At 33.1% G+C, this 72,089-nt stretch overlaps 1 protein-coding gene across 1 annotated transcript; it reads left to right on the top strand.

The window, feature by feature from the left end:
• The first annotated feature begins 42,788 nt into the window (after positions 1-42,788).
• Positions 42,789-65,167, top strand: LOC127718476 (uncharacterized). The gene is made up of 3 exons (XM_052224521.1): positions 42,789-43,065; positions 46,229-46,256; positions 64,686-65,167. The coding sequence occupies exons 1-3, from the start codon at positions 42,889-42,891 to the stop codon at positions 64,997-64,999; spliced, it is 519 nt and encodes a 172-aa protein (XP_052080481.1). The 5' UTR covers positions 42,789-42,888; the 3' UTR covers positions 65,000-65,167.
• The last annotated feature ends 6,922 nt before the right edge of the window (positions 65,168-72,089 follow it).

The following is a 72,089-nucleotide window of genomic DNA, read 5'->3' as shown; positions in this document are numbered from 1 at the left end:
ACAAATCATTGCGATTTAGCAATTGAATTCCATGTACGAGTCAGGAAATGCTCCCATAAACAAAACGTTAATATGTCTTTCATAATAGCTCGCGGTCTTTACATCATAGTTAATAACAACAGAACATCCATTCGACTGTCAAACAAGTGAGAGATTTAGCTAGCTATAAAACAAATTTTAATACACCATTTTCTACATAAGGAAATGCCTGTACCAGGTCAGGAACATGACAGTTTATTCCATTCGTTTGATGTGTTTGAGCTTTTGATTTTGACTTTCCGATATGAATTTCCTTGGAGTTCGGTAATTTTGTTGTTTTATTTTTTATTGACATTAGGTTGTTTTGCTGACATAACTGTCATCCAGAAAGATAATGATCAACTGATAGAAAAATATCGGACAACAAGTTATGATTGTGGAGGTACATTAGTTAACGACAGATTTTTAGAACTTTTAGAAGACGTTTGTGGACCGTCAGTTTTGTCTTTTTTGAGGAACGAAGACCCAGAAATATATTTAGAAATTGAGAGAGCAATTGAAACATGTAAAAGAATGTTTGACAGAAGTAAAAAAGACAAAATTACCATGGTTCTTCCATTTGTAAGTCTTGATGAAGTATGTCTTAAATTAACTAACAAGGGTTTTAATTCGTTACTTCAGACTTCAAAACATGCAACCACGATAGAAAAAAAAGTCGATAAATTACGCATTGACACCAATGTATTTAGAAATCTGTTCAAGCCAACTGTTGACAAAGTTGTATCCCTGATTGAAAACGTTTTTACCAATTATAAAGAGGCACACAATTCGACGGATATCATCATGATTGGGGGATTTTCCGAATGCTGTTTTGTACAAGATGCTGTACGAGAGAAATTCCCTTCAAAACGCACCATAATTCCAGAAGAAGCAAAACTAGCAGTTGTGAAAGGAGCTGTTTTATATGGACATCAACCTTGTCCGTACACAAGAAGTATAGCATATTCGGTGAGAATTTTTTTGGTTTATGTGATAACACCTTAGTACTTTTATAAACAACTTCCACTGACCTCTTTGACGTATTCCAACATAAAAGTGTAGCATTCTACAATTCTATCGGTTACATTTTATAATGAATTTCGATTCCAACGTTTAATTAGTACCAATGTGTGCCTTTTTCAATTCAGACAGCTGTTTTAACAATGTATTAAGGTTTTTAGCCTCCAAAATTAAGATATACTGTGCCTAATGAATCAGAAAATTCGGAAATTATTTTCAATTTGCAGAACATTATCACCATGATTACAGTAAAAAACAGGACAGCCACTAACAAGAGAGGCGAAAGATACCAGAGGGACATTCAAATTCATAAGACGAAAATAAACTGACAACGACATGGCTAAAAAAGAAAAATGACAAACAATAGATAATAACGCACAACATAGAAAACTAAAGACTGAACAATACGAGTAACATGAGTAACAAGATTCGTTTTTATGACTATTCATATTGTTAAACTTTCAAAATGTATAAACGATATTGCAGACAATCTCCATAGCACAATCTACCTTATGCAGAATTGACAACCATCTCCAATATTCTAGTAGCAAGAACTAAACTTGATATAACCATTTACTTATTCGTTAACAAAAAGGGATACAAAAAACGGATAGTATTTTTTTACCAAACACAAACCAGACCATTTGTCATTACAAATGTTCCCCATTAAGTTCAACAACATGTAATATCCTCGGGGAGGAAACCTACACCATCAGTTGCACTGACACAGTGGTTGTAAAACACTCATCAAAGATACAAGACCTCAAATAGTGTAAGTCAGACATGCAAACGTCTAAAAAAATCAGTGTGGTTGAACAAAAAAATAAAAAATAAAACGGCAACATAAGTTATGAGTGGTTATACTTGTATTATGTAAACTGAAATCCGACATCAGGCGCTTTAAGTCTCATATGTCACATTACACAAAGATGTTTTGTAATCTTGTTATCTGTAATCACATATATTCCTGATTTACTGCATTGCATTAAGCTAAAATAAAAAAAGAATCATTTTGCGAAACACAAATGAATTAAAATAAGTGTAAATTGCAAACAATGCCTAAATAGTCTCTTTTTGAACTTGTGTCATTTATATATTGATATAGTTCTAGTCTTAATCCGAAACGGCATTTTGCCACAAGATATATTCTTCAAGATATCAAATGTCAAAAGATTTTGTTGGTAAGGTCTTAGTTTATATTTATGTTGACCAAAACTCATGTGTAAAATGACCATTTAAGGTCAAATATGACAACTCCAATATGCTTATTACACCAAAGTGACATTGTGAGTGGCCCTTTTACAATATGTTTTATTATCTCAATATGGGTACATGTCAACTTTTAGATCTGCAATGTAAGACATACATTTGACAATCAAAGAATAAAGGTCCATTTACAGATCGATTATTGACTTTTAAAATAAATTCATCTTATAGGAAAAATCAGAATCCATTTTGACTAAACTCAGGCAACTGAATAGAAGAGACTTCGAAGATCTTGTAGCTCTTGGAACATATGCTTCCTATGATAACAGAGTCTATTTAGCAGGACCCTGTAACACAGGAAAATCTTCGCTAGCAAGTATTCTGATAGGAGAGGCAATTCCAAAGAAATGGGTTTCAACTGATGGTTTAGTTATTCATTTTGGAAGAAATGGCATCGATTTACAACGAAGAAAGATGGTTCCATTGAAAAAAGGTACGTGATATTAATGTTTGTTCTTAAATAATTTGAAAAGATACGCATTAGATAAAAGCATCCAAAACGCCTTGTTCAATTAAAAAATGGACCTTTATAAACCATATTTGTTTTTTGTTCATTATTTTGTACATAAATTAGGCCGTTTGTTTATTCGTTTGAATTGTTTTACATTTGTCGTTTTGGGATAATTTATAATTGACTATGCGGTATGGGCTTTGCCTAATGTTGAAGGCCGTATGGTGATCTATAGTTGTTAATTTCTTTGTCATTTGGTCTCTAATAAAGAGTAATTGGTAATCATACCACAGCTTCTAATTTTTATTTTTATACTTACTCATTTCACTAGTAGCAAGATTTCAGTCTGAAACAGTCATTTTGGTCTGATCAAGTCTGAATCGACTGAATTTACCGCTAGGGAAAAACGTTAAGACTTTTTAAGACTTTCAGACGCTGTTCCGATATGTCGTGTTCAATCCGTTCATTCATGTCAAGATAACAAGACAGAAGGCTCTAGCTGTTAAAAAAGATATGTCAAGACGGTTTTAGACGAATTCAGACCAAACATAAAAAAATAATGTTCAAAATTTTCAGATCGGGTTAAGATCCGTTCAGTGTGTCAGAATGATATTAGGAGTTACGCTCCTTCATGTGGATGATACATTTTAATTACAAAAAATTTACAATATAAATGCTAGAATGAAAAACGTATATTTTTAATAATTAAACATAAAATCATTGGTTGACTTTTTATTTCTGTTGGTCTTTTTTTAGAGATAAGTGATTACTATATATAAACTTTTGTTAATTTTGTTTTGTTGAGGAAATAAATTATTCGCCTGTAAATGTTTATGATTTTATGTTATTTTTTATTTTCTGATGTTAATTTATGTATTTATCTACTTATTCTTTGAAAAGAAGTAATTTCAAATTTTAAACATAACATTAACAAAGGAGTGAAAACAACTTATAAATTTCATGCGTCTGAAGCACGTTTCTGGATTTAATCTCATCGGGAACGATCAACGTAAATACAAATATGTTTTATGTCAGATAATTGTTATCGTTAATTTCGTTATCTTTCGATACTTTCCTCTAAAACTTAATAATTACTACGTGGCATTTAGTAATCATTCCCCGTGCGAGTTTTTCTTTTTATATTTGGACAACCGCCTTTTTTTTTTTGCTTGTATTTCGTAGTGATGCGTAGTCACCAAGGCCGCATCAGGGAACCATGTCTCCGAGTGCACTAATATTCTGAAAACTGCACTTAAACCGTGACAATACAATAAAACTATAAATAACATACCATCGGAAAGAAGAAGAAGATGTTGATGGGGGGTTTACAGAATAGAGAATGATGGGCAATACATATAAAGAATAGAGAAAATGGATAAAACAAAAAGAATAGAGAATAATAAGGTGCTTGAATATAAAGAATTGATTATAATAGACAAAAACTGGGGGTGATCTCAGGTGCTCCGGAAGGGTAAGCAGATCCTGCTCCACATGTGGCACCCGTCGAGTTGCTTATGTTATTACAAATCCGGTAAATAGTCTAATTCGGTAAGTCACATTCGTGAAAAGGGAAGGGTATTGTAGTTACGACATAAGGAACATATCAACCAACTCGTGATGGCGTCCGTAAAATTTATGAAGGGATGACTTCAACTTCACCATTTGGAACTCTTGGTTTAATAGCTTCCTTGTGAGCAGCAATCCTCTATCAAGGAAATCATGATAGGAAACACAAGCCCGGGAATATCGTATCAATTGGGAGATATATACTCCGTATGCAGGATGTATTGTATATGTAAAAGTTTAAGATTATTTTGCCAAAAAAACATTATCCGAAAAACCATATAATGGCGTTTTGTCCTTTAATTCTTTTTTTGTGACTTTCTAACCTACCTTCTAATTGATACGTTAATCCAAACAGTGCAAGTGTGTAATGCAAACATACAAAACTCGGCTTTGGTGTATCATGTTAAAAAAATACCCATAAGTTATGATAATTTTCAATAATTTTAGATAAAATTATGCAAGGAAATGTCTTTTTGTTTTCTATTTATCTAGCAAAATTGTATCTTTTTTTACACAAAGATGTAGATGAATAAATTGGATACCCTGCATTTATCATGCATTTCAATAGCATATTGTCAAATTGTTAAAAGATCTCCTCCTTAACAGGGAATCCGTTAGTATTGAAAGTCATTGTCCTAAATTATTGAATTTGTCATGCTGCATTGACAATATTCAATTTATCTTGGTGTAAGTAATACGCACTCTCTCGGGCTAACGCCCTTAATGTGTATCTAATACATATTATTTTCTCCCTCGTTTCACCCCTCCGATAATAAAGTTTTTTCTTAACTTGATATCGCAGAAAAAACCAAACACAGTATAGGGTTGTGCGTTCGCTACAAGATCGCCTTGAATTTAATATGTTCAACATAAATATATACAATCAGCCATACAAAAAGGCATATTATTTTACCATACACAAGTCAAAAAGAAACGATAATGTTACACACATAAGATGGGTAAATGGGGTGGGAGGGGAATAGTATACCAAACTAACCTAGTCCTTACTATCTTGTAACGAACGTCGCATTGGTAAAACACACCTTAAATTTTCCTTATATACTGACTGCCGAAATCGCCCGTGCAGAATGGAATTCAATGGGTATTACCCTATCTCATTTAAATATAGAAGGACCGTTATATATAAAACATAGGACCTTAAAGAAATGTAAATATTGTATTTCATATAACTACAAGTAATAGCTTTTCTAAAAAGCTAGCCGTCTCATAACTGATGAAAGTGGAAAATGTTTTCTCTTTGTAGTTTAATTCGTTCAGAATTGTATGTAAATTGTAGTAGATAACAAAAATTATAAAAGGCTTATACATTTTTTTAGATTTACCAATTTCTTTTGGGGGAAAGTATTAACACTGGAAATTGGGGGTAATGTCTTTTTATCGATTATTTTTTTTCAAACAGATATCGTTGAGAGTTGTTCGTTGACTTTTTCTTTGGTTGTTTGGTTGTTTATTTGTGTTAGAAAAGTATGGCCGCTCCCACCTGAAAGTTTTTCGTTCATAATAGGCATCGATAAGTGTAGAGAGTGAAACGTAGTAAAATTTAAACATATAAGAACACAATAAATATATTTCCAACGGTATCTCACATCTTTTCAAAAATGATCCTTAAAATGTAAAGCTTCACATATATGTATGGTTATTTTTGTTGTCGATTAAGATTTTGTCTATTCATTGTAGTACTTGGACTGCAATGTGGAATGCCCCACGCCTCTTTTTCTATATTTGAATAATGAGTATCCTTAACAATTAAATGTTTCTTTTTTCAGATTATTTGGTTTTATTGGACTTCTTGATTTTATTTTTTGATGAAAAATACTCAGAGTCGTGAGACGGGTAATTTGTTATATAAGACCTATTGTAAGCGCCTGAAAACATAGTAGTTTCGCCGCCATTCTTTTTCAAATCATAATGGACGTAGTAGGTTATAAAGAAGGTGATAAGTTCTGCAAAGCTACTTTAAGTTCACTATGAGGTCATCAACATAAAAGAATCAACAAATTTGACCAAAACTTTATCAAGCATACAGCTTGATACTGTATCTTTTGTTATTGTTTTACTTATACATATCTTCATATTTCTTGATTATACCATTTAATGTTGGATGACGAATAAGGCCCTTATCATACTTACCCTTTGACATACTGGATTGACATAATCATTTGTGGGAGACCGTTCGTATGTTGAAAAATAAATGTCTTTTTGTTTTGTGATCATAGTATATTTAAGTTTATACTTGTTTTTACAATTCTTGTAAAAACATATAATTAAGAATAATCTTTTAAAATGCCAACAGTATTTTCGTCTTTTAAATTTATCATTTTCTTTTATTTCTCTCTCTCTCATATAGCATGTCTAGTATAAATAGTCAATAAACCTCAAAACAAACATTAGAAGTTTATTCCTGACCCTGCTCATAGTTTCAAGTAATATCTGAATAATTTTTTGCTACATACATGTATAACTGCTTTTATCGTCTGAGAGTAGTTTTTTGTTCTTCTTGTATTCCCTTTTAGATATATTTTTAGTCTTCTGTTCTTCAACCTCTGCTATATCTTGCTAGGAAGAGCTAGCTAGGTAGATTTAGACAACATCCAACTCAGCCCAACGATCTCGGGGTTTGTGTGGGGGCACTTATTATGTAATGAGTGGAAGGGATGAGTCGCTGGGATAAGTCACTATTTGAAGCTTTATGATATTGCATGAGGTCGAGAAATTTAGGTGAAATATAAGACAAGGTTGATGATTGAATCTGAAACTAATCAGATGTCGATATTTTTTTTACAGATGCAATTAAAATCACCAGAGATTGTGTATATATGTCTCTAAAATCACTTTCGTAAATGTTTAAGATATTTGTCAAATCTATTTACTAGTATCTCCCCATGAAATAGCGTAACGTACAATGATAGCTATGTGCAGGTATATATACTTATTGTAAACAATATATGATAGCTAGGGTAACTACATGTATGTTCTTTTATCATTCAATATATATATATATATATATATATATATATAGGGTGTGGTATTGGATGTCTCAGCTGCTAACCCCTGCCACAGAAAGGTCGAAGTGCCGCCGCCGCCCCCGCCACCGCTCCTTGAGATAAAAATTCTCGTGTATATTAATATTAATCGAACAGAAATTATTTGATATCTCCGTTTTAAAATGTTTGTGTTGCCTTTAGATTATCTTACTGAGTATAAATAAATATAACCTAAGAAAAAAGCATTTTCCTAAAAGTTTTCTTATGTTTTCACGTATAAAATGTACGTAACTTGAAATCATCACGTGTGTGTCTACAAATCTTCAGGAGATTCGGCTATTTATAGATAAGTGTTACCTGTGTACCGATATGCATGATTGGTAACCAGGCAAATCTATTTACTGACATAAAGAGTTCAGATCACACTCTACGGGATTAAAAGACATTTACTAGGTTTGAATTGTCCCAACCAATCAACGAACTTTAATTATGACAGCGTCAGTAATATCTTCTAATTAGGTAGTAAGAAAGCTTTCAGCCCTCAGACTGTCCATCGTTCAACTCTTAATACCGTCTCCGAGGAGACGGTACAAATATACGTCCTTGGATGATATAACTTACCAGATAGGTTGTTACCTTCGTTTCCGGTACACTAACACTAATAAGCTGTGATTTCTGTTTGAATTCATCTTATTTTGCTATATTGTTTATCTTAAGTTTCAAAATTTGTGTCAACTAATTCTGCCTCTTTAAAGGTCAAATGAAAGTAAGTCATTTTCACTCTACTATGGCATGAAATGAACGAGAGAACTTTTGACGTGGTATAGTTATAATATAACTGTTCTATATACTTATACTTATAGTTTGTACTGGAATCCGAAAAATCCACTTTGCCCTCTGGATGTCTTTTGGTTTTTGTTTTTTTTTTTGTGGTTTGTTTGCTATATTATTGATGTAAATAAAACCGACAACTCCTTTTATTCATATATATAATTTGAGTTCTGTAAATTTTTAGACGTACGTAAGAATGAAAGACAAATATGCAGGTTTCATAAATGGTCATTAAAGAGCGACACAATTAAAAACAAATAAAAATATAGTTATTACAGCTACAGTCATTTTTTTTCTATTAAAACATATTTGATACTTTTTGCGCTATTGTCATATATCGAAAATTCAAAGAAATCTAACATGTCCATAAGCTTTCTGTGATTTCCCCGATTCACCATTATGATGTCATGCCACTTGCTATATGGATTCAGAAAACAAATTTACGAAATCTATGACCACACAATTGTAACTGTTCCTATCTTTATTAACAAAATTTAGCGTAAATATTTACAACTATAAAAATGAGTAACAGTGGTGGTCTATTCTGCCCGGAAAACAATGCGGACTAAATCTGTGTACAGTGCACGTGGCGGATCCAGTCATTTTAAATGGGGGTTCCCAACCAAGTAATGCCTAGTACTTTATAATCTTTTTCTGAAAAGTTTTCTCGTCCTGAATATGCATGAAATGTTTGCCACTGGACGTTAAGCAACCAACAACCAATTAATCTTTTGCTCTAAAAAAATTAATTAAACAATATAAGCCACAATTGTATCCATCACTTGGTGTCTGTTTATGACCCATCGGAAGCACGCTTCCGGGTGCGGGATTTTCTCGCTGTCATGGCCAACTATTTTCCTCAGTGTAAGCCAGTTCGAGTTATCGCGCATGATTTTAATTTCTTATCCGTCTGATCAGTCTTTTCTGTGGTGATACCTTATCAAGACAACATGCTGAGTTTGTAAAGACAATGTTGACACTTGTAAATAATTTGACAACCCTAAGTAAACAATATTATAACCATATGTCATTGTAGCATGCCAGGTTTCGCATGAATACGAGTTGTATAAACTGACTTTATTTCCAAAAGATAAAATTAGATTCTACCGAATAGCAAACATACAAAATAAAAAGTCGAGAAAGGACAAATATGAGATTATGATAACCAAACATATATGTATATGTATATATATCTATTATCAAATCGTTGTCTGGTTATAGTTTATAAAAGCACTTACATTTGTGTATAAAAAAATTAAAATTGTTCTTTATCAATTTCAAAAGCAAGAGGGTTGTAATTGTGAGGTTATATTATATTTGATATAATATTCTTGATTTCAGTAACACCATTTTTAGAGAAGTATGCAATGAGTTGACAATCAAAATATGGATAGATGTAATTCATGTAATAACAAACGTATAAATACATAATCGAACAATGAAGCACCATAGTCATCAATAGAAATGTTCATTTTGATAGTAATTTTGTTTTAACTTTCACATGATGTTGTTCGATTTAGATATATCTTAAACCTTTCTTTCGACGTAAACCCGAATATGAGACAACGTAGAATTTGAATACACATACACAAATCTAAACTCATTGCAACATTTTGATTTTTTTATTAAAAGAATAAATTCAGTCTCTGCTTTTACTCTTGTTTTACCTCCCAGAATTGTATGTTGATTTTTATTTTCACTAACTTTTCAGCCATGATTTCTGAGAGACATTTTCCTCAAAATGGGCCTTCAATCAACACTTAATGCTACTACAATACCTTTGCCCGCGACGATGCATTTTGTTTATAAATCACAATGGAAAACACGCTACATAAACGTATTGTAAAGAGAAATGTCGTATTAATAAAGAATAAGTATCAATGTACAGCTAAATTTTCAAATTTCTTTAAAAATGTCTACATTTAAGACAAAACGTTTAACGATGTGAAAAGCAGCGTCTTCTACATGTATGTAAAATAAATTTGCAGATTTAGGCACTTCTATCACATTCACTGGTGCTAGAACAATTATAGACAATTTCTCCAAATTAGAAAATTTTTAAAAGTTTGGATGTTCTGACAAAATTTAAAAAAAAAATCAGTTCGCAGGTCATCTTACAATGGACACTCTATCAATACATGTTCCTCAGTTTCAACAATATTTATACAAGTTTCACACGTTCGTTGATGCAAGGATAGGTCTCTCACTAACAATAATGATATAGTGTTAGATTACTTGTTTTTTTTTAGATATAAGCCAATCAAAGCACATACTAATGAATTTATATAATGATATTCTCAAACTAATCAGCAAATTTTCCCAAAATTTCATTGCCTAAAACATAAAGAAAGTCCCACAGAAAAAGTGTATACAATAATGTTCCGAGTATAATAAAAAAAAAAAGGTGGGGAGAGTACCCTGCCCGGATAATAATATTACTGATATGTAAAGGAAAGTTTTAACCACGGATTTGAACTTGACAATTTTATCTGAAATTCACACCAGGTGACCAAATACATGTTGAAATTTGTGAACTTCACGCAGATATCTTTAGAAAACATGCTAATCGAAACTACAGGGGTCGCAGGCATCTGTTTTCAAGTATAATTCTAAATTTCAACGATTCCAATTATCTTATTCATTCGATAAATTAAAAATTAAAAATTCTGCAAATACATGTACAATATAAATGTAAGAAGATGTGGTATGAGTGCCAATGAGACAGCTCTCCGTAAACTTTACATTAACAGAAAAATAATTAAAATAAGTTTCCTTTTTAATACAAATTTTACACAAATGTTCAAATACAAAATTAAATTTTTTTCACGATAGAAACTTTTGAAAGGACGGAGACAAATTAAAAATAATATTTATTTTGTTCAATGCGATTTATTTTTTCTAAAAGTTAAGTGGATAAAAGGAGAATGTGCATCAAACAAGCAATAGACTAGTAAATTCACATGTACATGTATGTATCGAAAATTTTGCTTCTTAAACTGTTAAAATATCTAGTTCAATTTATTTCAATTTTAAGCTGGGAACAGTATATCTAACACCCGACGATGAAATCTGCATAATTAGGAAATGTCAAGTCCCGTCAATATATATGTTCCTGTTTTAAGCGTTTGCCGTTTTGTAATCTTTAAATTAGCATTACTATATACAAATATTTTCGTATATAGTCCACACTGGCACACATGCTGCCCTTGTCCTATTCTTTCAAGACTTTCGCAACTGGTTTATCTTGGAGAATATATTTTTTTACTCATTTGAAACTTTTGTGCATTGAAATTTACAATTTATAAAGTAAACTTGAAAAGAAAGAGGCTATTAAACCGTCACAAAGAAAAAAATCATAAACTACAGAGAATAACAGAAGTCATCACATTGGCATGTGTTAATTATTTATCCCTGAATATTTACCTGGTATGACTTAGATTATTTCTGGTCAACTTCAGAAAATGATCGCAACTCGATTTTTTAATAAAAAAGGCCCTGATTAAAAAAAAAAATGTAAAATATGAAATTTATATCGTTGGATAGATTTAAAACCAGAGAATAAATATACATGCGAATGAAGCTGTTTCTAATAAAGATTGTATGTCAATTCATAAAAGAAAACCCATGTGCACACATTTTTGGTTTCGTATTGTATGAAGTAATAGGTCGTGCACCCGGTGTTTTTTAATTGAAAAAGGCCCTAACTTCTGCAATCCTTATCAAAATACAAATTAGATCTGTAGAAAGCTTAAAAATTGAACTTTCAAAATTGATGCCAATGAAAAAGAAATTTAGTGATATTTACTGACAGCTAATCAAAATTTAAGATTTCCTTTAACAATCTATAGTAAATTTATCGATATCGATTGTGGTCAAATTTGACGCATGCGCAAAGCGGGTGCTGATAATAGTTGAAGGCCCATTGGTGGCATTCGGCTGTTTTCTGCTCTGTGGTCGGGTTGATGTCACTTTGACACATTCCCAATGTCCATTCTCAATTTTGAATAGTATAAAAAGTTGTTTTATTTAAAAGATACTTTGAATGATAACTTTAAAACACAGTTCTGTTATAATTTAACGAGTTCATAAAAACTAAAAATAAAGGACTATATACTGGAGTAAAACCAAAAGTATGTTCCGACATTAGACTTGTAGGCAACGGCTCGGATGTACTTATTTATACTGAATAACCTATATGTGTGGTCATAAAATTACAGACTAATTTCCTCTATGTAAACACAAGGAGATGTGGTATAATCATTGCTTATGAAACAACTATCCGTAAAGTTCAAATGAAGTGGACGAAAGCCACCAGATACAACCGTGCGGCCTTCTAAAAACCATTCCGTTAAGTTGGCTAAAAACGGTCCCAACATGAAAAATATGAAATAATCAAACTCTGAGAAAACTAACGGATTTTACTCATATCCATCTATCTTGACACTGCAAACACTATATAATTTTAAACCTAACTGACTCGCAGTTTTATATTAATCAATAAGTATGAACTTCTTAAAATTAGTTATCCATGGGGAATACTTAAAAAGTCATCTTATTCACGATGTAACAATGAATATTTAAAACTTTTCCGTTATATGTTACCTGTGAAATGGCGCCAACGTAGTTTTTATTTTTTTGGCGCAAATGAAAGATCGGATTTTTTTTCAAAATTGGCGCAAATGCAATGCACCCCCCTCTTTGGAGCTAGTCTTTCAAAAAGGTAAAATTCACCTGTATTGGTATTGCTGGTGTATATATGTCACACGTTCCATCTACAATATACGTAAATGATACGGCTGGGTATTGTAAAGTTACTGAAGGACGTTTAATGTCAAATTAATATCCCCGGGCGAAAACATTATATTTTACCGGTTTGTCAAAACACCGTTTGTACACTTACAAAAGTGTATTGATCTTTCATTTTTGTAGGTTTTTAAAGTGAATGGAAAATGAGCTTTGCAACAGTGTCTCTAACGATAAAAAAAATAATGTGGTCCGTCAATATGACATTTTACAGAGGCAGGTATAAATATTTGTAAAATTGGTTTAAATATTTCATTTAACAGCAATTTGTAGAACTGATTATTTTGATACCTCGAATATGTGTAAAATAATAGTATTTATATTATTTAGATTCTTTCATATAATTGTTTTTGTTTATTGTATATTCACGAATTTTATATAAACTCACGACGTTTAGACCTTGACATTTCGTGTAGACACCTGTTTCTTGTTGAAGACTGATTTACCCGGTACGTCTAAACACCACCTAGGCCGCCTTGGTGCACTAAGCTCTGGAAACTGCACTAAGCCCATGATGGAACAGCCATATAAGCACCAAGGTCATTCAGTACGATAATGTTGTAAATAAAGAGCATATATTTAAATTCTGGTGTAAATATATTTAGAAATGAAAGAGTTATTAACATTTTACATGGCAAGCGCCGACTTTTGTGTAATGTGTCCAGTTATCATAGTGTTGATTGAATCCACTGAAGCTTGACGAATTCATATAAACCAATACCAATATCTTTATTCCCATAACCATTGCAGATACATAGGTACAGAGAGAGTGCAAAATATGTACATGAATATGCATCTATTTACAAAACATATATCTTTTTAGCTCTGACTTTTTGTTTGATTTGCTCATCAATTTTCTAAACTTTAGTGTATTAACACGAGCCAAATAGTACTTATCAAGGTATAATTTTCTACTGTCGTTAAAAAATGGACATTCTAGCAGATAATGAAATTCAGTCGTCTCCAATGCTACCAATATTACAAAGATGACATTTTCTATCATTTCTATTAACACTATTCCACCTCCCTGTCTCTATTGAGAGTCTGTAGTTTGTGGTTCCTTATCTACAGAAAATAATACTTTCGTGCATATCCAAGATATCGAAATATTTTTCAAAATTTAATTCTAACTTAAAAATTCTATAATTTACTGATTTTGTAGACTCTTGAAATTGTGTATTCCACAACTGTTTGTATTGGTCTTGTAATCGCAACTTTAGTGCATTTTTTAACCATATATCATTACCAAAACATAGAGAAATCCAAATATTTGAAAAAACCACATTCATCCAATATATTTTTAACTTTACTCACAAAAAATGTACATACATTATTAACAGTAAATAGTGTTTTAATAGTGTATATGCGATAGAAGATAACTTAGTCTCTTTAGCAGATACTAATTTACACCAATAAGATACTATTTTTAATTTAAAGGATATCTACCAAGTTCTCCGTATACCATATAGCTAGGTGTGGCATTTTTCAGTTTCAAAAGAAGTTTACAGAATTTCAGATGGATTCTTTCTATAATTTCAACATTACCATGCCCCCAAATTTCACATCCATACAAAAGTATGGGTTTCACAACTTTATAGAAAAGATATAAGTGACACTGAATGGAAAGATTATGTATGCGGCCTGATTGCAACACATTAAACATAGTTTTTGTGGCTTTTTCTGCTACGTGTTTCTGTGATATTTTAGTTTTACCAGTTCTAAATAGTAATATGCCACCAGACTCAAGCAAGCGAACAATAAGCCAGCGAACAATAAGGTGTGTCAAGCAAGCGAACAATAAGCCAGCGAACAATAAGGTGTATCAAGCTAGCGAACAATAAGGTGTATCAAGCTAGCGAACAATAAGGTGTATCAAGCTAGCGAACAATAAGGTGTATCAAGCTAGCGAACAATAAGGTGTATCAAGCTAGCGAACAATAAGGTGTATCAAGCTAGCGAACAATAAGCCAGCGAACAATAAGGTGTATCAAGCTAGCGAACAATAAGGTGTATCAAGCTAGCGAACAATAAGCCAGCGAACAATAAGGTGTATCAAGCTAGCGAACAATAAGGTGTATCAAGCTAGCGAACAATAAGCCAGCGAACAATAAGAAGTACGCGCCAAACTGATCTTGCCTAAAAACAGAAGACTTGCATTAACATGAAACGTTCTTTGATATCTGATGACAATCATTTCCAGTAGGAAGACGAAATGCAATACATTTTCACAAAGACTATTTATTGAAAACTGTTTATTTATTTATTTATTTATTTATATATTCAAGACAACATAATTGTTCTTGACCACAGGGCATTACTTATAGGATTTTCAAAATTCCTTTTAGGTTCCCCTCTCCCTTTATTGATTACTTTGAGTAGAAACGGTTTGTCTTTATAATCATGATAATAGTGAATAAATAATAAAATTAGACCATACTTAACTAGTGTAAAGATAAAATTAAATCCACATGCTTATGTTCTTTCTAAAAGAAAACAATTTACCGATTTTGGAACGTAAAGTACAGAATTATGCAGTCAGAATTATAAGTTGAAATACAAGCTTATAAATATCCACAGTTTTTGTTGGGAATGATTGAAAACTGGCAATTTATCTATTACATTTCCATAGGAAATATGTTTTATGTGACAATGACACACGTGACACGATATATGAATGATATAAAGATTTTAGCTACTTTAACAGACAAAATTTTCAAATCAAAGCTTTTCAAGGAGGCATATTTAAAAAAAAATCGGGAAACAGACGGAAAAATCAGAAGAACAATTTCTTTACACTGATTAAAATAAACTAGAAAAGGATGCAATCACAACAATACAAACTATTTCATTTTAACATTGGAATTATAATCGGGGAAACGGTCCAAAGTTGGGGTATGGTGATCCAACCCCTTCCATTCTTTAATTCATTAAAAAGTCCCTACGGCAAAGCTTTTGTCCACGCTAGGTACAAATGATAGGCAATTGCCTAAGGTTGCTAGGACCCAAAGACCCAGGTGGGTAAAGTGACGGAACTTTTATAATTGGGGTCCAAAGTTGGGGTATGGTGACCTACCCCCTTCCCTTCTTTAATTCATAAAAAATTCCCTACAGCAAAGCTTTTGTCCACACTAGGTAAATGATAGGCAATTGCCTAAAGTTGCCTGGACCTAAAGACCCAGGTGGGTAAAGTTACGGAACTTTTTTAATTGAGGTCCAAAGTTGGGGTAGGGTGATCCAACACCCTCCCTTCTTTAATTCATAAAAATATCCCTACGGCAAAGCTTTTGTCCACTCTAGATACAAATGATAGGCATTTACCTAAGGTTGCCTGGATCCAAAGATCCAGGTGGATAAAGTTACGGAACTTTTTTAATTGAGGTCCAAAGTTGGAATATGGTGACCTACCCTCCTCCCTTCTTAAATTCATAAAAAAGTTCCTTCGGCAAAGCTTTTGTCTTCACTAGGTAAATGATAGGCAATTGCCTAAAGTTGCCTGGACCTAAAGACCCAGGTGGGTAAAGTTACGGAACTTTCATAATTGAGATCCAAAGCTGGGGTATGATGATCCAACACCCTCCCTTCTTTAATTCATAAAAATATCCCTACGGCAAAGCTTTTGTCCACACTATGTAAATGATAGGCAATTGCCTAAGGTTGCCTGGACCTAAAGACTCAGGTGGATAAAGTTACGGAACTTTTTTAATTGAGGTCCAAAGTTGGGATATGGTTAACTAACCCCCTCCCTTCTTTAATTCATAAAAAAATCCCTACGGCAAAGCTTTTGTCCACACTAGGTACAAATGATAGGCAATTGCCTATGGTTGCCTGGACCCAAAAACCAAGGTGGGTAAAGTTACGGAACTTTTTTAATTGAGGTCCAAAGTTGGGGTATGGTGAACCAAGCCCCTCCCTTCTTTAATTCATAAAAAAGTACCTACGGCAAAGCTTTTGTCCACACTAAGTACAAATGATAGGCAATTGTCTATGGTTACCTGGACTCAAAGATCCAGGTGGGTAAAGTTACGGCACTTTTTTAATTGAGGTCCAAAGTTGGGATATGGTGATCCTACCCCCCTCCTACTTTAATTCATAAAAAATTCCCTACGGCAAAGCTTTTGTCCACACTAGGTACAAATGATAGGCAATTGCCTAAGGATGCCTGGACCCAAATACCCAGGTGGGTAAAGTTACGGAACTTTTTTAATTGAGGTCCAAAGTTGGGGTATGGTGACCCAACCCCCTCCCTTCTTTAATTCATAAAAAAGTCCCTACGGCAAAGCTTCTGTCCACACTAGGTACAAATGATAGGCAATTGCCTGAGGTTGCCTGGACCTAAAGACCCAGGTGGGTAAAGTTACGGAACTTTTTTAATTGAGGTCCAAAGTTTGGGTATGGTGACCCAACCCTCTCCCTTCTTTAATTCATAAAAAAGTCCCTACGGCAAAGCTTCTGTCTACACTAGGTACAAATGATAGGCAATTGCCTGAGGTTGCCTGGACCTAAAGACCCAGGTGGGTAAAGTTACGGAACTTTCATAATTGAGATCCAAAGCTGGGGTATGATGATCCAACACCCTCCCTTCTTTAATTCATAAAAATATCCCTACGGCAAAGCTTTTGTCCACACTAGGTAAATGATAGGCAATTGCCTAAGGTTGCCTGGACCTAAAGACTCAGGTGGATAAAGTTACGGAACTTTTTTAATTGAGGTCCAAAGTTGGGATATGGTTAACTAACCCCCTCCCTTCTTTAATTCATAAAAAAATCCCTACGGCAAAGCTTTTGTCCACACTAGGTACAAATGATAGACAATTGCCTATGGTTGCCTGGACCCAAAAACCAAGGTGGGTAAAGTTACGGAACTTTTTTAATTGAGGTCCAAAGTTGGGGTATGGTGAACCAAGCCCCTCCCTTCTTTAATTCATAAAAAAGTACCTACGGCAAAGCTTTTGTCCACACTAAGTACAAATGATAGGCAATTGTCTATGGTTACCTGGACTCTAAGATCCAGGTGGGTAAAGTTACGGCACTTTTTTAATTGAGGTCCAAAGTTGGGATATGGTGATCCTACCCCCCTCCTACTTTAATTCATAAAAAATTCCCTACGGCAAAGCTTTTGTCCACACTAGGTACAAATGATAGGCAATTGCCTAAGGCTGCCTGGACCCAAATACCCAGGTGGGTAAAGTTACGGAACTTTTTTAATTGAGGTCCAAAGTTGGGGTATGGTGACCCAACCCCCTCCCTTCTTTAATTCATAAAAAAGTCCCTACGGCAAAGCTTCTGTCCACACTAGGTACAAATGATAGGCAATTGCCTGAGGTTGCCTGGACCTAAAGACCCAGGTGGGTAAAGTTACGGAACTTTTTTAATTGAGGTCCAAAGTTGGGGTATGGTGACCCAACCCCCTCCCTTCTTTAATTCATAAAAAAGTCCCTACGGCAAAGCTTCTGTCCACACTAGGTACAAATGATAGGCAATTGCCTGAGGTTGCCTGGACCTAAAGACCCAGGTGGGTAAAGTTACGGAACTTTTTTAATTGAGGTCCAAAGTTGGGGTATGGTGACCCCCCCCCCCCCTTCTTTAATTCATAAAAAATTCCCACCTGGGTCTTTGGGTCCAGACAACCTTAGGCAAATGCCTATCATTTGTACCTAATGGGACAAAAGCTTTGCCGTAGGGACTTTTTTATGAATTAAAGAAGTGAGGGGGTTGGGTCACCATACCCCTACTTTGGACCTCAATTAAAAAAGTTCCGTAACTTTACCCACCTGGGTCTTTAGGTCCAGGCAACCTTAGGCAATTGCCTATCATTTGTACCTAGTGTGGACAAAAGCTTTGCCGTAGGGACCTTTTTATGAATTAAAGAAGGAGGGGCTGGGTCACAATACCCCGACTTTGGATCGCTCCCCCGATTATAATTCCAACGTTAAAATGAAAAAGTTTGTATTGTTGTGATTGTATCCTTTTCTTGTTAATTCAAATTAGTGTAAAGAAATTGTTCTTCTGATTTCTATTTTTCCGTCTGTTTCCCGATTTTTTTTAAATATGCCTCCTTGAAAAGCTTCGATTTGAAAATGTTGTCTGTTAAAGTATCTTAAATCTTTATATCTATTCATATATCGTGTCACGTGTGTCATTGTCACATAAAACACATTTCCTATGGAAATGTAATAGATAAATTGCCAGTTTTCAATCATTCCTAACGAAAACTGAGGATATGTATTAGCTTTTATTTCAACTTATAATTCTGACTGCAAAATTCTGTACTTTACGTTCTAAAATCGGTATATTGTTTTCTTTTAAAAAGCATATAAGCATGTGGATTTAATTTTATCTTTACACTAGTTAAGTATGGTCTAATTTTATAATTTATTCACTATTATCATGAATATAAAGACAAACCGTTTCTACTCAAAGGTAATCAAAAAAGGGAGAGGAGAACCTGAAAGGAATTTTGAAAATCCTATAAGAGATGCCCTGTGGTCAAGAACAATTATGTTGAATATAAAAATAAATAAATAAATAAATAAATAAATAAACAGTTTTCAATAAATAGTCTTTGTGAAAATGTATTGCATTTTGTCTTCCTACTAGAAATGATTGTCATCAGATTTCAAAGAACATTTCATGTTAATGCAAGTCTTCGGTTTTTAGGCTTTATCAGTTTGGCGCGTATTTCTTATTGTTCGCTGGCTTATTTTGCTAGCTTGATACACCTTATTGTTCGCTGGCTTATCGTTCGCTAGCTTGAGTCTGGCTAATATGCCCAAATAGTTAAATTCTTTAACAATGTCAATGTCAGTGCCGTCTATAGCTATATAAAAATGTAAAGTTGACGTCATTCTGCCTCTACAAAAAATCATCACTTTAGTTAACTTTAAGCTTCCAAACATTACAGTATTCACTGAAAGAATCCAGCTGTTTCTGTAAATCATCAGCAGTTTCTGACAATAGTACTGTGTCGTTTGAACTAAGGACATGAGTGGAAAGGTTAAATATGCACCAAGATCATAAATCAAGATTGATTATTATAATGTAAAAACATATGTTCAAAGTTGGTTCGAAAATCTTAAGAGATTTAAAATTCATTAACATTTTTAGGGGGCACGCGCTCTTCTTGTGAAATGTCTGATCACCTTGTAAATTGATCCAACCAATCTTTAACTGGTAAATTATATTTCCTTGTTGCTAAGTAGTAATGATAAAAAGGCTGTTGATCTTTTCTTTGATGCTTTGTTAGAAAAAATATATTTGGAAAAAGTGTTTGTTTGTTCTATTTGAAATATAAACAGTGAAACAATAGAAATTGGCTTTTACTCAAAGACATATCTGATTTACCTATGGCGTTTTTGTCGTTTGGTTGCTGTCAAATTGAAGTTTATCCAACATCTCCTATAGTTTGAGTTCCGTTTGATTACTTTCAATTCAGTTTATAAGAATTCATAAATGAAAGGGTAATTTGCATGAGTATAGATCAATTGCTTTTCTTTCACCCAAGCCATGCATATACTCAGAGGAAGAATAATCGTAGAGAGATGTACCTAAATTTATGGTACATAATTAGCAGAAAAAAGTTTCATTCTCAGTCTTTAATTTTATCCCTCCTCCCACAATATTTCAATTGTACTAATTTTAAAGAGATGTCACATCCAAACGAACTCAAGCCTACCTATATGTACATGTGTACGTCTTGTCTTGTCTATAGCCGGGAAATTTTCCATTCAATTTATTTCATTTGAAAACGTTAAAAATAATATAGGTGTCCTTTTTGGATAAACCCCCTGTTTCATCTGCGAGGAAAGTCCTATACTATAAGAATGCATAGGTGTGGTTGAACATTGATAATAAAAAAAAAGGAAAATGCATCAATAGAGCGCATAATAAATTAAAAAAATAATTCCCGAAATAAATGTATATAAAATATGTGTGTGACTATTGAAAGTGTATCCACATATTTACAAGACACTGTCGCTTTTGTCACTCGTTCTTGTCCAGTAATAAATTCCTCAAACGAGTTTGAATAGGGAAATAAAATCTGAAGAAGGAATTTGTCATCAACATTTTAATAAGGCAATATTTGGTTTTGAATGAAGCCCGTTCTTATCTGTATTTGTTGCCGTACTTATCAGAATACGATTTTCAAATAATCAAACTCAAACAGTAAAGTTTTGTTTCTCCTTAAAATCGTTCTTCTCCAGTATTACCATGATCACAAGCCTGAACGAATTTCAATGAGAAATTAATTCTGAATAATGAATTTGACTCCATTTTTCTGTCAGTTTTCTGTCCCGATCAAGACCGACCCCCTTTCACAAACGGGCTAAAATAGTGCGTACATTGAACTCCCGTCATTTATCATATTTGGTATTTTTTTCTTAACAATTTCAGGTAGTAAGATTTGGTTTTTTAAACGAGCTCATGAGAAATTATGAACTTTTTGGTCTTACAGAAAACATGTTATTTCATATCAATTAAATGTTGTTTTTGCAAGACTCATAATCAAGAACAGCGAGAAAGACTATTTCGCTGACTGTTGAAAGATACTCAGTCCGTTCTTACAACGACTAAGTCCTTATGCACAAATGTTAAATAAAAATAAAACAAAAACTTGCCCATTAGCCAAACCAAAGAAATAAATCAATGAAAGCTCGTACTCTACCAAGATATTAGACTTTGCAAAACAAAACAAAAAACACTTTGTATGTTTATATTAAATAAAATATGAAATTCGTTTATCTAATTGATGTTGGAAAGGAGAAAAAAATCACGAAGAAAAACAAAAACGAACTGGTAATAGACAAACTATAAAACAATATCAATTGTTATTTCTTTTACTTTAGAACTGCAGAACGTACAATAACAAAATTAATTTAGCTGACTCATTACACATAAACTGTATAAAAATACATTGAATGGAACTTTTGAGTTTTTTTCTCCATTATCGTTAAAGTCAATACACATAAAGTATTTAATTACATAAATCAGTTCCGAAAAAAACTTTAAAATTTCGCATTATTGAATTTTATTAAAACACTGTTTTAATAACATGATATTCATAAGATAGATTAATAAAATATTGAATCTGAATATTCATAAGCAATAAGGATAATCCAATCAATTTTGTTGATTGGATTATTCACGGCTGAGTAGTTTTGAAATCAGTGACACGTGCCCTCATTATTTTATAAAAATATTGAATATCTATTTAAGTTCGTTTTCAAAATCTTCCAAAAGTAACCACTAAAATAAACAACGTGAAAAGAATATAAACATTTTTCCTGTGTGCATATACGATGACTTTAAAGAGTCCTGGGTGCACTTTGTATGTCCTGAGTGCACTCAGGAGGTCCTGGGCAGTGTTTTGACGTACCCGTTGATTTGCAACTGTATTTATTCTGTTTTGGCACATAATTATATATGAACATCATTAAATTCGATCTCAAAATAGTGACTATAAAGGAATAGATATTTTAAAGTCTTAATAAATTCCATTGAGCACAAAACTAATCCAAATCCGATTTCAAGTATTTCGTGATTCTAAAATACGTTTTTTTTTTTGGCAGAAATTACAATTATTTTTTTTTATCTGATATGACTTTGAAACACTGATTTAAGATTTATATTGTCCACAAAATATCATAAAATATAAGGGATCAAAAAGACGCTTTTCTATTATTTCTTTTACAAAGTTATTAATTGTTTAATTATGTCGTAATTTGCTAGGTCAGTGGCGGATTCAGGGGCCGACATATCGTACGCTTCCCCCTTGATCGGATAATATATCATTTTTAGAATAATTAAAATCATATTTTTTTTTTATCCTTGCTACACGTGGCGTTATTTCTTCGTCTGTATAACACAGCTAGTGAATTAGTCTAAATGTCCATCCAATGTATAGTAATATTTCTTTTTCATCACTCTTTTATTCTTAAATATAAGCGTTGTCTATTTCTATCTGACAAGCACACACATGGACTTTTTCATTAGTATAGAAAGTCCCTGGCCAACAATAGCAACAACGTCCTTTTGATGATCAATTCATTATAAAAAAACCGACTAAACTATGTGGACAGTGGGTCATCGCACACAGGTTTGTTTAACAAGACAGCTGATTGGATAAAGGTGATAGATTGCCACGCCTACATTAAACTGCTGTCCAATCAAATGCCAGCAGAAACCTGTCAATAAAAAAGTTATTGCAAGCGTGGATAAGTTAGAGATTTGATTGTGTTTTCGATATTTGAACAAAAATTTAGATAGTCACTATTCGTTTAGCACTTAATTGCGAAGAACGTGTTCGTGTAACAAACCTCCCCCTTTTCCCCTTTTCGCCTTCTTATTTTTACACTTTCTTTTTTAACAGAAAAGTATTAAATATGAGCGTACTGCAAGTTTCTGAATTTTACAAGCATTCTATATAGCGACTTGTGATTTCCGGGAACGTCATATTTTTAAGATTTCACAGACCTCTGAAAAAGTTAGAACATACAAGTTTCATCTACCATTTGCAAAAAAAAAACAATACCAAATTATATTTGTAAATTGGAAGAGATTAAGAATATTTTAATATCCGTACTAAAAATCGTCTGAAATATAACAAAACATATTTCTCTCTGCCTGAATGCAATCGAAAGCAAATTTTCATTTTATTCTTTATCTATTTGCAAAAGACGAAGAATTCTCCTTAAAACTGTAAATTATAAAACAGACAGACTAACTTTAAAGACCACGCTGAAGTACGTCCATTATTCATTTTTCATTATTCAAAATTAAATAATGAATAATGAAATAGTTCACTATTCACCTTTCAATATCAAGTGATGAGTAATGAATAATGAAATAGTTTATGTTTCATTATTCAAGTTAAAGCGGTGAATAGTGAAATAAAAATAAAAAAATTGACTGTGACATTTTAGCTATATCCCGTATTTCTAAATTAGTCCTTTTTGGTGTTATCTAACAAATATTCAAATTGATATCAGAAAAAATAAATAAAAACACTCTTTAAATTCTAATTTGATTTATTTATCTGGTTCCTAGTTTCGGAGGATAAACTAGTGGGTTTTCCTAACTATTCTTAACAGAAATTCCTTAGTAACATATATTTATAAATTAAAATACTCTACGTGGTCTTTTTTTATTTTCACTGGACCTTTGCTATTCTTCATCCTCTAATTATAGATATAACAAGTCGATTGATCAGCAATGACCATTAAAGGGGTTACGGAGGACCTAAATGCCAAAATACGCGTGAAAATTAAGAAATAGTAAATTTTGAATAATGAAATGGATATTTTGAATAATGGAATGGACTGCTGCGACCCTTTAGCTCCTAATTATAAATATACCTTATACCTCATTCGAAAGCTTATTAGGGGAGGAACAAAAGGTATATAGTCAATATGTTCCGCAACGCATATTAAAGGAGTAAGAAGGACCTAAATATCGAAATACGCGTGAACATTAAGAAATAGCTTATTTTGAAAAATGGAATGGACTGCTGCAACCCGTCAGCCCCTAATCAAGGACAAATTTATACACCAAATTATAGCTTATTGATAGAGGAATAAACTGAGTATAAACGATATGTGCCGCAATGACCATGATGACCATTAGAGGGGTTACGGAGGACCTAAATGCCAAAATACGCGTGAAAATTAAGAAATAGCCAATTTTGAATTTATTACTCTATCAATAAGCTTTAATTTGGTGTATAAATTTTTCCTTGATTAGGGGCTGACGGATTGCAGCAGTCCATTCCATTATTCAAAATTAGCTATTTCTTAATTTTCACGCGTATTTTGGCATTTAGGTCCTCCGTAACCCCTCAAATGGTCATTGCGGCACATATCGTTTATACTCAGTTTATTCCTCTATCAATAAGCTTTAATTTGGTGTATAAATTTTTCCTTGATAAGGGGCTGACGGGTTGCAGCAGTCCATTCCATTATTCAAAATTAGCTATTTCTTAATGTTCACGCGTATTTCGATATTTAGGTCCTTCGTTACTCCTGTAATATGCGTTGCGGAACATATTGACTGTATACCTTTTGTTCCTCTCTTAATAAGCTTTCGAATGAGGTATAAGGTATATCTATAATTAGGTCTAAAGGGTCGCAGCAGTCCATTCCATTATTCAAAATATCCATTTCATTATTCAAAATTGGCTATTTCTTAATTTTCACGCGTATTTTGGCATTTAGGTCCTCCGTAACCCTTCTAATGATCATTGCTGATCAATCGACTTGTTATATATATAATGAGAGGATGACGAATAGCAAAGGTCCAGTGAAAATAAAAAAAGACCACGTAGAGTATTTTAATTCATAAATATATGTTTTGGTATTCAGGTCGTCCATACATTGAACCAAGGAATTTCTGTTAAAAATAGTTAGGAAAACCCACTAGTTTATCCTCCGAAACTAGGAACCAGATAAATAAATCAAATTAGAATTTAAAGAGTGTTTTTATCTATTTTTTCTGATATCAATTTGAATATTTGTTAGATAACACCAAAAAGACTAATTTAGAAATATGGGATATAGCTAAAATGTCACAGTCAATTTTTTTATTTTTATTTCACTATTCACCGCTTTAACTTGAATAATGAAACATAAACTATTTCATTATTCATTATTCATCATTTGATATTGAATAGTGAATAGTGAACTATTTTATTATTCATTATTGAATTTTGAATAATGAAAAATGAATAATGGACGTACTTCAGCGTGGTACTTTAAAGGATAAAATACAAGTTTGTACTACCATCTAAGGAAATGTGTGTTTCATAAAGTAACTAATCCTTAATTCACAACCATCAAAACTCTGGACTCATTTTTGATATTTACCTGAGAGATCATAAAGGACATACATCTACCAAGAACTTAACCAAAATGGCAAAAATGAAACAATATATTTTTATTTTTTTTTGGTAGACGAGTAGCAAATTGAATAAGGAAATGTTATTGAAAGAGAATTAAGATATATGGTAATTTTTCTAAACAAAGTGGCAAAAACACGCATATATAGAGTTACATGGGTGCAAAAAAAATTATATATCAATAGTCAATTTCGACTATTTAATAAAGGATTATAAGTCGAACACGACACACGATTCTTGATTTCCAATGTACATGATTTAAAACCGTGTTTTTTTTCTTCTACAGATTGCATTTTGAAGAACACATGCTTGGCCATGATCGTTGAATGTTCAGCGTACAATATTACATGATATTCAGGATGATTTCAACAAAAAGCAAAAGAAAAAGATTTAATTTTTTAAATCCGAGCATTCCTTACGTAAATTCAACATTTAAAACCGTTTTGTTTTACTCAATACATATAAAATTGAGAATGACTGATGTACTTTTTATTCTCTCTAACAATTAGCATTGGTAGTCCCGACAGCTTTCTCTCCATTAGTAAGGGATGTCCTATTCTTATCAGTAAGCGGACACTGAAAAGTCACAGGACAAAAAGTCACAGGACAGGAAGTGACAATTGTTTAAGTATGTAAGAGAAATATCTTGAAAAATTACTTTTTATTACATATATTCTTTTTACAGTTTATGAAATTGTTCATTAGCCTTTGTAAATGAAGATTTATTAAATTTTAATCATGCAAATGATATAATATTTCTTAGCACCATGAAGCTGTTAAAGTACCAAGCCACTTTGATAGTTTGTTTACTAAACAACTATTTGTTCATTTAATACATTTGTTTACAGAGTTGGTTTATATATACAATAGTTCAAGATACATACAAAATATTTTATTTAAAATAAATATTTTCTTATTCAAAGAAAATAGTCTCAGAAATTGAATTGTGACCTTTCGTCTGTGACCTTTTGTCCACAAGCATGCATTATTTATGAGTAAAGTTGGAACAAAGGTCAATTTGGCTCTGATTCACAACAATTGTTCTCTTGTGAACATGACCTTTTTTGTCGACACGCGCTCGCCGTATCAGGCTAGAACAAATCAATGCATATCAATGTCACCTGTGTCTTTTCCTCGACTGAATGTTATTAGCAATATTAATATTGGATACAATTGTAACGTAATGAATTGCATTTGATCCTAGTCCTAAGTTTAATTTTCTGTTGAATCAGTTGAACATCTAAGTGATCATCGATGTGTAATATTTGACACTGGACATTATTTTAGGAGCAATGCAATACAACTTATGTATTTCTATCAATCATTCACATCAGTTAAAGACTTTTGAATGTAACAATATGGTACAAATCGATTTGATTTAATGAATTGCATATTTCTTTTTATCGAAATGAAAATATTATAAACTGCTCCCGGTTAATATAAATAAGAAGATGTGGTATGTGTGCCAAATAATCAACTCTCCATCCAAGTCACAAAGTATAAAACAATTATAGATTAAAAGTACGGCCTCAACACGGAGCTTTGGCTCACACCGAACAGCAAGCTATAAAGGTCCCCAAAATGACTATTGTAAAACAATTCAAAATGGAAAAAAAAGGTCTAATCTACAAATACGGTCATTTCGCTACGTTATTTTATAGCTTTTTGGTCAATTCCGAAAAAGCAAGTAAGCGTCTCACTGTTTTTAAAATGAAAAGTAACGCTGGTGTTATAAAAACAAATCTGATACGAAACAGAAATATAAACCGTACACTAGATTTTATCAATCGTTTCTTAACTTATGTTGTTTGATATTTTTCTATAATATGATTGATTCTTGTATTAGTTCGTGCTAAAACAAACCTTGATGATAACAAAAAAATCAAGAGAGGTATCGAAATCGGTCTTTATAGGTACCTAATGGTAAATATAAACTGTCAACTAAATTCTTAAAATATTCTTTATTCTTGTTGCATTTTTTTTGAAAAAATAATGTTTTATTTGTCAATGTAATAATTTTACCCGGTAAATCCTTATATAAGATAAAACATGGAACTTTATTCATTTTACGCCCATGGATAAAACATCATAAGCGTTGCATGGGTAATTATTTAGATAGTTTATGACAACCCGTTTCGGTTGACTGCTTAGATGATCCGTTTATTGAAATGTAATCAACTTTCACCAAGCAACTGTCATCTGTATAATATTTAAAAATTTAAAGTAAATTAGATACTTAGAATATATTTTTCTTGACAAATTTTATATGGATCAGAACTATTATTTTACATTAGAAACAAAAAATGTTTAAGAAAATTTCAGAACATCTTTGGGATATATGTTACTTATCATTGTATCTTTACGGGCGGAATGAATAAATACAGGACTACTTTATGTCAGAAAGCACGACTGCAAAGTTTTTATGACTAACACATTTTCCGGTTACAACAATTAATCTTTTCTTATATAACCAATTAAATGTTAAAAATTCTATCGGAAAAAAATGAATTGTACGTTTGCATACGTTATTTAATGAAATAGATATACAGTATTACATTAAAAGACTACAAAAGAATATCCTCCAAGCTATGCCGATGTTATTCATATAGGGGGAGTAACCCCTGATAAACACAGATAAAGTGCCGCTCGTTTTATTTAAAATATTTATAATGTTAACACGACTGCACACGATCTTACAGCAACTAAACAGATTTTTTACCTTTGGTCTTATTTTATCTGAACGTGATCTAATCAAGTCTTATTTGAAATCTAGAAGAATCTGTCTTGTTTATCTTGACCCGACTGATCTGACTGAACACGGTATATCGGAACAGAGTCTGAAAGTCTAAACAGGTCTTAACGGTTTTCCCTAGCGGTAAATTAAGTCGATTAAGACTCGATCAGACCAAAATGACCGTTTCAGACTGAAATCTTGCTACCAGTGTTTCTTTGAGCTCTTGCAATTCAAAAGTTTGCTGCAAGTACTACCTTGACATGACATAAAGTGATACTATAGAAAAAAAAAAAACAATTGTAAAACATGAAGAGAGGTACTGATGAAAACATGTATTAGTTTGTTTTTTTCGAAAGATACCATATTATTGGAACGACAAAGGGTTTTTTTCAGAACTATCTCTGTTCAGTAAAGAGAAATAATATTTGACAAGGAATTAGAAATCAATTGCAAGATTTCAAAAATACTTTCGATCAAGACAAGCCAGCTTTTTGTCCTGGTGCATGTGGTGATAGTTCTTCCATTGCTAAATTTTCAACTTGGAGATCCTTTTTTTGTTGATACGCATACCTCGAATGTGTATAGCTCTTTCATAAATCTATACATTTTAGACATAAATTTCAATCATTATGTCTTTACAAGTTACATACTACTACATTTTGATATTTGCTATTTCGGTAAGATACTTAATAGTGAAATTGTACGTAGCAAACATTCAATAACTTGAACAATAACCGAGATGATATAAGCCATGTGGTACTGATATCATCCACAAATTGAAAGTGCACGGGAACATGTGATACTATATATATCAAAGCCTTTTATCTGAGACACAAGTATCATATAATGAATCTGCGTTTTTTGGTGTTGTTATCTTTAAAAAAAAGTGTTTACTTCCGCATGTCGGACCGAAAACATCTACTGGGACTGACTAAATTTATAAATCGGTCAAAAATTGCTTCCAATTCTGAATGAGTCATAACTTATTGGTCACTAAGTGTGTAGTCTTTTTGTTCAATCGACATGTTCCACTTGACTTTTCTTTCATACAATTTTTGTTGATGTATAATATGTTTGATATCACTAAAACGGGTTTAGGGTGGCGGGGGTGTCTTTCTCCATCTTGGATTTTGAAATAACAGATAATAATCGGTCTAGATCTTTAATGAAATGTAAAAATTCCGAGAGCAGTATATAATTAATGTGTAAGACTTTTCATGTTAATATAGAAAATTATGTGTTTTATCATATACATGGCTGTGTTTTACAAAAAACAGAATACTTTTGTTTGATTAATCTTTTATCAACTTTGCCACATAAGGGGAGATAACTCAGATAAAGTAACTTTTATAATAGAATGCGTTTTGAATTTACCTATTTTATTATGTAGCAAGGAAAAGAGTCCGGTGACCCCATTTTTTTCTTTTTCTTATATGAAAGCATATTATTCAAACCACTATTCCATCCTCTTTTCCTCAAATATATCGCTGGTAGTTTCAATATTTGTATAAAGTAAACAGTTATTTCACCGACGTTTAACCTGTATTTCTTTTTATTTATTTCTAGGTTCTATACCTATCGAGAGGATAGTTTAAACTAAACATTCCTGTGGAATTGAAATCCAGAAGCTAGATTAAAAAGCGCATCTTTAGAAATAAAAATAATACAATTAAGTTGTTTTGAAATAAGCACTAATTGTTTTATAACAACGAACGATGCTTTTTATCTAAAACTTTTCAAACTTGTTTTCGGCGTACAGATAAATATGACTTCTGAAAAAAACGCTTTAACCACGTAACGGTCCTTACATTCTTCTTCAAAAGAGTATTAGTACATGTTCTTACATATTTTTTTTCTTTAGGCCGTGGTGATGTTTTAACAAAATTACTTCTTGGAAATCCTGAATTGGAGGAGCTACAAGAACAGTCATATGCAGAAAATGCGATGCGATATCATGATGATGATGTTCCTAAAGTCAAAGACGTTCCATTATCAAATATCGGCAAGAACGGAAAAAACCCAGACAATTCCACAGAAGATCAATTGATATACACAAGAACAGAAAGTTCTAAACATAGACAGAGGCCTTCGGAAGAATGTGACAAGAATCCCACCAAATCTCGTATAAGGGCTATTTTTGGAAAATTTATAAAAAAAAGATCAACAAAATCCAGTCGTGGTATACAAAGCCATCTTTTGGGAAATTTTAAGAAGGAGAATGAGGGTTATTCCATGTTTAGTATAGTACCATCTGATCTTGTCGATTTTGGCGGACAAAAATCATATGACATGACCCATCCGTTATTCATCCAGCACCGGGGAACATTCATTCTAATGTTTGATGGACGAAAAGGCCTTTATACAGATCTGGTTGAATACCCACAAGGAAATGTAACAGCAGCTTGTAAGTTAATGTCTAGTCGTTTTAAGATAATTATACTTTCAAAAACTCTATCAATAAAAGCATTGCATGTATATTCAGCGGAATATAATGAGATCTACAAAGATACTCTTACTAGAAAAAAAAATCATGCAGTATATTGCTTATGAAAATGAAAAATGAATGATGCCATACTAAATTGATAATAGGCTTCGGTATCCTATTATTTTTTAATCCTTGTTACTTCAAATAGCAATAATGCATAACCTAGAAAGAAAACATAATTTGTTTGGTTAATTTTAAAGCAGCCTAACCCTGCGGCATAATGATATCTACTATTACGACTGTCATTGTTCAGACATATGTTCCTTTCCAATTTTTGTTTTTTGCTTATTGTGGTGTCCGGCTATAACGTACGGTAGTTCAGTTTAGACAATGGTTACTTATAATAGGTTTTTTTTTATTGCTGACAAGTTTACATGCATTTGTTTGTCTTGTGTTCTTCTATTGGTGTTTTCAATAGACTGCGATGTTGTGAACCTTATCGTACATATTACCGTAAAGGTTATCTTATCAATGTTGTAATTAAATCTTTGAATATTGTTTAAATTGGCACTGATATCGATTTTGTCATTAATAATTCAAAACAAAACTAAATTTGTAGTCTTTTCAATTGGCTTTTGGGGATGCATAAAAACACATCCAGTTTCATTTTCTATATAGAGATAACTTTATCTATATATAACATTAAACATATTTATAATAAGGTTAAATCCTAACTATTATATTGCCTGTCGATACTTTTATATTGGCATTGCACTAGTCATGTCTTCTTTGACTGTCCATGGAGTTAAAACACTAAATTCCTGTGATGCGTCTTAGTTGATTTTAATCTCTGATGCATGCTTTATCTTATTATTAACTGTTTTTGTCTTTTAACTAGCTTACAGTAACTGCGAGTACGCTCAAGTCGTACTTTCGTGTTACTTTGACCTTTAAGTGATACAATTTGTAATGCATTTTTGTTATTTAATATTTACTTATAATGTGTAATATCTCGTCTCACTATTTTTAATATACACCACCTTTTATAAGTATTTAGTATGACGATAAATCTTCACTTCTGTCCTCGTACTATGAACAACATATTTATTTATTTTTTTGAAAAAAATTTCCGTACTCCACGTACTCCTTACATCAAAATCATTTTTATTTACCTGTGTACGTTATTTTATTTAACGGCATTTTGTCCAAGGTTATAGTTGTCTTTCTGATATGTTTTACATCTCACCCCCCCTTTTTTTTTTATTAATTTTGTATTTAACATTGTGTCATAGAACATTTTTTGTTCATGGTATGTTTACTTATTTGGTTAATATGTCTTTCGATAGAGTTAAGCCATTTCAGTTGATATTTTGTAGTGTATCTTTCTATGTTGTGATGTAACACTTTTTATGCCGGTTAGGGTGAAGGTTGGCGCCTGTTAAAACGTTAAGACCCGCTGCATTAGTTTGCACCTGTCCTAAGTCAGGAACCTGTTGTTCAGTGGTTGTCGTTTGTTGATGTGGTTCAAAAGTGTTTCTCTTTTCTCGTTTTTTTATATAGATAAAACCGTTGGTTTTACTGTTTGAATGGTTTTACACTAGTCATTTTTGGGGCCCTTTATAGCTGTTTGTTCGGTGTGAGGCAATGCTCCGTGTTGAAGGCCGTGCTTTGACATATAATGGTTTTCTTTTAAAAATTGTGACTTGGATGGAGAGTTGTCTCCTTGACACTCAAACCACATCTTCTTATATCTATGTATAATCAATTTTGCTAATAATTTCTGTCGCAAAATGGATATTGTCTCATTCCATATTATGTTGTTCTGATGGTTTTTGCAGCCAATCTGGAGCATTGGATTAATTCTGTGTTGACCTACTGTAACAAAAATGACGACAAAATGCCTAGAATCTTGTTTGCTGCTACTCACAGTGATAGCTTCTCTGAGGTAAGAATATATTTCTCTTTATATTGCTATTGATAAATGTAAGCTGCAAATAGAATAATGTTGCTCAGAGAAGGAACTTTAAAAGTCGAATGGTGACGAGCAGCCTGCGATTTCGTCATCATTTAATTTGTTTAAGATTCAGATGTACTTCCGGAATAAATCGATGTTATTACATTTAAAAATCTATAATTGAGGTCTAACATTGCTGTCTTTAAGAGATGTCGACGCGATCTGATATTTTTGTCTTCGTTTTTTTCTACCTAACCAGGCATGACAAATAATAATATTCAAATTGAGTTGACTTATTAAAAAGGAACAGCTAAGAGAAAACAGACAGTATGTTCTCGATGTCAATATCTCATGTTTTTTTTTTGTTATTTAAGCTGATTTAGAGAAACATAAAGGTTGCACTTTGTAAATACAGCTGTTTCACAAACCACGCCTCTTTTGGGGAGATATATAATATTCATAGCTATTTTGTTTTGTTTACGTACTGGTTCCCATATATGATGTCTATGTTTCATCTCGTAGAATGTAACTTGTGTATATGTAGGACTCAAATCTATGGTGGGTTCCATATCGATGGCAGATTCCTAATCTATGGTTAATATAACGTCGTGCCATCCCCAATTTATATCAGACTTTTTTAAGAGTCCTAATCAATGGCAAAGTTTTTTAGTTTCCTAATCTATGGCGGATTTCTAGTTTTCAAATCTATGGCAGATTTTCAGAAAATGGAGGACCAGTCAGTACATATCTGACCAATAATTTCAGAGTTGTCATAAACAAGTGGAAAGGTCCATAGGTAACGAAATAGCTGCTTTTAAGTAAAATGCAGTATAAGAAGACTGGATAATGAGTAAGACAACGGAACATATCCCTAACAATTTGTGAAATGAACATGTTCTTAGTAAGGCAGTGATATACACTAATACAGCCTTTGAGGGAAAATAAGCATTTCCTACTCTGTGCATGGTACCTGGTTGACCCTGTCATTTAACCAAGTCCCTTAACAACCCAAAAATCAGTTTGTATGAAAAGAATTAAACAGTTTGACTTTTTACCTAATTTTTATTTGAGCGTTAATAAATCTTTCTGAACTGTTGACGATTTAAGTCAAAGTCCTGTAATGAACAATGACTTGCCTCGAACACGTGGCTTTCTTAAAAAAATCCTTAATTCTCCAACAGTACAGTTCTTTGACCTAAATATAGCTGAATTTATTAGAAATCTATATTTTTTAGTTTATGTATAGTTTACGGATCAGGGTCCTTTCTTTTCCTTCTATATAACAAAACCGTCATCGTTAGCGGCGTGGACGTTATAGTTTAGTCTTTTTCCCGGAAAATTACGTTATATCAAAATCTGCCATAAATATGGAGTAAACAAAAAAACTATCATAGATTTATGATTTGATTGGCTGAGGAAGACCCAAAGTGAAGGCAAGGGTAGTACAGAATTTTAGTATAAGTTTAAACTCTAAACGTTCGGGGCGTTTAAATGTTGAAAATATGCCGCACAGCCATTTGTTTTGACCTTTGAATAAAAAAGTAATGCATATCGACTTTCAATTCTAGGATATAATTTTTTACGAAACTTCATAGTAAAAGTGGCACAGTTTTAGCCTTAAAGGGAGTTCATATAGGAAATTGCATTGTCTATATTTACAAAAGTGCAACCTATAGTACTGTTTAATAAAGTTTGGAAGAAGGGTTTAAATTTATATGCGGTCTAGATCCGTGACGTGGTAGACCGTGAATGCAAATTAAGAACAAAAGAGATTGATTCACAAATGTTCGTCCAATACTTAAATACTAATAGTTTGTTAACGTTTGCACCTCGTTTACTTTTTCTTCGAATATTTAAGAACGACTTGCTCCTTAAACTGTGAAAATGTTATACATGATGCTGTTGATAATTGTGTTTCATAAATCGTAACTATGCTATCATATCTTATATTAGGTGTTAAGAATTGCATTTCTTATCTTGCCCTCGTGCGGCATAAAAGGTAATATTAAAATTTTTCTGATTGTTGCATCAAGTATTTCAAAAACAACAATGCAACCCGTGCAATTGAAATACAATTCATACTTATAAATTTCTTTAGAAAACGCAAAAGCAATCAATAATGTAAAATACAGTTTTGTCAATAGCAAATAAAAGTGACGCACCCGACGCTTTTACTGATTCTTCGTCGGGATCGATCAACCCCAAACATTTGAAAGCCAATAATGAGTACTAGTATGTATTTACTTCACAATCGAACGTTAAGCAACAATTAATCATAATCATCATATATTCCATTTGTCAAGCTGTGAATCATCGTGACTTTATAAAAGTAACATTGCAAATCATCAAACAGAAATAATCAACTGTTTGGCAAAAGTCTAGTAAAAAATATAAAAACAGTCTAGAGCCGACAATGAGTGAAAATTTGTAATGAAATTAAATATTTTTATTATTTTGATGGTATATGTTTGAACACCGGTATACTACTGTTCCCTTTATTATACACAGGAAGAAAAAGATAAACTAACCCTACAATTCAAAGAAGAGCTTAAAAAACTGTTTTCCGTACATAAGCTCCAAGATCATATCATGTATGATAAAGTATTTTTTATCAACGCTACAGATGTCAATGACCTCAACATTGAGCGTTTAAAAAATACGTTAGTTGATATTGCCCACCAGCAGTTAACATGGGGACAACGAATCCCAATGGTTTGGTTACCTCTGGATTTACAGATATCAAATATGAGAGCAGAAGGAGTTAAGATTATAACAAAAGAAAAACTTTTGGAGGTTAACAAGTCAAATGACGAGAATGCACTAACTGAAAGAAGACTAGAAGATTTCTTACTAGTTCAACATTCAATAGGAAAGCTTTTGTACTTCGACGAACCATCTTTAAGAGATTTCATTGTCATTCAACCTACAGCAATGGTCAATATTTTAAGAGCTGTTGTCACAGACAAAATGTTTTGGCCGAAGAAAGGATCCAGACGAAACATCTTAAAGAATTTATCGTCGACTGGAGTTTTGAAGAAAACAGATCTTTTTAAGCTTTGGTCCAAACCAGTTTTCAAAGATGTTTTGCGAGACAACAGAACAAAAGAATTTATTGTAAAACTCCTCCTCCACCTTGATATCCTTGTAGAACCAAAACGTTACACTGTAATGGATAAAGATAGTGATTTGTTTTTGGTTCCATGCCTCGTCAAAGAAAAGATTCCACAGAAATTACAGAAAAATGCAGCAGATGACAGAACAATATGCATAGCTTATAACTTGAAAGAGACAGTTGTTCCATCCGCCTTGGCATTTAAGCTTATTGGTGCTTCACTTAGCATCTGGCCTTTAAAAATAGTGGACTCTCGTTTTTGCCTCTTCTTTCAATCAGCAGTTATGGATGTCGATGACAGAAATGAACTTCAAATCTGTGTGGAAGGACAGAAAATTATCGTATACCTTATCAACGAAGTTTCAAAGGCGCTTATATCACCAGACCTAGCAACAATCACCCAGGAATCCTTGACTTTAGCATTAGAAAGAATTCTTCAGTTTTACCATCGTTGTTTTGGTAAAACCGAATCTCAGGTTACGTCAGATATGTTTGAAATAGAAATCGGAGAAGTCTGCAAAGGTAACAAATGTTTAATAACTGTGTCCAATGCCAAACTGTTCGATCATTGGAGGTGCCAGAATGGGATTGCACATGAAACAAAATGGCCTCTGAATTGGGTTTTTGGTAAGGTAAGTGAAATTCTATTCTTTTATATTCTTAATAAAATAACATTAAACTTATTAAGGATTGCCAACATACTAATATTAATTCTAATATGACGTGCTTCTTTGTTTTGTAAACAACAGCGTGACAAAATTCTCGATATAACTATATTTAGCGCAGACTCATATAGATGTACATATTGATGGCTGTTACTAATAATCTACCACGTAAATCCACATGTATCGTAACCTATGTCGAGTTCGTTGTTTTCAAATTGAAATTGAAAAAGAAACTACAGAACCGTTAATCCTATTATAATGCATAACAAAAAGAATTTATGCACAAGAGCTTAACAAATGTATAAAATAAAAAATAATATAAAATTCCGCGAAATTTAATGAATGCTCTTGGCGCTTTTACGTGATGTCATGACATGACGTCATACGAATGGCAACTCTCAAGCTGAAGGTTTTTCGTTATGTATACGCCTTAAGTATGGATAATATCGCATTAAAATGGAGTTTTGAGGTAGGTGTTGTTTCATTTTCTTTTCTATTGCAATATTCACATCTTTGTGGATTTAAGAATGTCAGCATGGCTACTCACTCCTTAGTTACGACATGTCAACTGTGGATTTGACAGTAAATAGTAGCCAACGAAAACAAATGTTTGGGTTAAGATTTATAAGGATTTTTCTAGTGAATTTTTCAAGAAATTAATCATGTAAGACCTAGATTTATTTGAAAGTTGTAGCTTTTATCTTACCGGGGTAAATTAGAACAGCCAAACCCACGACAATCTTACCTTTGCTTTAGATTTTGTCCTATTAGAATCGAAATAATATCATTGAAGCCATAGGTTTGTTGGACATTAACACATGACCTGGGCCGTGATATTCGTTAATTTCATCCCTCGCTAACGGTCAGGATAGATTCGAATATCACGGCCCAGGCCATGTGAAAATGACCAACAAATCTATGGCTTCCATGAATTATTTCTTAATTATCGGGGAGAAATCGGAAACAAATAAATCTTGTTTGTCATGCTTTAATTTTTTAGATATTTAGATAATTAATGCCAAAAAAATGGTTATGTTATTTGAAGAAACTACTCTATTTATGTATAGTGACATCTATGCAGAAACTGATTTACATTCCCTACCTCAAAACATAACGGTCTTTTGTAAGGGGTGTTAACGTACTCATAAAGTTCTAGTGTCAAGCTGATAATAGTTAACAATCACTCATAAAATAAATAATGCATGCTTGGCTGCGAGGGAACAGACAATTTAAAGTATGAACTAGTTTTGAACCACTGTTTAGCAAACCCAACACAACATGACCTTAATTCTCGCATGTAAGCTTAATATCGCCAGATTATCGAGATGATTTTTTTGCATTTTTTTAATTAATGAAAAAGTCATATGTAGTTTTATTAATTTACTACTAATGATACACACAATTGTTTTGTTGGTGGTCGTACTGAAAGCATTTTTTTTTTGGCTTATTTGCTTATTCCCACAAAATGGTAAAAGTTTGTGACTATTTGTCCGGGTTTGTCGTCGTCGTCATTGTCGTCATTGTCGTCGTCGTCATTGTTGTCGTCTTCGTCGTCCTCGTCCTCCTCCTACTCCTCCTCGTAGTCGTCGTCGTCGTCGTCCTCCTCGTCCTCGTCCTCCTCCTCCTCCTCCTCCTCCTCCTCATCATCATCATCATCAGCATCCTCATCATCATCATCATCATCATCATCATCATCATCATCATCATCATCATCATCATCATCATCATCATCATTCATAAATCATTCATTACAAGTTAATTTTTAAATATTTCTATATCAATATTATAATTATTGTTTTTGCTAGTCTTAGTAGTAATAGTAGCAAGGTCAGGCTACTCAGCATTCATAAATTGATGGATACTGTTTACTATTAAATTATTTTTCAGAACAAAGACAATTGTGATCCTCAATGTAAAGGTAATAAAATAACATAAATGAATACACAAATTAATTATTTATTCAATAAATTTATGGACGAATGCATGAATGAATAGATCAATGAATGGAAGGATTAATGAATGAATGAATAAATGAATGAAACAATTAATTAAGTAAGTGAATGAATGAATGAATGAATGAATGAATGAATGAATGAATGAATGAATGAATGAATGAATTAACTAGTTTAATGATTCACTTCTCGATTTTTCGATTAATCAATCAATACACTGTTGAATGAATACATGAGTTAAAACATGAAATAATTCATGAATTATCAAATTACTTGAAACAAAAAGAGGAAGAATATAATAAGGGCTTAGTTCTAAAGTATCCGTAAAACTAAATTATACAATCACTATTTGAAAAAAGTATTAGATACGAACAATCAATCTTCCTCTACAACTCCGAAAAGCGCTTCGGACGCATGATATTATTAAACGTGTTGTTTTCAATTTTTACATCACTGGGTCGATACCTCTGCTGGTGGACTATCAGTCCCCGAGGGTATCATCAGCTCAGTAGTCAGTACTTCGGAACTGACATGATTTATAACAAACTTTTCTAAAACTGCCCGTTTATAAATTTTGAAATTATAAAGAAACTAAGGTTTCAACTCCCTCAGGCAAAGTTGACCTTAGATGGATTTGGCTATTTGTTTTAGGTATTTTTGTCATATAGCTCTTCAACTGTTTCGGTACTTATACATCCCTCGGATTTCAAATGTTTGGCTTTGAGCGTTCCTGATGAAGGTAAATCCAGAAAAGCGCGTCGGACGCATGAAATTATTAAACGTGTTGTTTTCAATTTCTACAAATTATTGAAAAATTTTCTCCATAACCATCATCTAAAATAAGGTTGCACTCGGGTGCTCCTCCAACGACGGTGCAACACTTTGATTTTGATTGTCTTACCCTGTTAATTTAAAAAAAATGGCCCGGACGGGATCGTGAATGTAAGAATATTTGTGACAATGTTAACGCTACTACAACAAAGTTATATAAAATACTAGAATATCAAAACTGTAACATAGGTCTTCAACAATTTCCTAGTCTACGTACCATTGGTATGAGCCATATGCCCATTTGAAAAAAAAATAATTTAAGATGAAGGAGAACAATCAAAGAGCTCCGATCTAAACTAACAGTCGAAAAAGAGTATAACAGTGTCTGCCAGTAAAACAAAATGGTGTTATATGCGTGTGTTTGTGCATAACCTGTAACTATTAATTCTTTGTAAATATATTTAAGCCTTCTCTCCCTTCATCGTGGGCAGTTTGTTTCATCCATGTAAATAATACTAGTCTAGTAGTTACCAAATGAAAATACAATTTGTTTGTTCATTATCTAGAAATTTTTCATAGTCGTATTTGGCGTAAACTTTTCAAAAGGTTTGGATTTTTAGGCCCTTTAACGTCGTGTTTGAATCTACTACTCTGTTTTGATTTTGCGGAACTGATGTAAACGAGTATCTGGAGTACCAAATTATAAGACTAGTATCTTTGAAGTTTTTTTACCTATCTGTACAGATAAAAACATGTTTTATTCAAATTTAAACGAATTTTTAAGAGACATCTGTCCACCTATCTTGAAATAAAAAAGACTGAAGAGAAAATTCGGAAAAATAAACATATATATATATATATATATTTATCTCGGATGGGAGTTACTTTGCTACTTCTGGTTTTCGTAATTGTACTTCCAAATCATACGTCACTGCAGACTAATTCTTAAAGATAGTATCTATATATATTTCATGAAATAAATGCAACATTGCTACCTTTGGTTTTCGGAAAGTTACTGTTGATTTACCTATTATAAGCTTAGATGTCTTCCAATCTTATAACATCAGTCGTATTCTTTATAAAATTACAAATTCTTAAAGTTAAAAATTCTTTAGAGGTTTTAGATTAAATACGTGCTTTTGGTGGTTCTTTTCGTTCTGTTCACAGTTATGATTTTTCTACTCTCTACACTACACTTCCAAACAATCTTATCAAGAAAAAGTTTTCATATTTAATTAAATATTCTTTTGGAAAATATCATTCCAAATTTATTTGCTGTAACTCGTTTAAAGCCTTTTTCTGTAATGAAAAAAAAAGTATGCTAGATACACCTACTGGAAATATGAAGATATGATTGAAGCTTTAAATTTTCTCATGGACAACGTATATGTACGTTTCGGCGATAAAGTGTATCGACAGGTTGTAGGTATTCATATGGGCACTAATTACGCCCCTTACATAGCATATTATACCTGTATTGCTATGAATCTCAGTGTATGACCAAACTCAGTAAAGACACGTCATTGTTACATTTGGTTGATACATTCAACAATACCTACCTTTATCTTGATGATATTTGTTCGTTAAATAATCCAGAGCTAACTAAATATACTACCGAAACTTACCCAAAGGAACTTACTTTAAATAAATCTAACATAAACAACAGTAGTTGTCCTTTTCTTGATTTAGGCATTTCAATTTCTAATGGGAAACTCCATACTAAAATTTACGACATAAGAGACGATTTTTTATTCCTCATTGTTAATTTTCCTTTTTTAGACGGCGATGTTCCTTTGGCTCCATTATACGGTGTTTCTATATCCCAACTCGTTTGTTTTGCCCGTGAGTGTAGTGATGTCATAGATTTTAACGAGCGTAATCAATGCATCACTCGTAAATTATGAAGTCAGGGATTTCGTTACTATAAATTACTTAAAACTTTTACTAAATTCTCTCATAGATACAATGATTTGATTAGTTAATTTGGCTGTAGCTGTAGAAAACTTATTAAAAACGGTATTTCACATCCTAAATTTTACGGTTATATTGTACTAAAACCGCAGAAATCACTATGTGATCCGTGTGAACTCTTCGAACTTTTAAAGAAACTTATCAATGTTGTAATTAGATCTTTGAATATAGTTTTCATTGGCACAAATATCGATTTTTTCATCAACAAATTAATACATAACTAAATTGTATTCTTTTCAAATGTGTTTTTGTTTTGTTTTTTTTTTGGAAGGGGGATATATAAATACACATCCACGCTCATTTTCTATATAGAGATTGCTTTATCTATATATAACATTAAACATATTTATTAAAATGTTAAGTCCTAACTTATGCTATGAATATCCTACTGCCTGTCGATACTCTTTTTTTTTGGCATTGCACAAGTCATGTCTTCTTTGACTGTCCATGACGTTAAAACACAAAATCCCTGGCATGACATTTAGTTGATTTTAGTTTCTGAGTCAAGATTTTTTTATTATTAATTGTTTTTCTTTTTGCTTTGAACTAGCTGTCAGTAACTGCCAGTAGTCTCAAATCGTACGTTCGTGTTTATTTGACCTGTTGATGCAATTTGTAATGCATTTTTGTTATTCAATGTTTACTTATTTTGTGGTATATCTCGTCTCACTATTTTTAAAATATACAAAGTATTTATTATGACGATAAATTTTCACTCTGTTCTAGTACTATGAACAACAAATTTATTTATTTTGTAAAACATATTTCCGTACTCCATGTACTCCTTACAACAAAATTATTATATTTACCTGTGTACGTTATTTTATAAACCGCCATTTTGTCCAAGGTTATAGTTGTCTTTCTGATATTGATTTACATATTCCCTCTTTTTTATTAATGGTGTATTAACATTGTGTCATATATCAAATTTATTCGTTCAGTGTAGGTTTACTTGTTTTTGTTACTATGTCTTTTGTTTGAGTAAAGCCATTCCAATTGATATTTTATAGGGTGTGTTTCTATGTTGTGATGTTACATTCAGGTAAAGGTGAAGGTTGGCGCCTGTTAAAACGTTTAAACACACACGTTGCATTTGTTTGCACCTGTCTTAAATCAGGAACCTGTTGTTCGGTGGTTGTCGTTTGTTAATGTGGTTCATATGTGTTTCTAGTTTCGACCGATTAGACCTTTGTTATTCCTGTTTAAATGGTTTTACACTAGTCAGTGTGGGGCGAAGTATGTTTTATATTGATTGTATGGCATTGATTCATCATAATTATGTTAGTTTCATTGGTTCCACAATTCTAATCCTGACATGTTGTTTTATTATCGAATTTAATCTTCACTTCAAGGTCTTGAAAGACAAATCCTGTGTTTGCGACCAAATGATCAGCATTTTGTACAGCTAGCAAAAACGATAGGAATTGGTGACTTCTACAATTTCTTTATAAACCTTGGCATGAAGAATGCTGATTACGATAACTTAAATTTCCGGTATTTCTCAAATCCAATGGACTTTATGTTAATGGGGCTATTTGAATGGAGAGATTCAACAGAAAGCGACAAATCGACAGCAACATTTGAGAAATTGCAGAAAGCTCTGACGGCCATTGACAGACAGCATTGTCTCTGTCAGGTAAGATTGTCAACTCCTTTTTTTTTATTTAATCTCTGATACTTTTATTCAAAGATAAACATGTACTTTATATCGCATAAGTTGTCTTGGTAATATCAATATGTATCCATGTGCTTTTTTTGTCTCCATAAATGTTTATTGGTAGGTTCAACGGTCCTTGTGCCGGTACAACATAATAGGCTGTTGATACAAAGGATCAAACAATTGAACAATACTTTGAAAGTGTTTTTAATAACAGCAAATAAATACAGTAAAAAAATGTTTAAAAAGAAGAAGAGCTGCAACCTGTGAAGCTAAACAACACTTAATAAATTTAACAATGTATAACAAAAATACCGAACTCCATTGCAAATTCAAGAAGGGAAAGTCCATAAGAAACTTGACAAAATCAAACGTTATCAACGGACCTAGTGAAAAATAACTATCTTATTCCTGACTTAATACACTCATGTTCCAAGGAACTAACGGAACTAGTGAGAAACAATTTTTACATTCTTGATTTCCTAGGAAAACGTTTGGTTAAATCTGGTTTTATAGTAAGTTAGATAATGTCGTCAACACAACAGTGTTTGTAGAGGATAGTATATTTACAATGACGCCGCTAAAGACTTTTTTTTGTTGTTGAAAGCACAGTTGGATGAGGACCAAGCATAACATGAAGTTAACACACGACAACGCCTCGTGGACATATTTTATTTGTTAGCTCAAATTTTCGCGTTATATATATATTTTTTTTTTCGTTTGGGCTTATATTATATTTGCCTTCGGGTTTATCATACTTTGACTCCTCAAAGTTCAAGAGTCTATCCTAAATTGAGGTAAATTGTATGGCTTTCCAAATATCGTATAATAAGAATTGTAAGGCGTCAAAAAAGGATGAACTGATCATATAAACCCGAAGGCAAATATAATACAAGCCCAAATGAAAAAATATAAACAAGTCTTAATTGAAAACAACGTCCAAACCTATGATTATATATTACACTAACGAGGTCAAAATGGAAATTGCTTATGTCTACTCGAGTAAATGCGCGTTTACTCTGTGTCCGTTTAGTCAGTAGTTGACGGGCGTTTACTACAGATTTTACATCTTTACATAAAATTGAGAATGGAAATGGGGAATGTGTCAAAGAGACAACAACCCGACCATAGAGCAGACAACAGCCGAAGGCCACCAATGGGTCTTCAATGCAGCGAGAAACTCCCGCACCCGGAGGCGTCCTTCAGCTGGCCCCTAAACAAATATGTATACTAGTTCAGTGATAATGGACGTCATACTAAACTCCAAATTATTCACAAGAAACTAAAATTAAAAATGATACAAGACTAACCAAGGCTAAATACTCCTGACTTGGGACAGGCGCAATAATATGGCGGGGTTAAACATGTTTTTTGAGATCTCAACCCTCCCCCTATACCTCTAGCCAATGTAGAAAAAACAAACGTACAACAGTACGCACAATACAACTCAGTTTAAGAGAAGTCCGAGTCCGATGTCAGAATAGGAAACAAAAAAAAAATAAACAAAATGACAATAATACATAAATAACAACAGACTACTAGCAGTTACTGACATGCCAGCTCCAGACCTCAATTAAATTGATTGAAAGATTATGTCTTCATCATATGAATATCAGACACAATCCCTCCTGTTAGGGGTTTATTATTATACCGTCACAAAATATATGAGAAGAGTATGTATGTACACTTAGAAAACACATGTTTTCTCTTCCCGTTAACTATTTGTGGAAATTATCGATATAACTTTTTTTTTCTTGTTAGAATGGTTTTTATTTTTAAAGTTTATATATAAAACTATAACTCTTTAAGTACGTTCTTTCAGATTATAATGGACTATATTAATCTTGATTTTTCAATGGCTTATTCAGGTTATTCATATGTCGCAAATGAAAAATAAATAAAGTATCGCTAAAAAATATTTTCTGAAATTATTTGAAAATCACAATATTTCAAAAACAGAAAGTTTTATATGTTAACAACAATATTAATAACGGGAGATTAAACTAGGCAATGCTTCAAGACTTCAAATAAAATTTCTATGACAATTTGTTTGTTGAAAAAATAAAACTGTATGTAGATGTGAAAATGATATTTAAAATGTACCAGTAGTAAGTGGTTAAATATTGACAACATTCTTTACGGAAAAGTTATCTTGGTCAGACTTCAAGAAATATCATGCATCTGAAATTTTTCTGTTAAAAAGGTTTTACGCTTCAGGAAGGAATGCTTGTTTTACTCATGTACGGTTTTGTATTTTCAATTAATTCAAAACGTGTCATGTGGGTCAATATGCGTAATTGATTTCACATAGGCGGTAATTGTAACGTTTTCTTCTGTAGCTCAGTCCATATCGTAAACTTTGATATGTATGATGGCTCGTTCGAAGCTGAGACATTTTCACATAATTATGTGATTAAAGTTTAGGGGTACGAAGTGCGAATCATTTTTCCGTAAATTAGCATACCCCGAAAAACCTGGATGCGGCTCCTCGTGGTAAAAAATCCCTTTTTTCACACAATTAGTGCTTTGAAAGTTCAATACTTTGAATACATTGAATAACTCCATAGTTTTTACACATTTCTAAATCAACACAAATGGTTAAGCTCAGTCACTTGTTAAAAATAGAAACATGTCTAATATCACTACACAGAGATTTTTTGTTTATGCACAACTTTTGAGTTCCTCAATTTAAGGCGCATTATGGATATTGACCCATATGATGCATTACTAATTTAATCTATATTTGCCGAAAAATGTCCAGTAAGACATTTTCACGTAGCTAGTCTTGTGATACAATTGGTCAGTGTATCCAGGATAATTGCAGCCAATGGCCTCTGTACCATTTTTAATATCTTGTATTTACTTTTGGCTGATTTTTTAAATGCATTCACTACTTTAAAAATGCTTTCTAACTAAAATAGTTATTATGCCATATAACAGAATTATAGAAAAGTTGAAACATGAAATTCATATCTGACGTTAGTACAAATTAAGTCGATTTTAATTCAATTTATACTATTTTACACGATTAGCAGCCATGTCAAGTTGGTTGGTTTTATCTGTTTTACCATTTTTGCTCTCGATCGTATATGTTAGCTCCTTCAGTGTTTTCTATTCTAAAATAACATCTGTCATATTACAGGTATACAGAGAAGACCATAGTTTAGTGGGTAAGTATAATTTATTTTTTTGTTCATTGATGAATCATAAATATTTGCAGATATCATTATTAATCTATGTTTTATAGCGCCACTTATTTAGATGTAGCATGTGTTTGCAAGGTGTAAACTATTTCAACCTGGTATGGATGACCAGTATTTTCATCAAGGTAAAAAAAAACTATCAACACATTGAAATGGAGATTAATTTTGTTCGTGTTTTAACACTACCTTTACACTATTGAATGAACATACTTCTGTTTACATTGTGAGCGTTAGAACTTTTTCTCGAATTACCTTTATCTATCAATTATAAATAATATTATCATATACATAAGTAACGAACGTTTACATTTTATGGTAAGATAATAAAATACAGTTTACTCAAATATTATAATACCGGGCTAATATAGAAACATTATAAAATACTTCCCGTTAAGTATCGCATGTACATTTGTAACGTTCTCGTGTTACATTCGCCGCAACTCGGAAAGTTTTGGACATATATTTCTACTGTATAATAATAATAATAATAATAATAATAATAATAATTATAATAATAATAATAATAATAATAATAACAATGAAAATAATAATAATAATAATAAAAATAATAATAATAATAAAAACTAGATTGCCATTGCAAGCAATAGCGGACGGCACCCATTCCCATTGTCACAGTTACGGCAGCCATTTTGAAAATGCCAAAGTCAAATACCACGTCTACACATGCCAGTTAACATTTCTGTAAAGTTTCATTAAATTTGGAGTATTTTGAAATTTTTGAAAATATTTGTGTTTCAGTGGTACATGTGGTAACGGTGGCCATTTCCAAAATTCGAAAGACAGATGAGGCATTGACATATGCCATGGTACATATCCATAAAGTTTCATTGAGTTTTATTGAATATTCTTTAAGAAAATGCTGCTTTAATGTGTTTTTCCATTTGGTCAATGTTAAACCTTTCCCCCGTTTCCATGGCAATGGCAGCCATTTTTGTATTTCTAACTACTGTTGGGCACCACTGGCAACATTTACATAAAGTTTCAATAGGTTGGTTCTTATAACAAAAGATTTAGGATTTTTATTTTTTTTTAACATTTTTTTCTGTTTCAATGATAACCGTGGTTATCTTGCACATTCCAAAGTCAGGTGCACAACTTCACATGATGGTCAACATTATAGCATAGTTCCATCAAGATTGGTCCATTCAATTTCGAGAACTGGCGTGGAAAAAATGTGTGGAAGAATAAAAATAATAACTAGATTTGTAGTTGCTAGCAATAACGGATGGCATCCTTCCCAAATTGCCAGGCGATTGGCAGCCATTTCGAAAATTCCAAAGTCAAAGAGCACATCTTCCAAAATTCCAAAAGCAGACGCCACATTGACACATGCCATTTTACATATCAATACAGTTTCATTGATCTCTATGTAATATTCTTTAAGAAAATGCAGCTTTTATGTATTTTTCCATAGGCTCAATGTTGAACTTTCGCCCTGTTTCCATGACAATGACGGCCATTTTTGAACTTCTTAACATTGCATGCACATATATGCATATCAGGTAACACTTCTATAAAGTTTCATCCACTTGGGTTTTTAAATGATGGATTTAGAACTTTGAAAATTTTTCACATTTTTGCAGTTTCCATGGAAACGGTCGCCATCTTGAACCATTCCATGCTTCGTGCACAACTTCACATGGGGGTTCTCAATATAGTAGAGTTCCATCAACATTGGTCAATTGGATTTCGAGAAATCGCGCGGACAAAATGTGTGGAAGAAAAATAATAATATGAAAAAAAAGAAACGTAGGTTAACAATACTTAACTTCAACTCCGTTGAGGGTGCCATAACTAGATTTTAATTGCGAGCAATAATGGATGAAACCCTCGTCCCCCAATTGCTAGGTTAACGGCAGCCTTTTTGTCATATGTCAATTAACATTCTTGTAAAGTTTCATCAAGTTTGGAGCATTTTGAGTTTTTTACATTTTTGCTGTTTCCATGGTAACCGCGACCATTTCGAATATTCCAAAGACAGATGCCACATTGGCACATGCCATGTTACATATTTATAAAGTTTTCTTGGGTTTGATGTAATTTTCATTCAGAAAATGCTGCTTTATTGTTTTATCCCATAGGGTCTTTGTTAAACATTCGCCCTGTTTCTATGAAAATGGCAGCCATTTTGGAATTCCTAATATATTGTCTGCACATCTAGGTATACCAAGTAACATTTCCGTAAAGTTTCATCCAGTTGGGTCTTATAATAAAAGATTTAGAATTTTGAAATTTTTCGCATTTGAGCTGTTTCCATGGCAACGGCAGCCATCTTTACGATGCCGTAACCCGATTGCAAATCTGCACATGGTGGTTAACATTATTATATAGTTCCATCAAAATTGGTTCATATAGTTCCAAGATATAAGCTGGACAAAAAAAGTGGAAGAAAAAGTTAACTAGATTTGCTATTGTAAGCAATAGCGGAGGATGTCACCTTGTCCTTGACATTGTCACAGAAGCAGCAACCATTTTGAATGTACCAAAGTCAAAGTGCACATATATTATACATGCTGGATTTCGCATGTCTTTGATCCCCCCGGCCGATTTTTTTCTCTTCCCGTAGAATAAGTTTGAGTTCTATACATAGTTTGGGAATTCTATAGAATCTAAAATTAGACCCACGCGCGAGGAAGAACGTGGCGTCACGTGATGCGCAAGTATATTATCGTGGACTTATATTTATAGTCTTTTTAGACGGGACCTTGGGACAGACAACATGTGTATATATTGATGTTAACAACAGCTTCAACATTGACTTATGCCATGTTTAACATTTATAAAGTTTAACTGAGGTTAATTAAGGATTCTTAAAGAACATGCTACTTTTATGTTTTCTCCCATAGGGTCAATGTTAAACTATTCCCCCGTTTCCATGGCAATGGCAGCCATTTTGGAATTTCTAAGTACTGTTGGTACCTCGGGGCACCACTGGCAACATTTGCATAAAGTTTCATTCGGTTGGCTATAATAACGAAAGAATTAGTATTTTGATTTTTTTTACATTTTATATGTTTCCATGGTAACAGCGGCCATTTTGAACCATTTCAATGTCTCTTGCACAACTTCACATAATGATTCACATTATGTTTTACTTCCATCAACATTGGTCCATCCAATTCCGAGAAATACCATGGACAAAATTTGTGGAAGAATAAAAATAAGAAAAACTAGATTTGCCATTGCAAGCAATAGCGGATGGCACCCTTCCCCCATTGCCAGGTGAGTGGCAGCCATTTTGAAAATTCCAAAGTCAAAGAGCGCATCTACAGATGTCTATTAACATTCTTGTAAAGTTTCATAAATTTTGGAGCATTTTGAAATATTTGAATTTGTTGTTATATTACCCGTTACCATTTCCAAAATTCAAAAGACAGGTACCACTTTTGGACATGTCATGTTACATATCCATTAAGTTGTAGAAGGTTTGATCTAATATTCTTGCAGGAAATGCAGCTTCAATGTGTTTTCCCATAGGGCCAATGTTAAACTTTCGCCCTGTTTCCATGACAATGGCGGCCATTTTGGAATTTCCTAATATTGTCACAACATCTAGGCATACCAAGGAACATTACCATAAAGTTTCATTCAGCTAGGTCTTATAATGAAGGATTTAGAATTTGCATTTTTTTTCACATTTTATTAGTTTCCATGGCAACGGCAGCCATCTTGATGATGCCATACCCCGATTGCACAATTTCATATAGTGGTCCTCATTATGGTATAGCTCCATCAATACTGTTCAAGCCAATTCTGAGAAATAGCATGGACAAAAAAGTGTGGAAGAATAAATATAACTAGATTTGCCATTGCAAGCAATAGCGGATGTCACTCTTCCCCCATTGCCACTAGATTGCAGCCAGTTTTAAAATTTTAAACAGTGAATGCACATATATACTGATGGCTATATATCTTTCTGTAATTTTTTAGAACATATAGCGGATTTACAAATTTAACGCATAATTTTTCCTTTTTTGCCTTGTGTCCATGGTAACGGCATCCATTTTGGACATTCAAACGCCAATTGCCGCTTCCACACATGACAGTCAACATTATTGTGAAGTTTCATTAAGTTGGAAGCATTCTGAGATTTTTGAAATTTTTGCTCCTGTATCCATGGTAACATAGTAGTTCCAATGATTGTCAAATCATTTAAAACCTGTATATAATGAACAACTATATTGTATAAAAATTTGATGATTTTAAGTTAAAGCATACCAAAATTATTCACCAAATCCTGAAGTTTTTGGAGCATTTTGCCCTTTTTGCATTGTTTCAATGGTAGCAGCAGCCATTTTGGAAATTCTAACTCCAAATGCCACATCTTCCAATGTTGCTCATCGTTACTGTGAAGGTTCATTAAGTTTGGAGCATTTTGATATTTTTGAAATTTTTGGTTTAGTTTCCATGACAACATAGTATTTCCAATGATTGCCAAAATCATCCAACAAGAGTATATAGTGGGCACCTACATTGTGTTAAAATATAATGATTCTAAGTTTAAGCATATCCAAATAGTTCACCAAAACTAAAAACTGGATTTTTTCACATTTGTTCCGTTTCCATGGTAATGGCAGTCATTTTTTATGTTCTTAAGACCTACTGCAACCCGAAATTTTGTGTTCCTCATTATAGTGAACTATCATTAAGATTGGTTACATTGGCTCCAAAAAAACTGCCGGACAAAAATCATTGGAAGAATAATAATAATAACAAAGAAACAGAGGAAAAGCAATATGTCACCCGACATTGTCGATCGGGTGACATAATAATAAGAAAAAAAGAAACGAACAATAACAATATGTCACCCCAACTCCGTTGAGGGTGCCATAACTAGATTTGCAATTGCAAGCAATAGCGGATGGCACCCTTCCCCCATTGCCAGGCGAACGGCAGCCATTTTGAAAATTCCAAAGTCAAAGAGTGCATCTACACATGCCAATAAACATTTCTGTTAAGTTTCATTAAGTTTGGAGCACTTTGAAATTTTGGACATTTGTGCTGTTTCCATGGTAATGGCGGCCATTTTGAAAGTTCCATACCCCGATTGCAAATCTGTACATGCTGGTTAACATTATGGTATAGTTCCATTTACATTGGTTCATACAATTCTGAGATATAAGCTGGACAAAAAAAGTGGAAGAAAAATAAATAACTAGATTTGTAATTGCTAGCAATAACGGATGGCACCCTTCCCCCATTGCCAGGGTAACGACAGCCATTTGGAAAATTCCAAAGTCAAAGAGTGCATCTACACATGCTGATTAACATTTTTGTAAAGTTTCAATAAGTTTGAAGCATTTTGAAATTTTTGACATTTTTGCAGTTTCCATGGTAACGGCGGCCATTTTGAAAATTCTTATGTCAAACTGCACATCAGCACATGCCAGTTACCATTTCTGTGAAGTTTCTTTCCATTTGGGACATTTTGATTTTTTTCGCATTTGTGCTGTTTCTATGGTAACGGCGGCCATCTTGAAAATGCCATACCCCGATTGCAAATCTGCACATGCTGGTTAACATTATTGTATAGTTCCATTAACATTGGTTCATAAAATTCCGAGATATATGCTGGACAAAAAAAGTGTAAGAAAAAAAATAATAATAACTAGATTTGCCATTGCAATCAATAGCGGATGGCACCCTTCCCCCATTGCCAGATGAGCGGCAGCCATTTAGCGAATTCCAAAAGTCAAAGAGTGCATCTACACATCCTTTTTGTAAAGTTTCATTAAGTTAGGAGCATTTTGAAATTTTGAACTTTATAGCTGTTTCCATGGTTACGGCAGCCATTTTGAAAATTCCAACTTCAAAATGCAACTCTGCCCATGCCAGTTACCATTTTTGTAAAGTTTCATCCAGTTTGCAGCATTTTGATTTTTTTGAAATTTTGAACATTTTTGCTGTTTCCATGGTTACAGTGGATAATTCCAAAATTCTGAAAGCAGACATCTCACTGCCACATGTCATGTTATATATCAATACAGTTTCATTGAGTTTGGTCAAATACTCTTTAAGAAAATGCTGATTTTATGCATTTTCCTATAGGGTCAAGGTAAAGCTTGCCCCCAGTTTCCATGACAACGGCGCCCATTTTGGACTATCCAAATATTGTCTTGACATCTTAGCATACTGGGTAACATTTTCATAAAGTTTCATCCAGTTGGTTCTTATAACAAAAGAGTTAGAATTTTTGATATTTTAGCTGTTTCCATGGTAACGGCAGCCATTTTGAAAATTCCAAAGTCAAACTGCAAATCAGCACATGCCAGTTATCATTCCTGTGGAGTTTCTTCCAGTTTGGAAAACTTTGATTTTTTTCGCTTTTTGCTGTTTCCATGGAAACGGCGGCAATTTGTTTTCCATTCCATAGCAAGGTGCACAACTTTACATGGGGTCCTCATTATAGTAGAATTCCATCAACATTGGTCCATTGGATTCAAAGAACTCGCGCGGACAAAATGTGTGGAAGAAAAATAAGAAAAAAAAAGAAACGTAGAATAACAATACGTCACCCCAACTCCGTTGAGGGTGCCATAATAAGAAAAAAAGAAACGTAGAATAACAATATGTCACCCCAACTCCGTTGAGGGTGCCAAAACTAGATTTGCGATTGCAAGCAATAGCGGGTGGCACCCTTCCCACATTGCCACTAAACTGCAGCCATTTTGAAAATTTAAAAACAGTATTTACACATAAATACATCACAACATATTTGTTTGTAAATTTTCAGAAAGTTTTGAGCATTTTTCAATTTTTCACATTTTTGTAGTTTCCATGGCAATGGCGGCCATTTTGGAAATTCCGAAGTCCAGAGTCTTATTTTTACTTGCCATTTATCATTTATAATGAGATTCATTCAGTTTGGAGCATTTTGAGAATTTTCGAGATTTTTGCTGTTTCAATGGTGACGGTGTCCATTTCGAAAATTCCAGCAACAGTTTCAACATTGACCTACGTCATGTTATATATTCATGAAATTTGTTTCAGTTTGATCCTATATTCCTTAAGAAAATGCTGATTTGATGTTTTTTCCCATAGGATCAATGTTAAACTTTTCTCCAGTTTCCATGGCAATGGCAGCCACTGCCAACATTTACATAAACTTTCAAAAGGTTTCCTCTTATAACGAAAGATTTAGAATTTTCATTTTTTTTTTGCATTTTTGCCGTTACCATGGTAACGGCAGCCATTTTGTACCATTCCAATGTCGCTTGCACAGCTTCACATAGTGGTTCATATTATGGTATAGTTCCATCAACATTGGTCTATTCAATTTTGAGAAATAGCTTGGACAAAATGTGTGGAAGAATAAAAATAATAATAGCTAGATTTGCCATTGCAAGCAATAGCGGATGGCACCCTTCCCACATTGCCACTAAACTGCAGCCATTTTGAAAATTGAAAATATTCATAGCACTTAAATGCATCACAACAAACCTGTCTGTAAATTTTCGGAAAATTTGAAACATTTTTTATTTATTTTTTATTTTTGCAGTTTCCATGGCAACGGCGGCCATTTTCGAAATTCCGAAGTACAAAGTCTTATCTCCAATTGTCAGTACCAATTTGTTATCAGTTTCATTTAGTTTAGACCATTTTGAAATTTTTGGATACTTTCGATGTTTCCATGGTAACGGTGTCCATTTTGAAAATTCCAACAACAGTTGCAACATTGACTTATGCCATGTTATATACATGATATTTCTTTGAGTTTGATCGTATATTCCTTTAGAAAATGCTGGTTTGATGTTTTTTCCCATAGGGTCAATGTTAAACTTTTCTCTAGTTTCCATGGCAATGGCAGCCATTTTGCAGATGCTAAGTACTGTTGGTACCTCAGGGCACCACTGCCGACATTTGCATAAAGTTTCATTAGGTTGGCTCTTATAACAAAAGATTTAGAATTTCGATTTTTTTCACATTTTTGCAGTTTCCAAGATAACGGCGGCCATTTTGTACCATTCCAATGTCTCTTGCACAACTTCACATGGCGGTTCATATTAAGGTATAGTTCCATCGACATTGGTCTGACCAATTCCGAGAAATAGCGTGGACAAAATGTGTGGAAGAATAAAAATAAGACAAAAAAGCGTTGAACAATAACAATAAGTCACCCAAACTCCGTTGAGGGTGACATAACAAGTAATCCTGTGTTAGGATGCTAACACAAAAGTCGCCAAAACGGCCCCTAACCATTGTTCTGCTGTTTCCATGGTAACGGCAGCCATTTTGAAAAATCACATCTACACGTGACAGGTCACATCACTTACAAGTTTCATAAAAATTGGACCAATTTTCAAAGTTAGGCATTCTTGTTTCCATGGTTAGGGTGGCCATTTTGGAAATTCCAAAGTCAAATGCTACATCTACATAAGACAGTCAACATTTGTGTAAAGTTTCATTTAGTTTGAAGCATTTTGAATTTTTCGAAATTTTTGCAGTTTCCATTGTAACGGCAGCCATTTTGAAAATTCCAAAGTCGGATGGTACATCTACACATGACAGGTCACATTACTGTCAAATTTCATAAAGATTGGACCAAATCTAGATTTTTCGCATTTTTGTTGTTTCCATGGCAACGGCGGCCATTTTGGAAATTCCAAAGTCAAATTCCAAATCTACATACATTCGTTAACATCTCTGTAAAATTTCATTAAAATTGAAGCATTTAAAAAAAAATTCACATTTTTGCAGTTTCCATGGCAACGGCGGCCATTTTAAAAATTCCAAACTCAAATTACAGCTACAAATGGTGCTACCTGTAATAATCTATCATTATGTAACATAAAAAGTACATAGGCATAATTCAACATAATCACATGACTATTGTTCTAGAATGTTCCATGAAAATTGACCCACTAAAATAATGCCGAGATGACCCCGGCTGAAATAAAAAATGTGGAATGGACACCTGGACATCGGTCTCTTGTATTACACAAAACTTAAAGGTTCTACCAGTAGCGAATCAATAGTCGAAAAATGACCCCACCCATGTCCCGGCCCCCAAATAGTGCCAAGTTGACCCCCATTTGAAATAAAAAATAGTGAATGCACCCCTAGGGATACTACCCCATCATCATACCAAATATAAAGTTTCCATCATTTAAGGCTTGGAAGAAAATGGTCGGACAAATTGGGGTTAAGAATAATAATAATAATAATAATAATAATAACAATAATAATTAAAATACAATTGTTCAGAGAACAATAAAAGGTCTTTCCACATCAATGTTCTAAATAATTGATGAGAAGCTTCATCCAGTTTACTCAAAATTACTATTGGCGTCCAAGTTTTGGTTTCTTCATACTGATTCAATTAATATATGGTTTCTATATACTTTTGCCTGAAATAAGGGAGATAATTGCCAACTTCCGGTTTAGAAAATGTCACTTCCGGTCTCATATGATAGCTTTATTTATACTGATTCCAAAAATATATGGTTAATATATACTTTTGCATGTAAAAAGGGAGATAATTAGCTACTTCCGGCTTAGAAAATGTCACTTCCGGTCTCATATGATAGCTTTATTCACACTGATTCCAAAAATATATAGTTTGTATGTACTTATGCCTGTAATAAGGAAGATAATATGCTACTTCCGGTTTATAAAATGTTACTTCCGGTCTCAAAAGATAGGTTAACCTATGGTCATTCAAAAAATATATGGTTTCTAGGTACTTTTCCATGAAATAAGGGCAAAAAATACTACTTCCGGTTCACTCTAGGTCACTTCCGGTTGACATTTTTCAAGGTCATAGGTCAACCAACAGTTTGCAAAAGACCCTATGGCTTTATCATGTAACAAGTTGGAGTAATAATCATTTAACCTTAAATTGAATCATTTCAGGGACAATAACTCCTATAAGATGTCATTGGATTGTTTCAGACCAAATGTATCATATCTTAATCACAATTAGGCAAACATTTTGCACTTGTTTTTAATTTGTCTTTAAAAGTGACAGGGGAGATCAAATAACAAGGAAAAGTTAAAATCTAGAATATGACCTTGACCTTTGACCTTGGCCTCAATTTCATTTAAATGGACCAAGGAACTCAAATCAATATACCTTAGGTCTCTATCACTTCCCATTCATGCTATACATTTATATATCCCTTATGTCAAATACAGAAGGGGAAATAACTCTCATATAGAGTTTACGTACCGCCTCGGTCAAAATTGGACAAAACATCCTGAGGATATAACGAGCAATTTGGTAAAATAAATTTGTCGCTTTCTTTTACGGTTACGGAGGAGATGCAGTAACAAGGAAAGAGTTCGGGAAGATAACTCCTACAAAGAAAATTGTTCGGCTTAGAATGGGTGATAATAAAAAGCGCAAAAAACTGTATGATATTATGTAAGAAATATCTAAGCGACATCTTGCGAAACAAAAATTTTACGTGAGAACAAAATTAGGCGGAAGAAAAAAAAAAAATAATAATAATAATAATAATAATAACAATCAGAACAAATACAATAGGTCTTTCCACAGAAAAGTGGAAAGACCTAATAATAAGAAACGGGACAAAAACATAAAGTCCCCAAAACTGTTTTGGCGACTTAATAAGAAGAAACGGGACAAAAACATAAAAAAGCGACTTAATAAGAAACGGGACAAAAACATAAAGTCCCAAAAACTCCGTTTTGGCGACTTAATTATAATAAAAAAAAAAAAAAAAAAACGAACAATAACAATATGTCACCCCAACTCGGTTGAGAGTGCCGTAACTAGATTTGTAATTGCGAGCAATAACGGATGGCACCCTCGTCCCCCCATTGCCAGGGTAACGGCAGCCATTTTGAAAATTCAAAAGTCAAAAACCGCATCTACACATGCCAATTAACATTGTTGTAAAGTTTCATTAAGTTTGGAGCATTTTGAAATTTTGGACATTTTTGCTGTTTCCATGGTAACGGAGGCCATCTTGAAAATGCCATACCCCGATTGCAAATCTGCACATGCTGGTTAACATTATGGTAAAGTTCCATGACTATTGGTTCATAAAATATAAGCTGGACAAAAAAAGTGGAAGAAAAAAAAATAACTAGATTTGTAATTGCTAGGAATAACGGATGGCACACTTCCCCCATTGACAGGGTAACGGCAGCCATTTTGAAAATTCAAAAGTCGTAAAGCGCAAGTATACATGCCAATAAACATTTTTGTAAAGTTTCTTGAAGTTTGGAACATTTTAATTTTTTTGAAAATTTTGATGTTTCCATGGTTACGGTGACCATTTCCAAAATTCCAAAGACAGATGCCAAATTGGTACATGCCATGTAACATATATATAAAGTTTCATTGGGATTGATGTTATATTCTTCAAGAAAAAGCATAATGGGAAACCTTTCCCCAGTTTCCATGGCAATACAGTAGTTCTGATGATTCTCAAAATCATCCAAAACCTGTATATAGTGGATACCTATGTTGTATAAAGATTTGAAGGTTTTTAGTTCAGGCATTCTCAAATAAGTCATCAAAAACAAAAAAAATATTTTTCACATTTTTGCTGTTTCCATGGAAACGGCGGCCATTTTAAAGTTCCAAAGTTTCACTGCAACTCCACTGATGGTGGTCCTCATTATGCTCAACAATCATGAAGATTGGTTCCATTGCCTCCGAGAAAACTGCTGGACAAAATTAGGTGGAAGAAAAATAATAATAATAGGGAAAAAGAAACAGAGGAAAAGCAATATGTCACATAATAAGAAAAAAAGAAACGTAGAATAACAATATGTCACCCCAACTCCGTTTAGGGTGCCATAATAATAAGAAAAAAAGATACGTAGAATAACAATATGTCACCCCAACTCCGTTGAGGGTGCCATAACTAGATTTGCAATTGCAAGCAATAGCGGATGGCACCCTTCCCACATTGCCACTAAACTGCAGCCATTTTGAAAATTAAAATCAGTCAAAGCACTTAAATGCATTACAACAAATTTGTCTGTAAATTTTCGGAAAATTTGTAACATTTTTTTTTATTTTTGCAGTTTCCATAGCAACGGCGGAAATTCCGAAGTCTAAAGTCTTATCTCCAAATGTCAGTTACAATTTATTATAAGTTTCATTTAGTTTAGATCATTTTGAAATTTTTGAATATTTTTGCAGTTTCCATGGTTACGGTGTCCATTTCGAAAATTCCAACAACAGTTGCAACATTGACTTATGTCATGTTATATATTCATGATGTTTCTTTGAGTTTGATCTTATATTCCTTTAGAAAATGCTGGTTTGATTTTTTTTCCCATAGGCTCAATGTTAAACTTTTCTCTCCAGTTTCCATGGCAATGGCAGCCATTTTGAAAATTCCAAGTACTGTTGGTACCTCAGGGCATCACTGCCAACATTTACATAAACTTTCAAGAGATTGCCTCTTATAACGAAAGATTTAGAATTTGCTTTTTTTCACATTTATAGCTCACCTGGCCCAAAGGGCCAAGTGAGCTTTTCTCATCACTTGGCGTCCGTCGTCCGTCGTCGGCGTTAACTTTTTACATTTTGAACTTCTTCTAGAGAACCACTGAATGGAATGAAACCAAACATGGCATGAATGTTCCTTATGAGGTGCTGACCAAGTGTTGTTACTTTGTAGCCGATCCATCATCCAAGATGGCCGCCAGCGGGGGACTTAGTTTAACTTAGGACCCTATGGGAAATGCATACAAATGACTTCTTTTAGAGAACCACTGAATGGAATGAAACCAAACATGGCATGAATGTTCCTTATATGGTGCTGACCAAGTGTTGTTACTTTGTAGCCGATCCATCATCCAAGATGGCCGCCAGCGGGGGACTTAGTTTAACATAGGACCCTATGGGAAATGCATACAAATGACTTCTTTTAGAGAACCACTGAATGGAATAAAACCAAACATGGAATGAATGTTCCTTATGAGGTGCTGACCAAGTGTTCTTACTTTGTAGCCGATCCATCATCCAAGATGGCCGCCATCGGGGAACTTAGTTTAACATAGGACCCTATGGGAAATACATACAAATGTCTTCTTTTAGAGAACCACTGAATGGAATGAAACCAAACATGGCATGAATGTTCCTTATGAGGTGCTGACCAAGTGTTGTTACTTTGTAGCCGATCCATCATCCAAGATGGCCGCCAGCGGGGGACTTAGTTTAACATAGGACCCTATGGGAAATACATACAAATGTCTTCTTTTAGAGAACCACTGAATGGAATGGAACCAAACATGGCATGAATGTTCCTTATGAGATGCTGACCAAGTGTTGTTACTTTGCAGTCGGTCCATCATCCAAGATGGCCGCCAGCAGGGGACTTAGTTTAACATAGGACCCTATGGGAAATACATACAAATGTCTTCTTTTAGTGAACCACTGAATGGAATGAAACCAAACATGGCATGGATGTCCCTTATGAGGTTCTGACCAAGTGTTGTTACTTTGTAGCCGATCCATCATCCAAGATGGCCGCCAGCAGGGGACTTAGTTTAACATAGGACCCTATGGGAAATACATACAAATGTCTTCTTTTAGAGAACCACTGAATAGAATGAAACCAAACATGGCATGAATGTTCCTTATGAGGTGCTGACCAAGTGTTGTTACTTTGCAGTCGGTCCATCATCCAAGATGGCCGACAGCAGGGGACTTAGTTTAACAAAGGACCTATGGAAAATACATACAAATGTCTTCTTTTAGCGAACCACTGAATGGAATGAAACCAAACATGGCATGAATGTTCCTTATGAGGTACTGACCAAGTGTTGTTACTTTGCAGTCGGTCTATCATCCAAGATGGCCGACAGCAGGGGACTTAGTTTAACAAAGGACCTATGGGAAATACATACAAATGTCATCTTTTAGAGAACCACTGAATGGAATGAAACCAAACATGGCATGAATCTTCCTTATGAGTTGCTGACCAAGTGTTGTTACTTTGTAGCCGATCCATCATCCAAGATGGCCGACAGCGGGGACTTAGTTTAACATAGGACCCTATGGGAAATACATACAATTGTCTTCTTTTAGAGAACCACTGAATGGAATTGAACCAAACATGGTATGAATGTTCCTTATGAGTTGCTGACCAAGTGTTGTTACTTTGCAGTCGATCCATCATCCAAGATGGCCGCCAGCAGGGGACTTAGTTTAACATAGGACCCTATGGGAAATGCATACAAACGACTTCTTTTAGAGAACCACTGAATGGAATGAAACCAAACATTGCATGAATGTTCCTTATGAGGTGCTCACCAAGTGTTTTTACTTTGTAGCGGATCTATCATCCAAGATGGCCGCCAGCGGGGGACTTAGTTTAACATAGGACCCTATGGGAAATGCATACAAATGACTTCTTTTAGAGAACCACTGAATGGAATGAAACCAAACATGGCATGAATGTTCCTTATGAGGTGCTGACCAAGTGTTGTTACTTTGTAGCCGATCCATCATCCAAGATGGCCGCCATCGGGGAACTTAGTTTAACATAGGACCCTATGGGAAATACATACACATGTCTTCTTTTAGAGTACCACTGAATGGAATGAAACCAAACATGGTATGAATGTTCCTTATGAAGTGCTGACCAAGTGTTGCTACTTTGTTGCCGATTTACTGTTCAAGATGGCCACCAGGATATTTTATTAAATAACAGGACCAATATTAATCAAAATTTGGCCTCAATCATTATTTGGGTATCTGTTATGATTTTTATCTATCTTTACATGATTTCTAAAACCAAAGTAGAGTCAGGTGAGCGACACAGGCTCTTGAGAGCCTCTAGTTTCAGTTTCCATGGCAACGGCAGCCATCTTGATGATGTCATACCCCGATTGCACAATTTTATATAGTGGTCTACATTATGGTATAGTTCCATCAATATTGTTCAAGCCAATTCTGAGAAATAGCATGGACAAAAAAGTGTGGAAGAATAAATATAATAATAAGAAAAAAAAGAAACGAACAATAATAATATGTCACCCCAACTCCGTTGAGGGTGCCATAATAAGAATAAAAGAAACGAACAATAACAATATGTCACGCCAACTCCGTTGGGGGTGCCATAACTAGATTTGCCATTGCCAGCAATAGCGGATGTCACCCTTCCCCCCATTGCCACTAAGTGGCAGCCATTTCAAAAATTTTAAACCGGGATGCTTATATATGCATGGATATACATGGTACTGTAAATTTTTAGAACATTTAGAGCATTTTTGATCATTTAAAATTTTTTGACATTTTTGCAGTTTCCATGGCAACGGTGGCCATTTTGGAAATTTCAAAGTCAAAAGTCTCATCTAGACTTGCCAGTTAAGAATCATATTAAGTTTCATTAAGTTTGGAGCATTTTGTAATTTTTGGAAATTTTTGACATTTTTTGCTGGTTTCCATGGTTACATAGACCATTCCCCAAATTTAATGACAAGTGCTACATTGGTACATGGGAGGGAACATACCATTAAAATTTCAATGGATTCGACATACTATTTTAAGAAAGTAAATGCCACTTTTTGGTTTTTTGGATCAGTTTTACCAGTTTTGCATTGTTTCCATGGTAACGGCAGACATTTTTGAAATTCCAACGCCAAATTCCACATCTACCAATTTTGTTCATCATTACTGTGCAGTTTCATTAAATTTTGAGCATTTTGATATTTTTGAAATTTTTGGTGTAGTTTCCATGGCAACATAGTAGTTCCAGTGATTGCCAAAATCATCCAAAACCAGTATATAGTGGGTACCTACATTGTATTAAAATTTCATGATTCTAAGTTTATGAATATCCAAAAAATCCACCAAACTCAAAAATTTTATTTTTTCACCTTTCTTTGGTTTCCATGGTGATGGCATCAATTTTTTTGTGCCAAAGTTGCACTGCAACTCGTAAGTCAGGGTTCCTTGTTATAGTGAACAACCATTAAGATTGGTGCATTAGGCTCTGAGAAAACTGCAGGACAAAATTAGGTGGAAGAATAATAATAACTAGATTTGCATTTACAATTGCAAGCAATAGCGGATGGCACCCTTCCCCCCTTGTCAGGTGAGTGGCAGCAATTTAGAAAATTCCAAAGTCAAAGAGTGCATCTACACATGCAAATTATCATTTTTGTAAAGTTTCATTAAGTTTGAAGCGTTTTGAAATTTTGGACATTTTTGCTGTTTCCATGGTTACGGCGGCCATTTTTTAAAATTCCAACTTCAAAATGCAACTCTGCCTATGCCAGTTACCATTTCTGTGAAGTTTCATCGAGTTGGCAGCATTTTGATTTTTTTTGAAATTTTGGACATTTATGCTGCAGCCATGGTTACAGTGGATAATTCCAAAATTCTAAAAGCAGACATCTCATTGCCACATGTCATGTTATGTATCAATACAGTTTCATTGACTTTGGTGAAATACTCTTTAAGAAAATGCTGATTTTATGCATTTTCCCATAGGGTCAATGTCAAACTTGCCCCCAGTTTCCATGACAACGGCGGCCATTTTGGAGTATCCAAATATTGTCTTGGCATCTTGGCATACTGGGTAACATTTTCATTAAGTTTCATCCAGTTGGGTCTTATAACGGAAGAGTTAGATTTTTTGATATTTAGCTGTTTCCATGGTAACGGCAGCCATATTGAAAATTCCGAAGTCAAACTGTAAATCAGCACATGCCAGTTACCATTCCTGTGGAGTTTCTTCCAGTTTGGAACACTTTGATTTTTTTGGCATTTTTGCTGTTTCCATGGAAACGGCGGCCATTTTTTACCATTCCATAGCAAGGTGCACAACTTTACATGGGGTTGCTCATTATAGTAGAGTTCCATCTACATTGGTCCATTGGATTCCGAGAACTCGCGCGGACAAAATTTGTGTCAGAAAAATAATAAGAAAAAAAAGAAACGTAGAATAACGGTATGTCACCCCAACTCCGTTGAGGGTGCCATAATAAAAAAAAAGAAACGGAGGAAAAGCAATATATCACCCGACATTATCGATCGGGTGACATAATAATAATAATAATAATAATAATAGGGAAAAAGAAACAGAGGAAAAACAATATGTCACCCGACATTGTCGATTGGGTGACATAATAAGAAAAAAAAGAAACGTAGAATAACAATATGTCACCCCAACTCCGTTGAGGGTGCCATAATAATAAAATTGAGAATGAAAATGGGGAATGTGTTAAAGAGACAACAACCAGACAAAACAGCAGAAAACAGCACAAGGCCACCAATGGGCCATCAACATAGCGAGAAAATCTCGCATCCGGAGGTGAGCTCCAGTTGGCCCCTAAACAAAAATGTGTACTAGTTCAGTAAAAATTGACGTCATTCACACTCAATACAAAATAATACACCTATGATATACATTGTGGTAAAACTTTAAATTTCTTACTTTGTTTATAACACAGCTAAAGTGTACTTGAATGCAGATACAGTTTTTGTTTTTTTAATCTCTCTGGGCCTCATTTGACTCACTGTTGGAATGTTACAGAAATGTTTCATTATTTATACTTATAAAAAAGAAGATGTGGTGTGATTGCCAATGAGACAACTCTTCACAAGAGACCAAATGACACAGAAATTAACAACTACAGGTCACCGTACGGCTTTCAACAATGAGCAAAGCCCATACCGCATAGTCAGCTATAAAAGGCCCCGAAATGACAAATGTAAAACAATTCAAACAAGAAAACTAACGGTCTAATTTATGTACAAAAAAATGAACGAAAAACAAATATGTAACACAGTAACAAACGACAACCACTGAATTACAAGCTCTTGACTTTGGACAGGCACATCCTTATTCACTGATAACAAATATGCACGTAGAGTATGCGGAAAGAAAAACGATTGAGAAACACAAAAATAGATAATAAAAATGTAAGTAAAAAAATACAGTATATTTATCTATACTTGTTAAGTCTTTAGCGTAAGAACAATGCTCTCTGAAATTGCCGCACAGATCATACTTATTTTAGACTGATTCAGACTGGTCTGAAATGCTGTTCATAAATGCTTTTTAAACAATTATCAGCAATGTAAAAGTTCTAGGAAATATGATTTTAAAAAATATTCTACGTTTCAATGTGTATGGATTATAATGATATATAAGTGAATGTCGACAGTGTTGGCTTGTAGCTTAAATTAAGTAGATGCAGGTGGTGTTTTTCTAGGTAAAACAATTCAAAACAAACAAGTATATGATAAAAATATCATTACACGACAACTTTCATATCAGATACAGTATAACAGCCTTTTGTTTATCTCACCCTAGAGCCTTCTGCCAATATCATTAAATGAAACTGATAAAATATCTGATTTGATAGCAGATGTTTAAATATCTGATTATGGTATGACCTATTGTTTTCCTTATGCATATCTTTCTCTTTTTTTAATAGAAATAGCCGAAAATCGTCTGCAAGATGTTCCGTCAGATGACGTAATTAATACTTTGACAGAAAAGAAGCTGATAGGTGATTGTGTAGTTCACCTAGGAGTAGAATTGGGTATTAGCATTGGTGACATCAAGGAAACTATGCATAATTTTCCAAAGGACTTGAACGGTCAAATAAACGATCTTTTAGTAAAATGGAAAAACTGGGAAAAATCAGACAGGACAAAACCAACAATTTATCGATTAATGGTAACTTTGAAACGTATAAAATCAGCTGCAGGCTTAGCTTTTGTGAAGAAAGCGTATGGCGTAGAGTAAGATTTAAAAATGAAGCCTACTCACATTATTTTATCAGGGCTTTGTCTTAGACGAATTGGATAATTTCCAATCACAAAACTTTTAATAGAGATTTCACAAAGAATGATTTGCTGTTTTATTGGACCTCAGTTGACTCACAGTTAAAATGTTACAGAAATATATTAAGCTTTACTGAAATTTCAATTTGAATTTGATACTGATTTTAAAATGTTTTTATCAGAGTTAAAAAGCTATTTGAACAAACAATACATTACACAATATATTTAGAACTGTTTGTGTACATTTTTCATTTTTAATTGTTGAAATTGTTGAACAAAGCCACATTGGCAGGATCATTTTTTGTATTTTACAAAATGCTGCATACATGTTTGAACAATGCTAACACATTTTGAATTTCGAGTTTTTGTGTTTTTTGTGTTTTTTTTTTTGTATTTTTGCAATTCCTATCCTGTAAATTTTTGCTTACATAAATTCATTGAAACATTTTATCATTATCATGAGGGAAATGGCCTGCTCTAATAATGAATTGAATTACATTTAGCCAAATGATCTATATTGAATGTTGATTTGCCATTACTTCAGGTATCCTAAGCAGACCTTGTGTAATGGTTGGTAAATATTCGCTTTCGATGGAAATTTTCTAAAGCTTTGGCGAAATAATTATAACGCTTTGACATTGTCCATCTTATTTGTTTTTAAACTTCTTGAATGTGTTTCCCCTTATAAATCTATTCTTGGATATTGACATAAAATCAATAAAGAACTGAGTGTAAAAAGTTCTAGCATTTGATAGCTATTTGAAATAAGTTAATCAATAAAATCTGTTATTTGTATGGTTTAATGATTACATTTTGAATTTTATAGGTAAAATAATAAAATTTTATGTTGGAGTTCCCAGAAATTTTATGTAAACAATGTGTTTATGTTGGATTATGTTGTAACAACGCTAAACTAATGAACCAATGTAAATCCAGGTAAATCTTGTGGAAAATAAATCATATTTTATTTAATAATTTTATAGCACATTTTGTGAAAATAATAATCATAAGCACAATATGAATTTATAGGCACAATGTTATTCACAATCAATTAAAATTATTTAGGTGAAAACATTAACATGATTAATATATACAAGTAAGTAATATCAATTCAAATATAAATATATCAAAATTGTAGTAATCATGGTTTATTGTTCTCTGAAACAAAGCACTAAATTTTGAGTTACACATATATATTGAAACAAACCACCGAAAAGTACACTAAATTAACATTAAAACAGAGTTCTAACACAATAATACATTGCACTAAATTGAACACAGAAGAGAACACAAAGTCTCAATCAATGTGCAGAAGATGAGAAGCAGCATCTCCATACTGTACTGGCGTAATTTCTGCATACGGTGTATATATCTCCCAGTTGATATAATGTTCCAGGGCTTGTATTTCTTATCATGATTTCCTTGATAGAAGGTTGCTTCTCACAAGGAAGCTATTAAACCTAGAGTTCCAAGTTGAGAAGTTGAAATCATCCCTTCGTAAATTTTACGGACGCCAACACGAGTTGGTTGATCGTTATTGAATATCAATTCCACAGATGATAGCGGATAAGTTCCTAATGACGGAACTACAATCCCGTCCCCTTTTCACGAATGTGACCTATCGAGTTAGACTTATTACAGGGTTTGTACTAACATGAGCATCACGACGGTGTCATATGATCTGATTATCCTTATGGAACGCCTGAGATCACCCCCAGTTTTTGGTGGGGTTCGTGTTGCTCAGTCTTTAGTTTTCTATGTTTTGTTTTGTGTAGTTTTGTTTGTCATTTTCTTTTTTTAGCCATGGAGTTGTCAGTTTATTTTCGATTTATGAGTTTGAATGTCTTTCTTGTATTTTTCGCCTTTCTTTTTTATCATTTTGTAACCTAGCTTTTAGTGTTTGAAGCCGTCATCTATTTTCCTGTATTTCTCACCAGCCCAGTAGCTTGTTACATAGTCTGTGAAGTTAAGAGTTGCTGTCTCAAATATGCAGCATCGATGTCCTCCAGTGCGCTAAACCAAACATCTTCGACTGTATTGGGTGGTAAAAGTGGAAGAACTGCAGCTCTCCGAACAAGTTGATGAATGTTGCCTTTATCACTGTATGCAATCTGCAAACCATGCTTCTGTGCATTTCTCCAGATACACTGAGTGTGGTGAAAAAAGCTCCCTTTAATGCTGAAAGTGTTGGTTACTATTAAATGCTTTTCTTTTAAATCGGTTTTTTTCAGACTTTTAAATGCTTTCACTACTTCTTTTAAATAATTTTATTTTCGAGACTACTAAATGTTTTGACTACCTTTTCTTTTAAATAATTTCATGTTCAAGATAAGAAACACTTAATTATATCACTCAATACATGTTTTCAAACAAACAAACAAATTTTTTTTTATAATTTTCATATAAAAAATTATTTTTATTTAATTTCCACAGGTAAATTTACCTGTGACCTTATTAGACACTAATGACAAAAACAACATATTTTGCAATAACAACATTTATTGTTCTTACCATAATTTCAGAATAGTAAAATACAAAATGTAGGAATAGCAAGAAGACACTGGTTCAATACAATTAAGTGTCACTAAAATGAATTCTTGTTACAACGTTTAAATAAATGTATATGTTGAGTGGTTTGAAGATACTATTTGAACACCATCATTTTAGTGCTTCTGTAATTTATGTTTTAAAAAATATTTTACGTTTAGACTTGTATCTACCAATCGTAAAGAAAAGGTGTTTTCACAAAATAAAAACAAAACTACTATATTAAATGGTAGATTTTATTCAAAGCCATGAATAACTAGACGGGAAGTGTCGATAAATAGATTAAGGACGGAATACGACCAGATTATGTTTCGGATACACATTTATCAATTACCTTTGTAGTATTGCAATTTAACAGTATCCATCATAATTAACAGAAGAACAATTATAACTTAAATTTGGTTAATTATTTATTAATATTTTTGTTTTTCAATAGAGATGTGGAGATTATTGTACAATGTTACTACTATCATATGTTATATTAGATATCATAAAAACATGAGATTACAACGCTTCTACTAGATATTTATGCAAATTTGGAGAACTTGTATTGTTTAGGCGAAAGGGTAGAAAAAAAAAATAAAATTTACCAGGGAGAAATTATGTATGGCTGCACTTTTTTTAACTGAAGCTTAGTGAGTCTTTTTTATAGTGATTAATTTCGTATCTTAGTTATTCCGAATCCAAATCATCGATATTCTAGAACAATCAGTATATCATTTCACATTTCTAACTAAAAAGAGCCTTATAAACTGCAAAATGAAATAACACTTTTTTCGAGCCGAAAGGGACAATAATTACGGTTAATTTTGTTAAGCACAAACCTGAAACATTTTTAGGCACAATTTTTTATTTCATTTGTAAACTCTACATTTCTTATGATCCGATTGAGAAAGGAAAATGCTTAATTTTCTGTAAAATCAAGGCGTTGTAGAAAGAGGCACCGGAAATGACGTTATCGCTGCGTGATCTTTGAAAACCTAGACAAAAGCCCAAAAAAAAAACGATATATAATCTTGTTTTGGAATATGTAATTTCTTTCATAAATATTTATAAAGAATGATTCACAAACTACACAATTGAAGCATATATGTCACTTCAATATTAAGTAAGTGGTTTAGTTCAAGTAACAGAAGATCTAACTCAGAGCAGGAAGGAGGCCTTTTAAATTTATGGTAATTAGGCGAAGTGTTTGATTAAATTACCATATCTACCCTTCTGGCTACAAAGAATTGAATATAGCTTTAATGTCCTATTAATTTGTATATTTAATGATAAGATTCAAAAGTACCTGCAACTGGTCACTAAAATTTCCAAAAGAAATCAAAGTACTAGTATCCGCTTTTCGTTGTTTATAAGATGAATTGAATTCAGGTCTATGGCGCTTAACCTAACCTTTTATAAATCTTTGTTTGTTAAAAGGATGTTTTGTTTTTTTCAAATACTTGTTAAAAAGTATTTGACGAAAATTGTGTTTTCCTATGGTAACTTGTTCTCTGTCAGTTTATAATGTCAATAATCAAATGAAAATAGTAGTTCTCCGTGATTTGAACATAACATTTTTACTTCTTCTTCTAAAGAAAATCAGTCCAGAAAGTGTAAAAGGAAAAAGGAAAACTCGTGTTTTATAAATAAACAAAAATCTGAACTTATATTATACTAATAATCATCGTTAAATGTCCAAATATCTACAAAAATATGAATCATTGAACAGTTAACTTATTCAACATGTTCTAGTTTACCTTTTTTTTTCAAATTTTTGTTGTAGGGCTTGGGGTTTAAATTAAATAAAATAAAGATAATTATCCCTCTATTCATTCTAACCTACATTTAGTACATTTTGGAACCTTTTTATAACTATCTGTTGTAACACATGCTGTATATAGTGCGAAGAGTAGGAGCAGTAATTTATCATCATATGTCGCCTATATTGGTATTAGACTATGTGTAATACGTTGAAATACTAAAATTCGTCGGAGGTTATGTTCCGCTTGAACAAACGTTCAATTACTTCGGAAATGAAAAAATATTAAACAACATAGCATATTGGATATAATAAACCAATAGCAAATGAATGATGAGTTTAAGCTCTAAGCTGGTTAGCTTCTTTTTCCTTGGAATTTCTGAAAAGATATATACAAAAAGCGCTGAACAAATCCAAGTAGAAGGTTGGTATGGGACGAAAGTGGTCAACTAAAGTCTCAAAGACCTGCAGCTGTACAGTATATATATTTAAATGATAGTTATGTCTTACTTTATCATGCTTATTGCACTATAGGTATATCAGCAATATATGTGAAACTTTTGTATTCATATGTTTTATTTTTGTTATGTTATTTTTGTTAAAATCACATCAGAATTTCACTATATGTCTTGAATTGTAAAAAGTATAATTCTATGGGATGTATTTATTTAATTATAGACTGGTTATTTAAAGATAGAATAAAAAGTATATAAAACAATAACATGTTAGTGTCCGACGAGCATTGCAATACCTGTTCTTGGAATGAAGTTGTGTATCTAGATGTTTTAAATCAAATTTTTGGAACAACATATTTTAATACAAACAAAATATTTTCTAATAAAATACATATATATTGAAATTTTGGTATTCCAATTTTTTTTTAGAAATATATGTTTAACAATTTGTAAATCATTGGATGATAAGGCGGAAATGATAATATGTTGTCTATATCATAGTCTATGAGTAACAAATTATCAAGAAGTCGGGAGCATTTGGACAAAAACTTTTAGCGTACATATAGCCAGACTTGAATCATTGTAGCTAGAATTTTCACATGAAATTCATGGAAAAAATGCAAATATACTGGATGAACATGATGAACACATACAAATATACTGCAAATGCATGTAACAAGATACTAATGACTTAGTGTACTTTTTGAAATATATTGTGATGTATAATCATTATAAGACAATAGTAACAAATATTCATAGCAAAGAAAAGATTCAAGTCGTTCTGATCGAACGATCATGGAAAACGAAAAACCGTAAGAGATGAGCATTATTGTTATAAGACAACAACTGCATCGATCTATTTCGCTGTTTTATTTTTCCTATGTTTGTATTGGATTACTTCATATCACAACAAACATGTTGACACATCTGAAAAAAAATACATTTTTTTCGCGGTTTTGGAAGCTTTTTGGTATGGTGTCTTGTATTATTTAAACTACGTTAAACATGTTACAAAAACAATACAAAAAAATAAACATTGTTTAACTTTTCAAAATATTAAGATAGATTATCAACGTCTAGGGTCAAATAATATTAAAAAATAACGTCTTACCTCAACAATTGATGAATGAAGAACCCTAATAGGGTATGATTAGCAGCATTGTGAGTGCAAAATTAAAGCGCTTCTCGCAAAAATTAGATCGTCGCTTACTTTCATTGCATATCAACTTTAAGCAACACAATTTCGAACCATATTTGATGATGTCGATCTCGTTTTGTAAAAAAACAACATTTGATAATCACCAAGCATAAATATAAAAAAAGATAAAGAAAAGGTGCAGATTAAAAAAATAATAAAATTAATGTTGGTGTAAGAGACAAACAAAATCAAATGCATTTACAGATGTTAAAATGCTACCAATTCATACACATACAAATACGAAGATGTGGTATGATTGCCAATGAGACAACTCTCCACAAGAGACCACCAAATAACACAGACATTAACAACTATAGGTCACCGTACGGCCTTCAACAATGAACAAAGCCCATACCGGATAGTCAGCTATAAACGGCCTCGAAACGACCAGTGTAAAACAATTCAAACAAGAAAACTAACGGCCTAATTTATGTGACAAAACAATGAACGAAAACAAATATGTCACACAGCAACAAACGACAACCACTGAATTACAGGCTCTTGACTTGGGACAAGCACATACAGAATGTGGCGGGCTTAAACAAGTTTGACGGCGCTAACACCCCCCTAACCTTGAACAGTGGTGTAACAGTACAACATAAGAACAAACTATAAAATCAGTTGATAAAGGCTTAATTTATCAAATGGATAGAAATAGAAATTCATCTAACAAAAACACAGAGTGGACGTGACGGGTATTTATTCATCTCCGCAACAAAAAGACACTAAGTACAGATAGCTCAAAGCCAATAACAACTAAGGAAAAAAATCATGCATCTTAGACTGAAATATTAATCATACACACCCAACTTAGAATGGATTTAGTATAAAAAGTCATAAACAGTCAGAGGAAAAAAACATAACCTTGTGCAATGCTGAGATTCAGGTATCGACAGATTGTAGAGCTATGAATGTGCATATGTATATAAAAAATTATATTTTGTTTGATTTTAATTTACTGATAACAAAATCAATATAAATACCAATAACACATTATTCAAAGATCTAATTACAGTCTTGAATTGGTTATCTTTCAGAAAAAGTTTATTCAAAGGGTCGATAAGTTTCTCGAATCCTTTCTCAATTTCATGGCTCGGTAAACAACACC

Source organism: Mytilus californianus, unplaced genomic scaffold (genome assembly GCF_021869535.1).
Source record: "Mytilus californianus isolate M0D057914Y unplaced genomic scaffold, xbMytCali1.0.p SCAF_10, whole genome shotgun sequence".
NCBI lineage: Eukaryota > Metazoa > Mollusca > Bivalvia > Mytilida > Mytilidae > Mytilus > Mytilus californianus.
Note: the sequence above shows the minus strand (reverse complement) of the source record. Positions and strands in the feature narration are given on the sequence as shown.

Excerpts from the sequence above, each read along its gene's own strand:
- LOC127718476 (XM_052224521.1), top strand. The coding sequence starts at position 42,889 with ATGAAGAATGCTGATTACGATAACTTAAATTTCCGGTATTTCTCAAAT. Across the intron at positions 43,066-46,228 it reads GACAGCATTGTCTCTGTCAG|GTATACAGAGAAGACCATAG; the intron begins GTAAGATTGTCA and ends GTCATATTACAG. Across the intron at positions 46,257-64,685 it reads AGAAGACCATAGTTTAGTGG|AAATAGCCGAAAATCGTCTG; the intron begins GTAAGTATAATT and ends TTTTTTTAATAG.